The sequence below is a fragment of the Capricornis sumatraensis genome, chromosome 10, assembly GCF_032405125.1.
Source record: "Capricornis sumatraensis isolate serow.1 chromosome 10, serow.2, whole genome shotgun sequence".
Classification (NCBI taxonomy): Eukaryota; Metazoa; Chordata; class Mammalia; order Artiodactyla; family Bovidae; genus Capricornis; species Capricornis sumatraensis.
In genome coordinates this window covers 97,086,303-97,154,018 of record NC_091078.1, presented here as the reverse complement: position 1 = coordinate 97,154,018, position 67,716 = coordinate 97,086,303, and the positions used below count along the sequence as shown (strand labels likewise).

At 51.9% G+C, this 67,716-nt stretch overlaps 5 protein-coding genes and 1 pseudogene across 6 annotated transcripts in view; 5 read left to right on the top strand and 1 right to left on the bottom strand.

Moving 5' to 3' along the window:
- The first annotated feature begins 15,134 nt into the window (after positions 1-15,134).
- On the top strand, positions 15,135-16,516 carry LOC138087290 (cathelicidin-2). Its single transcript, XM_068982301.1, has 4 exons — positions 15,135-15,332; positions 15,446-15,550; positions 15,694-15,765; positions 16,352-16,516. Exons 1-4 carry the CDS (start codon positions 15,135-15,137, stop codon positions 16,514-16,516), a joined length of 540 nt encoding a protein of 179 aa, XP_068838402.1.
- An 8,153-nt stretch (positions 16,517-24,669) lies between these two features.
- LOC138087016 (cathelicidin-3) lies at positions 24,670-26,668 on the top strand. Its single transcript, XM_068981781.1, has 4 exons — positions 24,670-24,867; positions 25,496-25,603; positions 25,757-25,828; positions 26,421-26,668. The coding sequence occupies exons 1-4, from the start codon at positions 24,670-24,672 to the stop codon at positions 26,595-26,597; spliced, it is 555 nt and encodes a 184-aa protein (XP_068837882.1). The 3' UTR covers positions 26,598-26,668.
- Positions 26,669-33,434: 6,766 nt separating this feature from the next.
- On the top strand, positions 33,435-48,865 carry LOC138086900 (cathelicidin-1). Its single transcript, XM_068981570.1, has 5 exons — positions 33,435-33,524; positions 47,646-47,753; positions 47,867-47,974; positions 48,122-48,193; positions 48,776-48,865. Exons 1-5 carry the CDS (start codon positions 33,435-33,437, stop codon positions 48,863-48,865), a joined length of 468 nt encoding a protein of 155 aa, XP_068837671.1.
- Positions 41,188-42,466, top strand: LOC138087267 (cathelicidin-4-like; annotated as a pseudogene).
- Positions 48,866-51,857: 2,992 nt separating the features above from the next.
- On the top strand, positions 51,858-53,710 carry LOC138086899 (cathelicidin-7-like). Its single transcript, XM_068981569.1, has 4 exons — positions 51,858-52,058; positions 52,670-52,777; positions 52,920-52,991; positions 53,594-53,710. The coding sequence occupies exons 1-4, from the start codon at positions 51,858-51,860 to the stop codon at positions 53,708-53,710; spliced, it is 498 nt and encodes a 165-aa protein (XP_068837670.1).
- Positions 53,711-65,004: 11,294 nt separating this feature from the next.
- NME6 (NME/NM23 nucleoside diphosphate kinase 6) overlaps positions 65,005-67,716 on the bottom strand; it is a 6,455-nt gene continuing 3,743 nt past the window's right edge. For both annotated transcript variants that reach the window (XM_068982595.1, XM_068982596.1), the window contains exons 3-6: positions 67,383-67,485; positions 66,387-66,426; positions 65,827-65,987; positions 65,005-65,453 (exon numbers count right to left, since the gene is read on the bottom strand). In XM_068982595.1, the coding sequence (XP_068838696.1) occupies positions 65,287-65,453; positions 65,827-65,987; positions 66,387-66,426; positions 67,383-67,485 (471 nt within the window). In that variant the 3' untranslated portion in view covers positions 65,005-65,286. The remainder of the gene's footprint in view (positions 65,454-65,826; positions 65,988-66,386; positions 66,427-67,382; positions 67,486-67,716) is intronic.

Here is a 67,716-nt window from a genome sequence, read left to right as displayed (position 1 = left end):
GGTTCTCGCACACCTGAGGCTACTCCTCTGCGCCCTCCTTTCCCTCTCCCCCTGCTTCTCTCTCTCTAAGCAAGAGCCTGCAGAGAGAACTGCAGGAAAATGGAGCCACAGGGGTTTCTCAGTTTTGTCTGATGCCATGTGAATTGGGTTCACTCTCATTCGCTGCTGAGAGTTCCACCAGAGCAGAATATTTGCAAGGAAGTCACAGCTGGTGAGAGGCAAACCAAGGATTCAAACTCTCATCTGCCTGACTCCAGTGTCGAAGGAGCTGGGTAGCCGCTGGGGGCAGCTTCTGGTCCCGCTGATATTAACAGCTGTTATGGAGCATCAGTTATGGGCCAGGTGCTCCCAAGTTCTTGTCCATGGTGGACTCCTTTATCAGACCTCATCCCTGAGCAGCCAACTGTCCCCATGGAAGGATGGGGAAGGGGACTTCAGTGCTAAGGTTTAGGAAATGCAATGATGCAGAGGCAGGAAGCCAGGCACCAGTAACCATGCGTGTTGCTGATTATTTTCTACTGTAATCACCTCCTTTTCCATCTGTGACTTGGGAAAAGGATACCATTTGACTAAAAAGCCTCTCAGGCAATACCTGGACTGTGAAACCACATCACACAGAGGCCCACCTCTCCTTCCTTCTCCAAGGCTGATGTGTAACCAGCGCCATCCATCCAGCTGCTGCCTTCCGAGGGGCCCTGTCCAAGCCCCCAAGGGTCCCACAGGAACAACTGAGTCCAAGAGTTACCCCAGACCTCACAACTACATGGACATTCCTCCCAAGACCTGTATAAGAATTTCCTTCTGAGCCCGTGGCCCCTCTATTCTTTTGGTTCATTATCTTCCCAGCTATGTTCTCAAACCATTTCCACACCAGCCACCCCAGCGTGGTGTCCCAATCAGGGCACTGGACAGAAAGTCACTTGGGGTCAAATCAGAAGAGACTTCCTGAAGGCTGTGGGAGCCAAGAAGTAGAGGTGCTGAGTCTCCTTGGACATCAGGGAAGGCTTCCCAAGGAGGAAGGTCAGGGCAAGCAGAGGCATCAGGGGCAGAGATGGGAGATGAGCAGGAGGCTCCGAGAGGCCTGAGGGATTATGGGGGACGGGGCAGCCTGACACCCAAGGCCCGCAAGTCTGGGGTGAGGACAACTAAGAATAGCAACCGTCCAGGCCCTATGCCAGGTCAGGGGAATGTGGGCTCGGGAGGCAGGGGGTGACATGGTCAAACGGACGGTGTATTGGAGCCCCTAGAAAATAACGTGGAGGGTGGGCAGTGGTCAGGGAGAGCCTGATAATCAGGGAAGATGGAATCTGGAGGTTGTGGCTTCACTGAGAGGAGAGAAGACAGGGTAGGCCCAGGGCAGGGGTGGAGGGAGGTCAGGGGAGTGTCCTCAGGAGGGAGAAGGAGAAGGAGGCTCCCAGGCTTCCAGCTCCGGGCTCCTGCAGCAGCACCCAGCCAACAGCGCAGTGCAGACCACCGGCGTTCATGGGAGTCTTGAACCCAGAGACGGAGCAGTGATGCGTGTTCAGGAGAACTGGTGTCTTGAGAAGCGCTGTCCCCAGGAACGTGTGAGGACGGGGAGGAGAAACAGCCTTGATGCTCCTGAGCCAGCCCTGCCTCCTAAGAGGAGACTCCTTGGAGGAGAGTCAGCAGGAGCCCCCAGGGAGGAGGCGGGGCCCCAGGAGAGCAGGGATGGGGAGAATTGGTCAGGGGCAAGTTCAGGAGGACAGGGGGTCCCCGGAGTCTGTAGAGATGAATGTGAATGCAGATCCAGTGAGGACTGGGCAGCCTTGAGTGTAGAGAGGGCACTGAATTGGGGTCACAGTGCAGATGACCTTTCTCATGCTTGACTGGGGAGGGGTCAGTTGAATAGGCAATGCCTGTTGGGGGGGGTATCTGTGAAGCAGGACTGTACTTTTTACCATTTTTATTTTGTATTATAGTATAGCTGATTAAGCTAGAGGAGAACAAAGCAACCCACTCCAGTATTCTTGCCTGGAGAATCCCATGGATAGTGGAGCCTGGCAGGCCACAGTCCATAGGGTCTCAAAGAGTCTCAGAGTCAGACATGACTGAAGCGACTGAGCAGGCACGCATGCACGCATAGCTGATTAACAAACATGTTATGATCGCTTCAGGTGAACAGCAAAGGGACTCAGCCCCCTGTATATATGTATCCATTCTCTTCCAACCTGGAGGCGAACTTCCTGACTGAGAAACAGTGGAGATGAATCTAGGAGAGGGGACAGATGGAGCCAAGCTCCTGACAGGCTGAGGGCTGGCCCCAAAGCCAGGATGGTGTGGGGTTGATGGCTGCCTAGGGACAGGCTGGGTGGGTAAGGCTCAGACGGGGTTGGTCCTGTCATCCACTCATCAAATGTGGAATGAGTGCATACTGTGTGCCAGGCAGTGCCTAGAGCTGGGGGTTGAGTGCTGAATACGCTCCTTTGCCCTGAATCCTGAGGAGCTCAGGTGCGGAGGCAGAGGGGATGCAGACAGTGACTGGCACCTCCTCTCCTGGAGGACACAACCCTTTAGAGCAAGCCCGCTGGTGACACTCCCCATGGGATCCAGGAGAGGCCAAGAAGTTGCCAGGAGATGCAGAAACCATTTCTTCACCTTGCAAACGGGCCTCCCTGCCCACTGCCCAGAAATCCCATGAGGCAACAGGAAGGCTTGAGGTAAGACCAGCCCACACCCTGGGAGGAGGGCAGGGGTGGGGCGGGTCAGGAAGACTCCTGGTAGAGCCTTTGCATCAGGGCTCAGACTGAGCAGAAAAGGAGGGTCCCTCGGGCTGGGAGGAGGCAGACTGGGGGCCATGGAGACCCAGAGGGCCAGCCTCTCCCTGGTCACTGTGGCTCCTGCTGCTGGGACTAGTGCTGTCCTCGGCCAGCGCCCAGGCCCTCAGCTACAGGGAGGCCGTGCTTCGTGCTGTCGATCAGCTCAGTGAGCGGTCCTCAGAAGCTAATCTCTACCGCCTCCTGGAGCCATCTCCCCCCAGCCTTGGCCACACTGGCGCTCCCTTCGCTCTGGCTGGTCCTCCTGTCAGGAAGGCACTTTTCTCTCTAGGTGGGCTCCCACTTCTTCCAGGAGACCTTCCCAGACCTGGGGCCCCTCCCAGCACCAGGCTTCCTGCTTTAGCATCTCTAATGTGGGATCAGGTGCCCTGCACACCTGGCTCAGGCTCCCTGGACTTCTGGGAGCTGCAGGGATGGAGGGGTCACAGGCTCTGTGAGGTGACTTCCCTGCTAATGTCCCCCTGAACCTCGGTGTCTTCCTGCCAGGAGGGCCTCTGTCAGCCTGGAGGCTCCAGTGACGAGGGCTCTCCCTGCAGGCAGCCCTGACCTCCCTGGGCCCCTCTGAGGGGAGGCGCTGCCAGCAGCGCTGCTGTGAGGGCCGCTCCTGCTCTCTGTGTGCCCGTGAGGCCTTGGTGCTCCCAGCACCAAGCCCAGGACCGGACACACAGGGGGCTGGAGAGGCTGCCGTCCGGGTCGGGGGCAGGGAGACAGGTCAGAGAAGGAAACATGAGCCCGAGCCGAGTCTTCCCACTTTGATCGTTGACCAGGCGGAGGACCGGGGAGCTCGAAAGCCTGTGAGCTTCAGGGTGAAGGAGACTGTGTGCCCCAGGCCGAGCCTGCAGCCCGCGGAGCAGTGTGACTTCAAGGAGAATGGGGTGAGCCTGAGGGCGGGGAGTGAAGGAGGATGCTTTCCAGGGAGCTGATCCGGGGACTTCAGGGGACACTTTCTAGTCCCTGCGGTGAGGTGGGGTGTGGCTGGCAGGTTATAGCCCAGGAGTTCCAGTTTGACGTCGAGCCTCCTTCTCCAGGTGGTGAAAGAATATGGGCTGACAGTCACCGTGGCACACTGGGATGATGTATTCGCATAAGCCATTATGAGGTGAGTGGCTGCTTCTGTGGTGTGCAGCTGACAATGCTGTGGTGTTTGGAACATGCTTTGGATCAATAACTCCCTCCTCAATCCAGGGCAGACCTTGACCCTGCCTTCCCGAGCCCTAGGTCTCCAGTCCTGGCTCTGCATACCTTAAAGCAGTATGGTCTGATGGGGCCCCCAAGAAGAAACTAACAGAGAGGCAGGTTCTTGGCTCCACTCAGTTCAGTTTAGTTCAGTCACTCAGTCATGTCCGACTCTTTACGACCCCATGAATCGCAGCACGCCAGGCCTCCCTGTTCATCACCATCTCCCAGAGTTCACTCAGACTCACGTCCATCGAGTCCGTGATGGCCATCTAGCCATCTCATCCTCGGTCGTCCCCTTCTCCTCCTGCCCCCAATCCCTCCCAGCATCAGAGTCTTTTCCAACCTCCTGAATCAGACTCTGGGGTGGAGCCCAGGCATTTGGATTTTCACAAAGCCTCCAGGGGGTTGTGAATATGCCAGGCACCGACTGGACTCATGGGCTTTCAGCCTGTGTTCCATCCAGCTTTGCTGGGATGGGCTTGGACACTGGAAAGGCCCAGGCTTCCTGTGGGCCTCAGTTTCCTCATCTGTTTATGGGTGTAGGGATTCAATTGCACGTGCCAAGGGTCACAGCCAGAGGTGAACTGGGACCCCAAGATTCCTGGAGTCCACCACAAATGGAATGTCAGATGGGAAGGGATGGGCCATGTCTTGACTGTCACCCAGTTCTTACCAGAAACCTGTTTTTATTGGTGCACAGCTTAAGAGTTTCAGGAAATTTGGCTCATTGCAGTTCAATCCCACGAGAGCCCCTGGCAGCGGTTCCCTCCACCCACCTCCGTGCTCCATGGTTGGCTCCAGTAACAGTACCTCCATCTCCATTCCCCAGGCCACAGTTGAATGATATGCAGATGACTCCCTCACAGGGGTTTTTGGTGAATCAGAAGCTCAGGGAAGACCTCTTGGGATCAGTTTTGCCCTGTGTCAGCATCTGAAAAATAAAATCTTGTGAAAACAACTTCCTTCAGCCTTCAGTTTCAATTGTCTCCCCTCTTCTAACTTACCGGGACCTGTTAGGGGTGTGTGTACGTGTGTGTGTGTGTGTCTGTGTGTCTGTGTCTGTGTATGGGTGTGTGTCTATGTGCATGTGTGTATCTATGTCTGTGTGTGAGATCACTCCTGTGAACACAGAGAAGCATGAGGCCCCTGTTCCTTCCAGGAGGGCACGAGGGAGGCAGTAGCCCCAGGAGCTCCAGGACAGAGTCCCCACCCCCGGGTCCCTCCCGAGCCCTTCACTCGCCCCTGCCCTCCTCCTCCAACACCCAGTAGGACCTATGGAGACCTGCTGTGTGTGCAGTGCTGGTGGGACTGCTGCTTCTGCTCACGTGGAGCTGACAGTCCACGAGGGGCCAGGCTTCTCACCTTGTAAAACACTCACAGAGACGCAGTTCAGTCTCGGGGCTGAGCCTGCAGGTGCAACGCCCAGAACGTACCTCTGGCCTTTAATTCTGAAATTGCCTGCCCCGCCTGGTTTTCCCTGTGGCATTGTGACACAGCACTGTTTCTTCAGCTGGGTCCCAGATTGAAGTGGTGGGCTTGTGTTTAGGGATCACATGGTACAAAATTTGCACCATTAAATACAAGCATCTTTTCCATCAGGGTGAAGAGCTCTGCATGAGGGTGAGAGGCACAGAATCACATGTCAATTTGCCTGTGTGTTTCAGACACTGCCCATGTCCTGCCCACTCCCCATTCTCTAGCTGACCTTTGCTCTGCGGCAGACTGGAAGCACTGGGGAGTTTGAATCCAGGGAGCAGCTTCAACTGACCACTGAGGGGACTTGATGGAAAAACACCTCTTCTTCCTCCTTGGGTGGCCCGCTTGCAGACGTTTCACCCCTCTGCCTGAGGTCCCCAGCTGGGTTGAGCCCATGTCCGCTTCCTCACTGATGTGTTCATTGACATCTTTTCTGATTCAGGTCCTGCCCTGTCTCCCCTCTCTACACTCCAGCTGGTGCTTTCTGGAATCGCCTCCCAAACAAACGACTTCTACTAAATGCTTGTCTTAGGTCTGCTTCTGGCCAACTTGTTCCTGAGAGGGACAGAGGGCAGGATCTCACAGAGCATTTACTTTGTTACCTGTTGGGCTTGTCTTCTCTTGGTGAGCTGGAGGGGCTGGTTTCAGGCAGTTTAGAGGAACCTCACGCTTCTCACTCTACATCACCCCAAGCTGAGGGAAGAAACTCTACAGAGAAACCGAGGGGGCTTTGGTGGGTCTGTGCCCGAAGATACAGACTTGCCAGAGCCAACTGCTAAATGGTCTGGGTATTTTTGAGCTGGTCGTTATATTCTTGGTAGCTTGAAATCAGCCTTGGTAGGAATATTTACATCATGGAAATTGGCAAACACTCCATATCAGGCCTGTCACAGTTGGCATGTTCCCGCCCAAACGGAGAGGGGGACCACTCATCAGGATGACACGGCGTCTGTGCAGGTCACATGTTTTCAACTCCCTCCCATGATTGCCCATCCTGCTTCCATGGTAACCCACCTGTAGCCTCAGGCCTATCTTGCCCTTTCATGTTTTATATCAGTGTTGACCAGATGTCCCTTGGCATGGAGGAAGCACTCAGCTTGCATATGTGACCTCTGATAGCAGACAGGAAATGATGCCAACGATGTGTCCGTCTCAGCCCTTGAGAAGGAGACAGAACTGGTCCCAGGCAGGGAGGCGTGCAGGCCTTGTCAATGCCTTCTACCGTGATTGGGGAGAGAGTCTGCTGCTTGACCTTTTGACCTCTCACCCCTGAGAAGACAAGTGACAGACTGTTTCATGAATGGCACAGAGCATCTCTCCGTGACAAGCTTGAGTCGTCAGTTCTCCTGCAATGGACTGGGCCTAAGCCCAGCAGGAGAGAAAGAAGGCGTTCTGGGGAGAAAATTACTCAGGAAAAAGCTCAGAGACTGGAGTGGTAGGATTAGAAGTAACACTCAGTTCAGTGCTCAAGGCAGGCATGCAAAAATAGTGCATGAACTCTCAAATTCTCCATTTCCAGGATCACCTACATTTTGCCTAAAGTGTTTGTTTCTCTCTTTCTTTTTCCCTCCTTCTCTCTCCCACTCTCCCTGTGTCTCTGTCTCCCAGCATTTTCTATGTCCCCAGTGTTTGGCTTTATTCACCTGTGGTCCAATCACTAGGTGGGGAGCCCATCGCTGGTGCAGAGTGAGTCTGTTACTCACAGTCCCCGGGGGAGGAGGAGCAGGTCGTGCTGGCCCACAGGAGAGGACAGTCACAGCCCGTGTGATGTTCTCGGGGAAGGAATGGGCAAGGCGGGAGGGTGAGACCAGGTTGAGGATGGATTAGCTCGAATAATTTCAAGGGCTGGTGTGGTTGTGGGGCTCCCCAATTTGTTGGTACCTGGCCCTGGGGTTACTAGGACAGAGATTTAGAGTCTCAGTGATAGAAAGGGTGGGATGGGGGTGCTGGTCAGTTTGCATGTGAGAGGCGGACTGAGGGAGAGAGTGTGTGGTCTCCAGGCATCTACTAACCCTGGGTGGAGCAGTGAGATGTGAAAACATCAGATACAGAAACTAGAAACTCTGGGTAACACAGGACCACTTGTATTACATAATCATTGACACATTTGGAGTTTAATCTCATATCTCAAAATTCTTTTCTTCTTTCAGATAGTACCTTATTCTCTCTTACTTTTCTGCCTTCTTTAGATTTTGTTTTAGGATCCTAGCTTGCAAGATGTTAGTTCTCCAAACAGGGATTGAACCCGAGACTCTGGCATTGAGAGCACCAAGTCCTAACCACTGGTCGGCCACAGAGTTCCCCTTTGGATTTTCTTTTTTTTATGATTCTGTTATATGTCCACTTTCAGCTATTTTTACTTCTGTTTAAAATACTTTTATGTGATTGTGGTAGGGTTTACAGACAGAATTCATCTGTCATCAGTGCATCTGTATTCAATAATATATCAACATACAGTGGAAGGGACTTGCCACAATAGACTGACAACATTGTCTAGTGATTTAATGTGTAGATGATGCTTGTTGGTTGGGAAGCCAAAAGTTTCCATCTAATTGCTCTGCCTTCTGTGTTATCAATAGTGCAGGTGTGACTGAACAATAACAGCAATACTCAGAGGCTTTTTCGCTGAGTGAAGTTTCTTGAAACCATGAGTGCATTCCACAAAACGGAATCCGTCAAGCATCAGTGTGAAATTGCTCCCTTTTATAAAGTAAAGGCAGGAGGAGAAAGGGATTGAAGGCAGAAGGAAAAGGGGGCGACAGAGGATGAGATGGTTGGATGGCATCACCTACTTGATGGATATGAGTTTGAGCAGGCTCCGGAAATCGGTGATGGACAGGGAAGCCTGGTCTGCTGCAGTCCATGGGGTCGCAAAGAGTCAGATGCGACTGAGTGACTGAACTGAACTGATGAAGTAAAGACCTTGATGCTCCTGGTACTAGGACTACCTCTGTGCTGAACATGAAATGCCTTTTAAAAGCTGGTCCCTTTTTCTCTTCGTAGTAAACAAAGCCACACTCCATGGGGCTGTGGCCCCACGTGGTCCTGATGACATCCCTGATGACTCCTCTTTAGGCTGAGATGGTACTATAGGATGTCTTTTTTAGGTCACAAATGTTCCCTTTCAGGATTTCCCTGATGGTACAATGGTTAACACTCTGCCCTTCGAATGTAGTGGGCACTGGTTTGATCCTAGGTTGGGGAAGCTCCGTAGCCATTCCGTGTGGCCAAAAAAAAGGAAATAGTGACTGAATCCAACTAGAATGCAGTTAATAAAAATGTATGATGCAGGGCACCCAAAGTCAGTGCTCTGTGACAACCTGGAGGGATAGGGTGGGAATGGAGGTGGGAGGGGAGGTTCAGGATAGAGGGGACCCATGTATACCTATGGCCGCTTCATACTGATGTATGGCAAAACCCATCACAATATTGTAAAGCAATTATCCTCCAGTTAATATATTGTATAACCCTTACTGTGAGGGGTGCTGACATTGGGGAAAGCCCAGTTAGGACAGTGACATTGGTACAAATGCCCAGTGGGAGCCCTCCAGGCTCTCCTGCTCGGCTTGGCCACACGCGTGCCAGGTTGCTTCAGTCGTGTCCGCCTCTTTGCGACCCCATGGACTGTAGCCCGCCAGGCTCCTCTGTCCACGGGTTTCTCCAGGCCAGAATACCGGAGTGGGTTGCCATTTCCTTCTCCGGGGGATCTTCCCCCGCTCGGCCACAAGGTGGCAGTAAAGCAGCTTAGGAGACAAGAGTGGAAGTTTAGGAAGGCACTCACATCAGCGGGAGAGCTGGGGATGCAGAAGAGCTTCAAGAAAGCAACTCGCGGGTTGTGCAGACTGCCGCCCGCTCAGGCCGATCTGCCCTAGGAGCCTTTCCAGTGACACGTGTGGGGGGACTGAGAACCACACAGCCTGGGGCCCGGGGCAGAAGGAAGCCGATAGCAGGCGACGGTCCTCCTGCAGACACGGACACAGCACAAGCCTGACGCTGCAGCCCATTCAAGAGGCGTCACTGGCTTGTTACTGGGCATCAGTGGATGTTCAGAGCCTCAAAGAGCAACACGCCTATCACGGGGAGGGTGAAAAATGAAAATCTCAACAAAATGGTCCTTTCCCCGAACACAGGAAAATGGGGCATTTGGAGGGAAACATCTAGAGGAAAACGTGGCTGGTCACATTCTAGATGCAGCTCTCTCAGACGCGGCGTCTGTGTCAGCGCTCCCGGGGGGGTTTTGGTCCACCACCGTCCTGAAAATGCCTAGCCCTTCATGGATGGATCAGCTAAGTTAAATGTGGATGTGTGGGCTGTGCCGCTGGTCAGGAGGGGAGGCTGTCCCAGCCAAGGAAGCAGCTTGCGATGCGGGACCTCCTGGGCTTGTGCAGGCGGGTGGGGTGGAGGGTGCTGGGCTGGACAGGAAGACAGGGGCCTAGTCACGAGCTCCAGATGCCGCCAGGGGTGGACGGCTGGCGATGCTGCGGGGAGTGGAAAGAGCACTGATCTGGGAGTCCAGCCCTAGGCTTGCCACGGCCACCCCCTGGCCTTGCTAAGCTCCCCTCTCTCTTGCTCTCCTGGGGCCTGGTTGCCCTTCTGGACAATGGGAGTTGCAAAGGCACTGCTCTTCTGTATTGGTGTGTTCAGAGCCCTACTTTTTTTCTTTCTCACTCCCTCTCTCTCTGTCTTTTTTTTTTTTTTTTAACAGAAATCACTTTATGTTCTTTACACAGGAAGAGGTTTTTCTTTTCGCTTTTGGCTGCACTGGGTCTTAGTTGCTGTGTGCTGGCTCTGTCTAGGTGCGGCGAGTGGGGGCTACGGTCTAGTTGCGGTGCGTGGTGTCGTTTCTCTTGATGCGGATCACAGGCTCCAGGGCACCGGGGCTGCAGTAGTTGCGTCGCATGGGCTTAGTTGCGTCTCGGCATTCGGGATCTTCCCTGACCAGGCATTGAACTTGTGTCTCCTGCACTGGCAAGCAGATTCCTAACTAGCTGACTCCGGGGAACGTCCCCTTCTTTACTTCTTAGAGAAGACTTTAGAGAACCAGTAAATCTAAACGACACGTGCCTGTTGTATTTCCCAGGGAATTAAAACCTCTACTATCTGAGGAACTCCAGAAGCAGGTACTTGGTGTCCTTCTTGCCATCACTGTGTTTTGGGGGCTGGGGACAGGGCCAGCATCATGGGTGTGTCATCAGGGAGGTCACACAGGCCCCTGTGCTCAGAAGGGCTGGGTACCTGGTTTAATGCTCTATATATCCCTGAGGTCTTGAAATTCTATATACCTTTTGGAGCTGGGAGGCTGCAATTTCAATTTGCTAGTGGTATAGCTGGTTCTGGGCAGTGGTGACTCCACACCTCCCACAACACATGAAGGAGTCTATGGAAGTCGTTCTGAGAAAACTTATTTCCCTGTGAACTTGCCCAGAAAATCCCCGAGTCCTTGCCCCCAGGCTTGAGCAGTCAGAGGGCAGGGGAGAGTCCAGGAAGGGAAGGAAGAGAGTGGCAACACGAGTCAGAAGGGGACCCCCCACCAGCCCTTCCCTGCACAGAGTGCTTTTGAACTGATGCTCAGCGTTTGAACTGTCTTCAAAAGCACCGGGCTGCAGGAGAGAGGCAGGGCAGGTCAGGATGATGGTTGCTGGGGTCGTACAGGGAACCAGGGAGCTAGTCTGAGAGACAGGGAGGCCCCAGTGGGCCCCAGGAAACTCGCACAGGAACCAGAGCTCTGGGTGCCACCATGCACCCTGACTTGGCCAAGAGCTCCCTCCCAGGGCCACACTCCACCCGACCCTGGGCCTCAATTTCCTCTCTGGTCTTGTGAGACTGATGGTGTCGTGCCCTGCCTCCTGACAAGAATGCTGTGAGCTCAGAGTGGGTGGATGCGTGGGAGACTATTGTACCCTGAAGGACCATACACCCAGGTCACATCCCTGGACTTATGTCTCCAGACTCCGTAGACAACACAGCCATGGGAGGCTGTGAGGTGGGGGCAGGACACAAGAGGCCCCAGGCTCCAGTGTTGTCATCATGACCATCCTAAGGATTAGTGTTAGGGTTGTTGCTTTGGTGACAGGATGGACCTGGGATCCTCAGTCAGAGCTGCTGCCACTGGCAAATTACTTGGAAGAAAACTCTTTCAACAAGGTTGCCCAAGGGTGCACAGGTGACCATCAGGGCAGGATCTCCCAGGAGAATGGAGAGGGTCATCTGTTTCAGGGATAGCAGGGAGGATCTCACTGATGTCCTCATAGCTTGGGTTTCACACCATCACAGCATGGCTCCCACCAGCTCAGCTCCACCCGCCATGGGTTCTGCCACCCCTCAGCCCTCCCAGTCTCCAACCCCCCACCACCTACCTGCAATCCTAGCTTCCTAGGCTCTTCGTTTGTCTGTTGGTTTAAACAAGATGGGGCTTCCCTGGTGGCTTAGACAGTAAAGAATCTGCCTGAAATGTGGGAGACCTGAGTTTGACCTGTGGGTTGGGAAGATCCCCTGGAGAAGGGAATGGCAAACCACTCCAGTATTCTTGCCTGGAGAATTCCACGGACAGAGGAGCCTGGTGGGCTACAGTCCATGGGATCGCAAAGAGTTGCACGTGGCTTAGCTACTTTCACTTCACTTTGATCGAGAAGGTAATTTCAGATAGGAAAGAAACACATAGAGAGGCAGTTTTTTTTTGCTGGAGACATGATCAGTGGTTCTCAGCTGGTAATCAGAGGCCAGAAAGTTGTCTTTAAAATCTACTAAATTCTTTTTGGAAATAAGAAATGTAGGTCTTCCCTGGTGATGTAGACATCGCCACCCGAGTCTGTTGGGCTTACGTGAGTGGTAGGGCTGGGGAAAGTGTGTTCTGATCAGCAATCTGTCCTTCTGCTCAGGGGTTGGTGCCTGCTCTAGTCACTTTACAAAGTGGACCTGACTAGAGCATCTGAAGGGCAGTTTCTGCCTTCCCAGGACATCTCTGTGCAAATGGATTGAGCAAGGAAAATCCAGGATGTAGGACAGGATCACCCGAGTACCAGGGACCTGGAAGTGGAAGGGTGTGTGTGCCTGTGTGAAGTGCCCTCTCTTACTCCATCCTCCTGGCAGTTGGGCTCCAGATGGCTTGACCTGCCTCCTGTTTGCAGCACATGGGGGTCCTTCTTGGAATGATACCACATGTGGGTCTCATTGACTCTTCAGCTGGTCAGAGAGCTGGTGGGTGTCCCCACAGTCGGGGGCATGGCAGCCTGGGGTTCAGTTCTCTTTCCCGTGGAGGGTCTGGACAGGAAGGAAGGGTGAGAGGAGCAAAGGAGGGGGCCGTGCAGGATCCCGGCTCGTTCCTGAGTGAGCTGGGGGGAAGGCTGCATGTCGGTTTCTCAAGGACCAGATATGGAGTCAGGGACCACGCGCCTGGGGATGAGGATGTGGTGTCTTTCCTGAGAAGACCTCAGCTCTGACAGGCTGTGAGCACTAAACAGAAAAGCTGGTTGCTGGAGGAAGGGAAGGTTCACCACCAACACAGGAGGGGCAGCCTGAGGACCCAGACGCGGAGCCTCCAAGGGATCCAGGGAGGATGGGGGAGGGAACTTCAGTTTGACGTTTGAGCAAATGCCCAAACCCAGAGGCAGATAAGCACAGGGCGGGTTTCAGGCTTACCTAATGGCCAGCAACCATGTGGACTACCAGTTGTTTCTACTGCGGACATTCCTTTTCCTCGGTTGAGTTGGAAAAAGGATACAGTTTGACCAAGAGGTCGCTGGGGCAATACCTGGACTGTGAAACCAGGTTGCACAGAGGCCCACTTCTCCTTCCTTCTCCAAGGCTGACGTGTAACCAGCACCATAAGACCCAGCTGAGGGGCTTTGGCCCAGTCCCCAAGAGTCCCATAAGGCAACCGAATCCAAGAAATATTACAGGCCTCAAGTCACAGGACCAGGTGAAAGGGAAGATGGATGAAAATTTGCTTCATCACTTTCAGACATCTTCATCATTTTGGTTCATTATCTTTCCCAGCTGTGCTCTCCCAGCACTGGCCTCCTCAGCCTGCTTTCTCAGCCAGAGCACTGGACAGGGAGATACTGAGGTCCAATCAGAAGGGAAGTCCTGCAGGCTGTGTGGGTGAAGAGGAGGAGATGATGAGTCTAGCTGGAGGTCAGGGAAGGTTTCCCAAGGTGGAGGTGAGGGCACACAGAGGGATCAGAGGCAGAGATGGGAGGAGAGCAGGAGGCTCAGAGGGGCCTGGGTGGTTGAGATGTAAGCGGCAGCCTGACACCTGAGGCCCACAGGGCTGGGAGTGAGGAAAACGGAAAGTAGCAGCCTTGGCCCTGATGCCTGGTGCGGGGAGTGTGGACGGCTGAAGACAGGACTTGAAAAGGTCAAACTGGTGGTGTGTTGGGACTTCCAGAAAATGGTGTGGAGAGTGGACAGTGGTCAGAGGAGAGCCAGGAAATCAGGGGAGGTGGAGTGTGGAGGTTGTGGCTGCACTGAGAGGAGAGAAGACGGGGGTAGGCCCAGGGCAGGGGTGGAGGGAGGTCAGGGGAGTGTCCTCAGGAGGAAGAAGGAGCAGGAGGCTCCCAGGCTTCCAGCTCCGGGCTCCTGCGGCAGCACCCAGCCAACAGCCCAGTGCGGACCACCAGGGCCTTCATGGGAGTCTTGAACCCAGAGACAGAGCAGTGATGCGTGTTCAGGAGAACTGGCGTCTTGAGAAGGGCCGTCCCCAGGAACGTGTGAGGACAGGGAGGAGAAGCAGCCCGGATGCTCCTGAGCCAGCCCTGCCTCCTAAGAGGAGACTCCTTGGAGGAGAGTCAGCAGGAGCCCCCAGGGAGGAGGCGGGGCCCCAGGAGAGCAGGGATGGGGAGAATTGGTCAGGGGCAAGTTCAGGAGGACAGGGGGTCCCCGGAGTCTATGGAGATGAAGACACGGCTTAAATGTGAATATGGATCCAGTGAGGCCTGGGCAGCCTGCAGTGGCCTTGAGTGTAGAGAGGGCACTGAATTGGGGTCACAGTGCAGATGACCCTTCCCATGCTTGGTTCAAGAGGGATCAGTGGAACGCGCCATGTCTTGCAGGGACAGGGGGAGGGTTGCTGTGAAGGAGAACTTTTTCAGTGAGAAAGTAGTGGAGATGAATCTAGGAGAGGGCACCAAGGGAGCCAAGCCCTGACTGGCTGAGGTCTCAGCCCAGAGGACAGGATGGTGTAGGACTGATGTCTGCCTAGGGATGGGCTGGAAATGTAAGTCTACAGCAGGAGTTGATGGTCTTACCATCTTGAAGTGGTAACTGAGTGCCTATTAGGTGCCAGACAGGGCCAAGAGCTGGCGATTGAGACGTGAATACACTCCTTTACTCTGGATCCTGAGGGGCCCATGGTGTAGAGTCAGAGGGGATGCGGACAGTGCCTGGCACCTCCTCTCCTGGAGGACACAACCCCCTTGAGCAAGCCTGCCTGTGACACTTCCTATGGACAGGCCAAAACACTCAGGAGATGGGGAAACCATTTCTTCACCTTGCATAGGGTCGTCCCTGCCCACTGCCCAGCAGTCCTGTGAGGCCACAGCAGGGGCTGAGGCAAGTCCTTCTCACATGCTGGGAGGAGGGCAGGGATGGGGCGGGTGAGGAAGACTCCTGGTTGATCGATTGCATCAGGCCCAGGCTGAGCATAAAAGGAGGGTTCCTCAGGCTGGGAGGATGAGGACTGGGACCATGGAGACCCAGGGAGCCAGCCTCTCGCTGGGGCGCTGGTCACTGTGGCTCCTGCTGCTGGGACTAGTGGTGCCCTCGGCCAGCGCCCAGGCCCTCAGCTACAGGGAGGCCGTGCTTCGTGCCGTGGGTCAGCTCAACGAGCGGTCCTCAGAAGCTAATCTCTACCGCCTCCTGGAGCTAGACCCTGCACCCAATGATGTGAGTTACGAAGGGATCTGGGGAGGGGGCCAGCTAGTTGGGGGGAAGGGAGACAGATCAGAGGAAGAAGAAAGAGCCCAAACCCGGTTTCCCCTACTTTGACCCGTGACCAGGTCGACCCAGGCACCAGAAAGCCCGTGAGCTTCACGGTGAAAGAGACCGTGTGCCCCAGGACCACCCAGCAGCCCCCGGAGGAATGTGACTTCAAGGAGAATGGGGTGAGGCTGGGGTGTGGGGGAAGGGAATGTCAGATGCTTCCCCGGGGTTGGACAGCGGGCTTGGGGATGATTTCCAACTCCTGGGAGGAGGCCGGGAGGTTATGGCCCAGGGGGTTCCTTTGACCTTGAGCCTCCCCTTGCAGCTGGTGAAACAGTGTGTGGGGACAGTCACCTTGGATCCGTCCAATGACCAGTTTGACATAAACTGTAATGAGGTGAGTGGCCCCTTCTGGACTCAGGGGGTACTGGGCGGGGTAAGTATGTGAACGATCCTTTGGACCAATGGCCCCACTGCCCCATCGAGGGCAGAGAAAGACCCTCCCACCAGGCCCAGCTTCCCTGAGCCCCAGGTCTCCAGCCCTGGCTGTGCATCCCTTAAAGCAGTGGTTCTCTAATGGGGTCCCCACCCGGGGACGGGAAGGCAGATTCTCAGCACCACTCAAACCAACTGAATCTGACTCTGGGGTGAGGTCCAGCTGTTTGTATTTTCACAAGGCCTGCAGGGGATTCTGACTGTGCAGAAGCTTGAGAGGCACTGACTCAGTAATGATCTTTCATGCCCTGCTTTCTTGGGATGGGTTTGTGACCCTGGGAAGTCCCTTATCATCTGTGTGCCTCAGTTTCATCTCTGTCTGTGATATGGAGATTTAACCATATGCTCCAAGGGTCACAGCTAGAGGGTGATCTGGGTCTACAAGATTCCTGGAGTCTACTAGGAACGGGCTGGCAGACGTGAAGGGTTGCATCTTGTCTTGACCTTCCCCCGGGTCTCACTAGAAACCTGTTTTTATTGGTTCACAGCTTCAGAGTGTCAGATTTCGTCCACCAATCCGTCGTCCACCAATCCGGCCGCCATTCAATCCACCGTTCCGCCCACCGTTCCGCCCACCGTTCCGGCCACCGATCCGGCCACCATTCAGGCCACCTTTCCGTCCACCCATAGGACCATTTCCTGGTAGACGGTGAACAATAGGCAGATAACTCCCTGACAAGCCCAGGGAAGACCTCTTGGGATCTCATTTGGCCTGAGTCAGCATCCAAAAAATAAAATCTTGTGGAAACAACTTCCTCCAGCTTTCAATTTCAACTGTCTCCCCTCTTCCAAATTACCATGACCGTTAGGAGTGTCTTTGTATGTGTGTGTCTGTGATCACTCCTGTGAACACAGAGAAGCATGAGGTCCCTGTTCCTTCCAGGAGGGCACGGGGGCGGGGGGCAGGGGAGGCAGCAGCCCCTGGAGCTCCAGGACAGCGTCCCCACCCTCAGGTCCCTCCGGAGCCCTTCACCCGCCCCTGCCCTCCTCCTCCAACACCCAGTAGGACGTACGGAGACCTGCTGTGTGTGCAGTGCTGGTGGAAATGCTGCTCCTGGTCACGTGGAGCTGACAGTCCACGAGGGGCCAGGCTTCTCACCCTGTTAAACACTCACAGAGTCACAGTTCAGTCTCAGGGTTGAGCATGCGAGTACAATGCCCAAAATGTTCCTCTTGCCCTGGACAATCTTAATTCTGGAATAGCCTGCCCCTCCTGGCTTTTCCTGTGGTTTTGAGACACACTACCATTTCTTCAGCTGGGTCCCAGATTGAAGCAGTGGGCTTATGTTTAGGGATCACATGACACAAAAATTTGCACCATTAAATACAAGCATCCTGCTCTTTGGGGTGAAGAGTTCTGCATGAGGGTGAGAGACACACACAGAGTGACACACAGGTCACATCACTGTTTGCCTGGGTGTTTCAGACACTGTCCACGCCCCACCCACTCCTTATCCTCTAGCCAATCTTTGCTCTGGGGCAGACTGGAAGCACTGGTTTGGGGCTGGAGGGCTGTTTGATCCAGGAAGCAACTTCATTCAACCATTGCAGAGACTTGGTGGAAAAACACCTCCTCTTCCTCAAGCCTTGGGTGGCCCGTTGCCAGACATGTCACACCACTGCCTGATGTCCACAGCTGGGTTGAGCCCCTGTCTCCCATTTTTGTAACCTCTTCATTGAAACACATCCTGTTTGACTCAGGTCCTGCCCTGTCTCCCCTTTCTACACTCCTGCTGGTGCTTTCTGGAATCATCTCCCAAATGAAACACTGCGTTAGCCAAAAAGTAATATCTTACCCGAAATCTTGAACAACTTTTTGGCCAACACAATACTTCCACGAAACACTTGTCTCAGGTCTGCCTCGGAGCTGACCTGAACCAAGACACAGGTTCCCTTCTCTGAGAGGGCCAGAGGGTAGGAACTCACGGAGCATTTCCTCTGCTACCTGTCAGGCTTGGCTCCTCTTGGTGAGCAGGTGGGGCTGATTTCAGGCAGGTTAGAGGAACCTCACGCTTCTCACTCTACATCGCTCTACTTCATCCAGCACTCGGGGATGAATGCCACAGGGAGAAGCGGGGCTGTGTTGTGTCTGTGCCTGAGGAGTCAGGCTTGCCAGAGCTACAGGTTAAATGGTCAGGATTTCTTTTTTTGAGCTAGTTGTTAAACTCTGGGTAGCTTGAAGTTGGTGGCTGTTCCTGCTGACAGGTTGATGCCTCCCAAGCTCCAGGCCACCCCACTCCTGCCTGTGCCGCTGAGGCAGTGAAGACCGCAGGAAAGAGACGTGGTACTAGAACACACAGCTGGAGTCCGCTGTTGCTGACGAAACTGAGCAGCATCCTGCGACTGGAGCAGTCCTTCCCTGCTGTCTTTATGGCTGAGTTTGGTGACTGCTCCTCTTCCCGACCTCACTCCATTCTATGATGCCATCATTGCTCTGAGAGGTTTCCTTGAGCCAACATGCATTTCCTCTTAGGCATGTGAAGATAAATTTCACCCTGGTGGTTCAGCTTTGTAGGTCAGATGCTAGGAGCCATGATGGGTGTCTCTGCTTTCTGTTCACAGGGCCAGTCAAGATGCTGATAAGGCTGAATTCCTTCCAATAACCTCTAGGGGAAAACTGCTTTCAAGCTCGTTCAGGTTGATGGCAGAATTTGGTCCTTTGTGCTTGTAGGATCGAGACCGTGAATCTCTTGCGTGCTGTTGGCTGGGGTTGGTCTCAGTTCCTAGAGGCTGTAAACAGGCCTTTGCTCATCTTTCTCCATCTTCAAAGGCAGCAATGGCCAGTGGAGGCCTTCCCTTTCTCCTAATCTCTCTGACTTCTGAGAGCTTGAATTTCCTAATAATTTTTGATTTAAGGGACATGTATTTTCATCTTACAAGTTAAGTAGCTGGCCCTGGCCAGTGGTGTCTCCACACTTCCCACATCACTTAAAGGAGACCCTAAAAGTTATTCTCAGAGCAACTGATTTCACTCCATCCTTGTGGGGAAAACATCCAGATGTCTTTTTGAAGCCTTGAGAACAGAACAAGAAATATAGTTAAAAATAACCAGAGTACCTGGGCTGATTAGCCGAGGTCAGTGAGTCCTGCATGAGTAGTGGGAAAGTGAAAGATGAGGACTCAGGAATATCGGGTCACCACAAGTTAGAACGCTGCTTGCGAACGCACTGATGGGTTCTCTGATGTTCCTGCAGGGATCTTTGCTTCCAGCCATCTGGAGCCCTTTGTACAGAAAATAACAGAAGTTCCAAAGAAAATCATTCACTGGGGATGTGACTGGGAACATGGGAAACTTATGCTATCTAAAAAACCCAGACACTTTCTGCATACCAAGAGCTCAATAAAAGCGATATCGAATTTGTCAGCGGGGTTCTTGATCCTCGAGATCTTGAGTCTCCCGGTCCCATCTTTAAAACTTTAATTCTGTCTGTAGTTTCTTTTTTCCAAACTGTGTGTTGACCCACTTTTGATCCCCACCCGCTGTGCTGGCCACAGCACATACTTACCCAGCTTTCATGTGCTGTCTTCACCCGTAGTCGTGAGCACCAGAGGACAGGGGACAGCTCAGGAAGGGAAGAAAGAGAGTGGGAGTTGGCACAGCACAGAAAGGGACCCCCAGAGCAGCCTGTCAATGCTCATTGTGCTGCAAGTCAGAAAGCTGAACCTCCAGGCCGCTTGAAGCAGTGGGCTGCAGGAGCGATGCAGGGCTGACCAGGGTGGCGATGGGGGCCAGCAGAGGCGGCCTGGGGGTCATCTGAGACAGAAGTAGGAGGCCTCATATCGGACTGGGACAAGTATACTCAAGAGCCGGAGCCGAGTGCTGCCATCAGCACCGGCCTAGACCTCCCTCCCGAGGCCACACCGCCACCCCACCCAGGGCCTCCGTTTCCTCCCTGGTCTGATGGTGGTAAGCCCTGCCCTGCCTCCTGACAAGAGTGCTGTGAGGACTTCCCTGGTGGTCCAGTGGTTAATAATGTGCTTGCCAATGCAGGGGACACCGGTTCGATTTCTGGTCCGGGAAGATTCCACGTGCCGCAGGGCAGCGAAGTCCGTGTACTACAACCACTGAGCCGCCTGCCCTAAAGCCTGTGGTCTGCCACAGGAAAAGCCGCTGAGATCAGAAGCCTGCACACCGCAACTAGAGAGTGGCCCCCACTCGCCACAACTAGAGAAAGCCCGTGCTCAGCAATGAAGACCCGAAAAAAATTAAAAAGACTCTTAGGTAGCCAGCGCTGCTGCTGTTTAGTCACTATGTCATGTCCGACTCTTTCAGGACCCCACGGACTGTAGTCCCCAAGGTTCCTCTGTCCATGGGATTCTCCAGGTAGGGATACTGGAGTGGGTTGCCACTTCCTCCTCCAGGGGATCTTCCTGACCCAGGGATCAAACCCGAATCTTCTGCTTGTCAGGTGGATTCTTTACTACTGAGCCACCTGGGAAGCCCATATATCACACACAGCAGTATTATATTTTTTACAAAAGAGTGCTGTGAGCTTAGAGGAGGTGGTTCACAGGAGCCCTTTGTACCCTGAAGGACCACACACACAGGTCCCTTTCTTGGACTCAGGTCTCCAGGTTCCATAGACAACATGGCTGTGGGAGACTAGTTGGAGGGCAGGACACAAGGGGCCCCACTCTCCCTTCACAGAGTTTTCATCATGACCATCCCAGAGATTCATGTTCAGGTTATTGCACTGGAGGGACCCCAGGCACCTCACTTATAGGAAGGAAACTGGAGCCACTGGAGGAAAACTCACTTCGATGAGCTCACCCATGGGCAAACAGGTGGCCATGGCGGCAAGGAGCCGTGGAGGGAGCCCCCAGCTTCAGCAGCTTCAGGGGCAGTCGGGGGGAGCTGCTCTGTGTCCACTGCAGAGCTTGGGTTTCACACCAGCACAGCATGGCTTTCACAAAACACAGTTCTAGCCCACCCCGTCCCTGCCACTCATCGGTCCTCCCAGTCTCCATCCCCATCCAACCCACGATCCCTCCTGCGCAGCTCCTCCCTTGTGTGTTGTTTTTAATCAAGGTCAGTATCTGAAAAGAGGTTCCCCCTCGGGAGGCAGTTTGCTGTTGGAGACATGAACAGTGGTTCTTTGCTTGTGGTGAGCAGTCTGAAAAGTGCTTTTAAAATCTCCAAATTACTTTGTTCTGTTTCTTCTTTTTCTTTCCTTTTAAAAAATTTGACTGTTTATTTATTTTGACTGTGCCAGGTCTCTCACTGCTTTGCAGTGAAGGGCTACAGCTTTGTTCAGTTGCACCGAACAGGGGCTGAACTCAGGTTGTGGTATGCAGACTCCTCATTGCGGTGGCTTCTCTTGTCGCAGAGCATGGGCTCTAGGCATGCAGGCTTCACTAGTTGCAGCACGTGGGCTCAGTAGTTGTGGGTCGTGGGCTCTAGAGCACAGGATCAGGAGTTGGGGCCCACAGGCTTAGTTGTCCTACGGCGTGTGGGATCTCCCTGGACCAGGGATAGAACCTGTGTCTCTTGCTTTGATGGAAGGGCTCTTTACCATTGTATCACTAGGGAAGTCCTTTCTTTTTCTTTCTTTCTTTCTGGTTTAATTTTTCCTGGCTTCCAAACTGTTTTTTGGAAATCAGAATAGCAAGTGCTGCCTGGATCTATTGAGGTTGAACCTGGGATCAGGAGAGAGGTGGATTCATGAGAAATAGAATCAGAGGAGATTACATTCTGATTTCCAGTCCCTCATTCTCCCCAGGAGTTGGTCCCTTCTGTCTTTCCAAAGTGGATCAGTTCAGTTCAGTTGCTCAGTCGTGTCTGACTCTTTGCGAACCCATGGATCGCAGCACGCCAGACCTCCCTGTTCATCACCAACTCCTGGAGTTTACTCAAACTCATGTCCATCGAGTCGGTGATGCCATCCAGCCATCTCATCCTCTGTCGTTCCCTTCTCCTCCTGCCCCTAATCCCTCCCAGCATCAGAGTCTTTTCCAATGAGTCAACTCTTCACATGAGGTGGACAAAGTACTGGAGTTCCAAAGTGCATAGTAGATGGCAAAACCTCAGAGGAGCTGCTGGAAGAGTGTTCCACCTCCCCAGGGCACTCACGGACAGATGAAAGACATATACTAGGACAAGCCGGTCAGTGGGAAGGGAACACAGAGGCACACAGGGAAGAATGTGTGGGCTTTGTGAGAAGGGCCTTGTCTTCCTCCATCCTCCCAGAAGTTGATGTCTGCATGGGCTCAGCTCACTTCCTGCTTGAAGTTCGTGGTCTCCAGGAGGCTGACCCTGAGATCCTGAGGGTTTGCAGTCTTTGTCCTGGTAGAAGAATGAAAGAGCATTTGCTTTCCTGATGCACCCAAGGCATCCAGGATCCTGTCTGGGGAGAGAACAGCCCCTCAGGCTCTCTGCTGACAGGTCTGGCCTGGACCCCCAGCTGCCCTGTCTACACCCATGTCCCCAGTAAAAACCCACTCACAAAGATGGTACCTATGCCCCACAGTCGGTTCACTGCCTGGGGCTGGCCCTGAGCCTGGTTCTCTTCTGCAAAGCTCAGGCACCGTCCCGCTCAGCCCCCACCTGGGCCGAGGTCACCTTGTCACACAGTCCCAGATCCTGTGGAGAGGAGCTGGTAGGATGTTTGCTGTGCTTGGTGGTGGTGAGATTTGGAGCCTGAGCTTAGCTCAGCTAAGGCACTTGGAATCACTGGGCTCAAGGCTGACTCTGAGCAGTCACCCCGATGCCCTCCAAGTACTCTGGCTATGGTGTGGCTGGTGTAGCCTCTGTTGGTTTTATGTCCCCCCCTCCAGTACCTGGGGGTGGGATGGTGCTGCCCTCCTGCCAGCTGACCTGCTTCATCAAACCCTGTGCCTGGGAAACCTCAGGCTAGCTGAGGAGTTTCCAGGAGGACTTAGCCTCCCCATCTCCTCACTTCACCTGAAGTGGTCAGTGGGAAGGAGGAAGTAGACGCTAGCAGAGAGAGCATCCTGATGCTCAACCTTCCTTCCCTGTTTCCTGCAGAGGGCAGGAGGGATGGCCAAATTGCCCTCCACTTGTCCCTGAGAGGTGGATAGCATGCTGGGTCAGTGGAGGGATTGGGTCCCCCACTAGGTCGGCCATTTCCTAGTGAGGGGGGAGATGTCCTTGATTGAAAGATTTGCCTGTGGGTCTCATTTTCCTTGACAACTGATGTACACAGAGAGCTGGTGGGTGTTCCCAGAGATCTGGGGCCCTGTTTAGAACTGGGTTTCCATTCCGATTGCCCCAGATCCTCAGGGACCAGAAGGGTGGCTGGGAGGAGAAAGGAGGGGGTGATGCAGGATCAAGGCTCCTACCTGAGTTTGTTGGGGGTGAAAAGTGTATGTGGATTTCCCAAAGACCAGATGTGGAGTTGGGGGGAACCTGGCTGGGGACAAGGGCGTGGTGTCTTTCCTGAGAAGAGCTCTGTTCTGACAGGCTGTGAAGACTAAAGCAAGATCCTGGAGGCATGGAAGGCTCACACTTGGCATCACAAGAGCCACAGCCTGAACCTGGCAGAGGACACGACGCCGCATCCAGAGAGGATGGACGAGGGGACTTCAGTCTGAAGTCTGAGCAAAGGCAAAGGCTCAAAGGCAGGAAAGCATAAGGTGGGTGTCAGGGTTACCAGCCACCCAGTAAGCATGTGTATTGCTAGTTAGTTTCTATTGCAATCATCTCCCTCTCCTCTTTTGATTTGGGAGAAGGATACAGCTTGACCAAGGTGCCTCTGGGGCAATATCTGGGCTGTGTAACTATGTTTCACAAAGCCCAGCTTTCTTTCCTTCTCCAAGACTGAGTGGGCAACTAAACTGTATATCCAGGCTGCCTCCTTCCAAGGTGGCCTGGCCAAGCCCCCAAGGGTCTCCCAGGGCAACTGAGACCATGAGCCACTCCGGGCCTCACGGGCACATGGTGCTTCCCTGCAGGTGATGGATTCGAATGGGCTTCATGGTCTCAGGACTCCTCTGTCCCTTGGGCACATTCTTTTTCCCAGCTGTTCTTTCTTGTCCTCCCAGTGGGCCCCGCTCCCCCATCCCCACCAGTGTTCAACCAGAGCACTGAGCAGGGAGTCACTGAGGTCAAATCAGAAGGGATGTCCTGAAAGTCTCTGTGAGCCAAGAGAAGTTTCCTTGTGTGGTTGCAGGTCAGGGAAGGCTTCTCAAGTTGGAAGACGGATCAAACAGAGGTATCAGGTGCAGAGATGGGAGGAGGGCAGGAGGCTTGAGGTGGCTTGTGGTTGCGGTGGATGGGGCACCCTGACACCTGAGAACCTCAGGGCCGGGGTGTGGACAGTGATGAGGATCAATATCCAGACCGTGGTGCCCCTGCCTCAAGGCAGCTGGTCAGTGGCGACATGAGTGGCTGGCAGGAGCCCTAGATGACGGGGTGGAGGGTGGACAGTAGTTAGGGAAGAGCCTGGAACACAAAGAAGTTAAACTGTGGGCCTTGAGCTTCACTGAGATGAAAGGAGACTGGGGGAGGAGCTTGGAAGGAGTGGAGGGAGGTCAGAGGGGATGTAGACACGGTGTACTCCTTCCCTCTTGGAGGGCACAACCCACCTGAGCAAGCCTTACTTCCCATGTGCCCCAGAGAGGCCAAGGTATTAAGACAGATGGAGAAATCATTTCTTCACCTTGCACAGGGGCCTCCCTGCCCACTGCCCAGAAAACCCATGAGGCAACAGCAAGGACTGTGGCAAGACCAGCTCACACCCTGGGAGGAGGGTAGGGATGGGGAAGGTTCCTGGTTGAACCTTTGCATCAGTCCCAGGTTGAGCATATAAGAAGCATCCCTCAGGCGGGAGGAGGCTGACCGGGGACCATGGAGACCCAGAGGGCCAGCCTCTCACTGGGACGGTGTTCGCTGTGGCTCCTGCTGCTGGGACTATTGCTGCCCTCGGCCAGCGCCCAGGCCCTCAGCTACAGGGAGGCCGTGCTTCGTGCTGTGGGTCAGCTCAATGAGAAGTCCTCAGAAGTTAATCTCTACCGCCTCCTGGAGCTAGACCCGCCTCCCAAGGATGTGAGTTGGGGAGGGGGCTGGGGACGGGCCCTTCTCCTGCCGGCCTTGGCCACACTGTTGCCCCTTCGCTCAAGCTGGTCCTCCTGCCAGGAAGGCACTATTCCTTCTAGGTGGGCTCCCACCGCTTCCAGGAAACCTTCCCAGACCTGGGGTCCCTCCCAGCACCAGGCTTCCTGCCTTAGCCTCTCTGCTGTGGCATCAGGTGCCCTGCACACCTGGCTCAGGCTCCCTGGACTTCTGGGAGCTCCAGGGATGGAGGGGTCACAGGCTCTGTGAGGTGACTTCCCTGCTAATGTCCTCCCTGCTCCTCGGTGTCTCCCTGCCAGGAGGGCCTCTGTCAGCCTGGAGGCTCCAGTGACGAGGGCTCTCCCAGCAGGCGGCCCTGACCTCCCTGGGCCCCTCTGAGGGGAGGCGCTGCCAGCAGCGCTGCTGTGAGGGCCGCTCCTGCTCTCTGTGTGCCCGTGAAGCCGGGCACGGGCTCTGTGCCCTCCCCTGTGCCTCTAGCACCAAGCCCAGGGCCGGACACACAGGGGGCTGGAGAGGTTGCTGTCCGGGTGTGGAGCAGGGAGACAGATGAGAGAAGGAAACATGAGCCAAGCCCAGTCTCCCCACATTGATCGTTGACCAGGTGGAGGACCGGGGAGCTCGAAAGCCTGTGAGCTTCAGGGTGAAGGAGACTGTGTGCCCCAGGATGAGCCAGCAGCCGGCGGAGCAGTGTGACTTCAAGGAGAATGGGGTGAGCCTGGGGGCGGGGAGTGAGGGCTGGGATCAGTGCTTCTCAGGGAGCTGAACAGGAAACTTCGGGAAGGTTTCCAGCATCTAGGGGGTGAGGTGAGCCTGGGAGGTTACGGCCCGGGGGTTCCAGTTTGACCTTGAGCTCCCCTTGCAGCTGGTGAAACAGTGTGTGGGGACAGTCAGCCTGGACCCGTCCAATGACGAGTTTGACCTAAACTGTAATGAGGTGAGTGGCCTCTTCTGGTTTTGGAGGATCTAGGGGGTAGAGTGTGGAGCATGCTTTGCACCGATGACCCGCTGCCCCATCCAGGGTAGAGAAAGGCCCTCCTACCTGCACCCCTCTCTCCCCCAGGTCCCAGGTCACCAGCCCTGGCTCTACATCCCTTAGAGCAGTGGTTCTCTGATGCGGTCCCCACCCGGGAACTGACATGAGACAGATTGTCGTGTCTGAGAGCTCCTCAATCAGACTCTGGGGTGGGGCCCAGCCATTCGTATTTTCACAAGGCCTGCAGGGAATTCTGACTGGGCTGAAGTGGAGAGGAATCAACTCAGTAATGATCTCTAATCCCCTGCTCTAATCCAGCTTTGCTAGGATGGGCTTGTGACCCTTGGAAGCCTTATGTTGGCTGTGGACCTGTTTCTCCCTAGATGTCTGTATATAGGGATTCAATCATATGCTTCAAAGATAACAGCCAGAGGGTGAGCAGGGTCCAACACTCATGGTGTCCCAGTTAGAAGGCTGTTCAGGTGTCAAGTGAGGCATCTTGTCTTGACCCTTGTACAATCCCACAACAAATCTGTTTTGTCATGGTTTACAGCTTCAGAGTGTGAGGAGACTTCGTCCCCGGCGCCCACGTTTGCCAAGGCCAAGGCCAAGGCCAATACCATTACCTCGGCCACAGCCAAGGTCTATTCCAAGGCTAATACCATTACCTTGGCGACCTCCAAGGCCAATTCCAAGGCCACAGCCAAGGCCAATTCCAAGGTGGGTGTGATAATCATTGGGAAGGCCAACATCAAGGTTAGCACTGCGGCCAAGACCAGTGCCGAGCCCACATCCATTCCTGCTGACATCTCCCATTCCAAGGTTTCCTGGAAAACAGCGAAGGATTGGGTGACATCACACCCATTAAAGAATTTTGATGAATCCTGAGTCCACAGAAGGGTCCTAAGGGTTTGACTTGTTTGCCTAGACTTCTGGATGGTGAAAAATAAATTCTGGTGAAGACAACTTTCCCCCACCTTCAGTTTCAATTTTCTCACCTCTTAACACTTACTGAGACCGAGTCCTTAAGTCTGAGAGGCCTCCTTTGAGTGTGTGTGTGTGTGTGCCTGTGCATGGGTGTGTATCTATGCACATGTATGTCTCTGTGTGTGTGTGAGATCACTCCTGTGAACACAGAGAAGCGTGAGGCCCCTGTTCCTTCCAGGAGGGCACGGGGGAGGCAGCAGCCTCAGGAACTCCAGGACAGTGTCTACACCCTCAGATCCCCCCCGAGCCCTTCACCCACCCCTGCCCTCCTCCTCCAACACCCAGTAGGATGTACGGAGACCTGCTGTGTGTGCAGTGCTGGTGGGAATGCTGCTCCAGCTCTCATGGAGCTGACAGTCCATGAGGGGCCAGGCTTCTCACCTTGTTAAACACTCACAGAGTCACAGTTCAGTCTCAGGGCTAAGCTGGAAAGTTCAATGTCCAGAATGTCCCACGTGCCCTTGACAAATTTAACTCTGGAAAAGCCCACTCCTTTTGCCTTTTCCTGTGGCATCGAGACACATCTCTGTTTCCTTACCTGGTCCCAGATTTCAGTGGTGGGTTTGTGCTTAAGGATCACTTGGTATAAAAATTTGCACCATTAAATAGAAGCATCCTGCTCATTGGGGTGAAGAGCTCTGCATGAGGGTGAGAGACTCAGAACGACACACAGGTCACATGTGTTTGCCCCGGTGTTTCAGACACTGTTCCTGTCCTGCCCACTCCCCATTCTCTAGCTGACCTTTGTTCTGGGGCAGACTGGAAGCACTGGTGAGTTTGAATCCAGGGAGCAGCTTCAACTAACCATTGAGAGGACTTGATAGAAAAACACCCCCTCTTCCTTAGTCCTTGGAGTAGCCCACTCCCGGACATATCACACCTCTGTCTGAGGTTCCGTGCACTTCAGTGACCTCTTCAGTGAATGTACTCTTCTGACTCAGGTCCTGCCCTGTCTCCCATCTCTACATCCCTGCTGGACCTTTCTGGAATTGCCTCCCAAACAAACTACTTCCACTAATACTTGTCTTAGGTCTGTTTCCGGGTCAAGACACAGATTCCTTTCTCTCAGAGGTACAGAGGGCAGGATCTCACAGAGGGTGTGCTTTGTTACCTGTCAGGTTTGTCTCCTCTTGGTGAGTAGGAGGGGCTGATTTCAGGAAAGTTCATGTGTCTCACTCGACATCACTTCTCACTGTGGGAGGAAACCCTAAAGGGAAACGCAGGGCTCGGTTGTGTCTGTGCCGGTGATACAGGCTTGCCCGAGCCAACTGTAAAATGGTCAGGATTTTTTTTTAGCTGCTTGTTAAGCTCCTGGTAGCTTTGAAATGGTGGACGTTCCTGCCAGTGTGTTGATGCCTCCCAAGCTCCGTGCCACCCGGTCCTGTCCGTGCTGCTGAGGCAATGAGAACTGCAGGGAAGAGAGTTGGTACCAGAACACACAACTTGGAGTCCGCCGTTGTTGATGAAACTGAGTAGCAATGTCTTTATTTTCCAAAGCGCACACTAGATGTCAAAACCTGGGAAGAGCCACTGGAAGGGCTGTCTGTTTGTTTGTTTCCTTTTATTTATTAATTTTTATTGGAGCCTAATTACTTTACAATATTGTGGTGGTTTTTGCCACACATCCACATGAATCAGCCATGGGTATACAGGTGTTCCCCATGCTGAACCTCCCTCCTACCTCGCTCCCCATCCCATCCCTCAGGGTCATCCCAGTGCACCAGCCCCGAGCACCCTTTCTCATGCATCGAACCTGGACTGGTGGTCTCTTTCACATATGATAATACACATGTTTCAATGCTATTCTCTCAAATCAACCCACCCTCTCCCTCTCCCACAGAGTCCAAAAGTCTGTTCTTTACATCTGTGTCTCTGATTTCACTGTGTCTTTTTTTGTGTGTGTGTGTCCTTTTTATTTATTTTATTTATTTTTTATATATATATATTTTTTAATTTTAAAATCTTTAATTCTTACATGTGTTCCCAAACATGAACCCCCCTCCCACCTCCCTCCCCTTAACATCTCTGTGGGTCATCCCCATGCACCAGCCCCAAGCATGCTGTATCCTGCGTCAGACATAGACTGGCGATTCAATTCTTACATGATAGTATACATGATAGAATGCCATTCTCCCAAATCATCCCACCCTCTCCCTCTCCCTCTGAGTCCAAAAGTCCGTTATACACAGCTGTGTCTTTTTTCCTGTCTTGCATACAGGGTCGTCATTGCCATCTTTCTAAATTTCACTGTGTCTTATATAGGGTCATCATTACCATCTTTCTAAATTCCATACATATACCTTAATATGCTGTATTGGTGTTTTTCTTTCTGACTTCCTTCGTTCTGTATAATAGGCTCCAGTTTCATGCACCTCATTAGAACTGATTCAAATGCATTCTTTTTAATAGCTGAGTGATATTCCTTTGTGCATATGTACCACAGCTTTCTTATCCATCCGTCTGCCGATGGACATCTAGGTTGCTTCCATGTCCTGGCTATTGTAAACAGTGCTGCGATGAACACTGGAGTATACGTGTCTCTTTCAATTGTGGTTTCCTTGGTGTATATGCCCAGCAGTGGGACTGCTGGGTTATGTGGCAGTTCTGTTTCCAGTTTTTTAAGGACTCTCCACATCATTCTCCATAGTGGCTGTCCTAGTTTGCATTCCCACCAGCAGTGTAAGAGGGTTTCTTTTTCTCCACACGCTCTCCAGCATTTACTGTTTGTAGACTTTTTGATAGCAGCCATTCTGACTGGTGTGAGATGGTACCTCATTGTGATTTTGATTTGCATTTCTCTGATAATGAGTGATATTGAGCATTTTTTTCATGTGTTTCTTAGCCATCTGTATGTCTTCTTTGGAGAAATATCTGTTTAGTTCTTGGGCCCAGTTTTTGATTGGGTCACATATTTTTCTGGAATTGAGCTGCAGGAGTCGCTTGCATATTTTTGAGATTAATTCTTTGTCAGTTGCTTCATTTGCTATTATTTTATCCCATTCTGAAGGCTGTCTTTTCACCTTGCTTATAGTTTCCTTCGTTGTGCAAAAGCATTTAAGTTTAACTAGGTCCCATTTGTTTATTTTTGCTTTTATTTCCATAGAGGATCCTGTTATGATTTATGTCAGAGAGTGTTTTGCCTATGTTTTCCTCTAGGAGTTTTATAGTTTCTGGTCTTACATTTAGATCTTTAATCCATTTTGAGTTTATTTTTGTGTATGGTGTTAGAAAGTGTTCCAGTTTCGTTCTTTTACATGTGGTTGACCAGTTTTCCCAGCACCACTTGTTAAAGAGATTGTCTTTTCCCCGTTGTATATTCTTGCCTCTTTTGTCAAAAATAAGGTATCTATAGGTGCGTGGATTTATCTCTGGGCTTTCTATTTTGTTCCATTGATCTATGTTTCTGTCTTTGTGCCAGTACTATACTGTCTTGATGATTGTAGCTTTGTAGTATAGCCTGAAGTCAGGCTGGTTGATTCCTCCAGTTCCATTCTTCTTTCTCAAGATTGCTTTGGCTATTCAAGGTTTTTTGTATTTCCATACAAATTGTGAAATTATTTGTTCTAGTTCTCTGAAAAGTACCGCTGGTATCTTGATAGGGATTCCATTGAACCTATAGATTGCTTCAGGTAGTATACTAATTTTCACTATATTGATTCTTCTGACCCATGAACATGGTATATTTCTCCACCTATTAGTGTCATCTTTGATTTTTTTCACCAGTGTTTTATAGTTTTCTATATACAGATCTTTTGTTTCTGGAAAGGCTGTTTCTACCTTCCCAGGGCACCCATGGACAGATGGAAGACCTCCACTAGGGCATGCCAGTCATTTGGGAGGGAACACAGAGGCACCCAGGAAAGGGGTAGGAGTGTGTGGGCTTCGTGTGAAGGGCCCTGTCTTTCTCCATCCTCACAGAAGTTGATGTCTGCATGGGCTCAGCTCACTTCCTGCTAGAAGGTCATTTTGTCTGGATGGGCTCAGCTCACTTCCTGCTTGAAGGTCATGGTCTCCAGGAGGCTGACCCTGAGATCCTGAGGGTTTGCAGTCTTCGTCCTGGTAGAAGAATGAAAGAGCATTTGCTTTCCTGATGTACCCAAGGCATCCATGGTCCTGTTTGGGGAGAGAACAGCCCCTCAGTCTTTCTGCTGAAGGTCTGACCTGGGCCCCCAGCTGCCTTGTCTATACCCATGTCCCCAGTAAAAACCCACTCACAAAAGTGGTACCCATGCCCCATGGTCTTCACTGCCTGGGGCTGGCCCTGAGCCTGGTTCTCTTCTGCAAAGCTCAGGCACCTTCCCGCTCAGCCCCCACCCAGGCCGAGGTCACCTTGTCACACAGTCCCAGATCCTGTGGAGAGGAGCTGGTAGGATGTTTGCTGTGCTTGGTGGTGGTGAGATTTGGAGCCTGAGCTTAGCTCAGCTGAGGCCCTTGGAATCACTGGGCTCAAGGTTGACTCTGAGCAGTCACCCCGATGCCCTCCAAGTACTCTGGCTACAGTGTGGCTGGTGTAGCCTCTGTTGGTTTTATGTCCCCCCCTCCAGTACCTGGGGGTGGGATGGTGCTGCCCTCCTGCCAGCTGACCTGCTTCATCAAACCCTGCGCCTGGGAAACCTCAGGCTAGCTGAGGAGTTTCCAGGAGGACTTAGCCTCCCCATCTCCTCACTTCACCTGAAGTGGTCAGTGGGAAGAAGGAAGTAGACGCTAGCAGAGAGAGGGTCCTGATGCTCAACCTTCCTTCCCTGTTTCCTGCAGAGGGCAGAAGGGATGGCCAAATTTCCCTCCAGTTGTCCCTGAGAGGTGGATAGCATGCTGGGTCAGTGGAAGGATTGGGCTACCCACTGGGTCTGCCATTTCCTAGGGAGGGGAGGTGGCCTTCATTGAAAGATTTGCCTGTGGGTCTCATTTTCCTTGACAACTGATGTACACAGAGAGCTGGTGGGTGTTCCCAGAGATCTGGGGCCCTGTTTAGAACTGGGTTTCCATTCCGATTGCCCCAGATCCTCAGGGACCAGAAGGGTGGCTGGGAGGAGAAAGGAGGGGGTGATGCAGGATCAAGGCTCCTACCTGAGTTTGTTGGGGGTGAAAAGTGTATGTGGATTCCCCAAAGACCGGATGTGGAGTTGGGGGGAACCTGGCTGGGGACAAGGGCGTGGTGTCTTTCCTGAGAAGAGCTCTGTTCTGACAGGCTGTGAAGACTAAAGCAAGATCCTGGAGGCGTGGGAGGCTCACACTTGGCATCACAAGAGCCACAGCCTGAACCTGGCAGAGGACACGACGCCGCATCCAGAGAGGATGGACGAGGGGACTTCAGTCTGAAGTCTGAGCAAAGGCAAAGGCTCAGAGGCAGGAAAGCATAGGGTGGGTGTCAGGTTACCAGTCACCCAGTAAGCATGTGTATTGCTAGTTAGTTTCTATTGCAATCATCTCCCTCTCCTCCTTTGATTTGGGAGAAGGATACAGCTTGACCAAGGTGCCCCTGGGGCAATATCTGGGCTGTGTAACTATGTTTCACAAAGCCCAGCTTTCTTTCCTTCTCCAAGACTGAGTGGGCAACTAAACTGTGTATCCAGGCTGCCTCCTTCCAAGGTGGCCTGGCCAAGCCCCCAAGGGTCTCCCAGGGCAACTGAGACCATGAGCCACTCCGGGCCTCACGGGCACATTGTCCTTCCCTGCAGGTGATGGATTCGAATGGGCTTCATGGTCTCAGGACTCCTCTGTCCCTTGGGCACATTCTTTTTCCCAGCTGTTCTTTCTTGTCCTCTCAGTGGGCCCCGCTCCCCCATCCCCACCAGTGTTCAACCAGAGCACTGAGCAGGGAGTCACTGAGGTCAAATCAGAAGGGATATCCTGAAATCTCTGTGAGCCAAGAGAAGTTTCCTTGTGTGGTTGCAGGTCAGGGAAGGCTTCTCAAGTTGGAAGACGGATCAAACAGAGGTATCAGGTGCAGAGATGGGAGGAGGGCAGGAGGCTTGAGGTGGCTTGTGGTTGGGGTGGATGGGGCACCCTGACACCTGAGAACCTCAGGGCCGGGGTGTGGACAATGATGAGGATCAATATCCAGACCGTGGTGCCCCTGCCTCAAGGCAGCTGGTGAGTGGCCACATGAGTGGCTGGCAAGAGCCCTAGATGATGGTGTGGAGGGTGGACAGTAGTTAGGGAAGAGCCTGGAACACAAAGAAGTTAAACTGTGGGCCTTGAGCTTCACTGAGATGAAAGGAGACGGGGAAGGAGCTGGACAGGAGTGGAGGGAGGTCAGAGGGGATGTAGACACGGTGTACTCCTTCCCTCTTGGAGGGCACAACCCACCTGAGCAAGCCTTACTGTGACACTTCCCATGTGCCCCAGAGAGGCCAAGGTATTAAGACAGATGGAGAAACCATTTTTTTCACCGTGCACAGGGGCCTCCCTGCCCACTGCCCAGAAAACCCATGAGGCAACAGCAAGGAATGTGGCAAGACCTGCTCACACCCTGGAAGGAGGGCAGGGATGGGGAAGGTTCCTGGCTGAACCTTTGCATCAGGCCCAGGTTAAGCATATAAGCAGCATCCCTCAGGCGGGAGGAGGCCGACTGGGGACCATGGAGACCCAGAGGGCCAGCCTCTCACTGGGACGGTGTTCGCTGTGGCTCCTGCTGCTGGGACTATTGCTGCCCTCGGCCAGCGCCCAGGCCCTCAGCTACAGGGAGGCCGTGCTTCGTGCTGTGGGTCAGCTCAATGAGAAGTCCTCAGAAGTTAATCTCTACCACCTCCTGGAGCTAGACCCGCCTCCCAAGGATGTGAGTTGGGGCGGGGGCTGGGGACGGGCCCTTCTCCCGCCTGCCTTGGCCACACTGTTGCCCCCTCGCTCAGGCTGGTCCTCCTGTCAGGAAGGCACTTTTCCCTCTAGGTGGGCTCCCATCTCTTCCAGGAAACCTTCCCAGACCTGGGGCCCCTCCCAGCACCAGGCTTCCTGTCTTAGCCTCTCTGCTGTGGCATCAGGTGCCCTGCACACCTGGCTCAGGCTCCCTGGACTTCTGGGAGCTCCAGGGATGGAGGGGTCACAGGCTCTGTGAGGTGACTTCCCTGCTAATGTCCCCCCTGCACCTCAGTGTCTCCCTGCCAGAAGGGCTCTGTCAGCCTGGAGGCTCCAGTGAAAGGAGCTCTCCCTGCAGGCGGCCCTGACCTCCCTGGGCCCCTCTGAGGGGAGGTGCTGCCAGCAGCGCTGCTGTGAGGCCCTCTCCTGCTCTCTGTGTGCCCGTGAGGCTGGGCACGGGCTCTGTGCCCTCCCCTGTGCCTCTAGCACCAAGCCCAGGGCCAGACACACAGGGGGCTGGAGAGGCTGCCGTCCACGTGGGGGGCAGGGAGACAGATGAGAGAAGGAAACATGAGCCAAGCCCAGTCTCCCCACTTTGATCGTTGACCAGGTGGAGGACTGGGGAGCTTGAAAGCCTGTGAGCTTCAGGGTGAAAGAGACTGTGTGCCCCAGGATGAGCCAGCAGCCGGCGGAGCAGTGTAACTTCAAGGAGAATGGGGTGAGCCTGGGGACGGGGAGTGAGGGCTGGGATCAGTGCTTCTCAGTGAGCTGAACAGGGAACTTCGGGAAGGTTTCCAGCATCTATGGGGTGAGGTGAGCCTGGGAGGTTACGGCCCGGGGGTTCCAGTTTGACCTTGAGCTCCCCTTGCAGCTGGTGAAACAGTGTGTGGGGACACTCAGCCTGGACCTGTCTGATGACCAGTTTGCTCTAAACTGTAATGAGGTGAGTGACCCTTTCTGTGTTGTGCAGATGCTAACATGTGGGCTGTGGAGCATGCTTTGGACTGATGACCCGGTGCCCCATCCAGGGCAGAGAAAGGCCCTCCTACCCAGGCCCCTCCCTCCCCTGAGCCCCAGGTCTCCAGCCCTGGCTCTGTGTCCTTTACAGCAGTGTTTCTGTAATGTGGTCCCCACCAGGAACTGACATGAGACAGGTCTCTGGTCCCACTGAGCTCTCAGAATGAATCAGACTCTGGGGTGGGGTCCAGCCATTGTGCTTTCACAAGGCCTTTAAGGAATTCTGACTGGGCTGAGAGGCACTGGGTTGAGAGGCACTGACTCAAGTAAGTAATGATGTTTCATTCCCTGCTCTAATCCAGCTTTGCTAGGATGGGCTTGTGGCCCTGCGAAACCCCATGTTGTCTGTGGACCTCAGTTTCTCCACAAGTCTCTGTACATAGGGATTCAATCATATGCTTCAAAGATAACAGCCAGAGGGTGAACCGGGCCCAACACTCGTGGTGTCCCAGTTACAGGGCTGTTCAGGTGTGAAGTGAGGGATGTTGTCTTGACCCTTGCCCCGTCCCACAACAAATCTGTTTTGTCATGGTTTACAGTTTCAGAGTGTCAGGAGACTTCGTCCCCGGCATCAACATTTCCCAAGCGAAAGGCCATGGCCAAAGCCATTGCCATTGCCACTGCCAAGGCCAGGGCCAAGACCATGGCCAAAGCCATTGCCATTACCACTGCCAAGGCCAGGGCTAAGGCCATGGCTAAAACCACTGTGATAATCATTGTGAAGGCCAAGGTCGAGTTTAGCGCTGTGGCCAAGACCAATGCCAAGTCTACGTCCATTCCTGCTGACATCTCTCATTTCAAGGTTTCCTTGAAAATGGTGAAGGATTGGCTGCCATCACACCCATTAAAGAACTGTGGTGAATCCTGAGTCCACAGAAGAGTCCTAAGGGTCTGATTTGTTTTGGCTTAGACTTCTGGATGGTGAAAAATAAATTCTTGTGAAAACAACTTCCTCCAGGATTCAATTTCTACTTTCTCGCCTCTTCCCATTTATTGAGACTGAGTCCTTAACTCTCAGAGGGCTACTGTGTGTGTGTGCCTCTGTGTGTGTGTGTGTCTATGTATGTGTGTGTCTATGTTTCTGTATGTTTGCATGTTTGTCTATGTGTGTGTGTATGTATCTGTGAACACAGAGAAGTGTGAGGCCCCTGTTCCTTCCAGGAGGGCACGGGGGGAGGCAGCAGCCCCAGGAGCTCCAGGACAGCGTCCTCACCCTCAGGTCCCTCCCAAGCCCTTCACCCGCCTCTGCCCTCCTCCTCCAACACCCAGTAGGACGTACGGACACCTACTGTGTGTGTAGTGCTGGTGCGCATGCTGCTTCTGCTCGCACGGAGGTGACAGTCCACGAGGGGTCAGGCTTCCCACCTTGTTAAACACTCACAGAGACTGTTCTGGGCATTGCACCTACAGGCTCAGCCCTGAAACTGAACTGCGTCTCTGTGAGTGACACATAGATCATATCACTGTTTGCTTCAGTGTTCAGACACTGCCCATGTCCTGCCCACTCTCCATTTTCTAGCTGACCTTTGCTCTGGAGCAGATGGTAGCCCTGGGGAGTTTGAATCCAGGGAGCAGCTTCAACTAACCATTGGGGGAACTTGATGGAAAAGCATCTCCTCTTTCTCCCTCCTTGGGTGTCCCACTCCCAGATGTGCCACACCTCTGTCTGAGGTCCCCAGCTAGCTTTAGTCTCAGCCATGCACTTCAGTGACCTCTTCATTGAACATACTCTTCTGACTCAGGTCCTGCCTTGTCTCATGTCTCTACATCCCTGCAAAGCTTTCTGGAATTGCCTCCCAAACAAACTACTTCTGCTAATTGCTTGTCTTAGGTCTGCTTCTGGGTCCACCTGAACCAAGACACAGATTCTTTTCTCTGAGAGGGACAGAGGGCAGGATCTCACAGAGCATGTACTCTGCTACCTGTGAGGCTTGTCTCCTCTTGGTGAGCAGGTGGGGCTGAATCAGGAAGGTTAGAGGAAAACAATAGAATGGGAAAGGCTAGAGATCTCTTCAAAAAAATTAGAGATACCAAGGGAATATTTCATGCAAAGATGGGCTCCATAAAGGACAGAAATGGTATGGATCTAACAAGCAGAAGATATTAAGAAGAGGCGGCAAGAATACACAGAACTATACAAAAAAGATCTTCATGACCCAGATAATCAGGAAGGTGTGATCACTCACCTAGAGCCAGACATCTTGGAATGTGAAGTCAAGTGGGCCTTAGGGCCTACGAACAAAGGTAGTGAAGGTGATGGAATTCCAGTTGAGCTGTTTCAAATCCTAAAAGATGATGCTGTTAAAATGCTGCACTCAATATGCCAGCAAATTTGGAAAATTTAGGAGTGGCCTCAGGACTGGAAAAGGTCAGTTTTCATTCCAACCCCAAAGAAAGGCAATGCCAAAGAATGTTCAACCTACCACACAATTGCACTCATCTCACACACTAGTAAAGTAATGTTCAAAATTCTCCAAGTGAGGCTTCAACAGTATGTGAACCGAGAACTTCCAGATGTTCAAGCTGGATTAAGAAAAGTCAGAGGAACCAGAGATCAAATTGTCAACATCCGTTGGATCATAGAAAAAGCAGGAGAGTTCCAGAAAAACATTTACTTCTGCTTTATTGATTACACCAAAGCCTTTGATTGTGTGGACCATAACAAACTGGAAAATTCTTAAAGAGATGGGAATACCAGACCACCTTACCTGCCTTCTGAGAAATCTGTATGCAGGTCAAGAAGCAACAGTTAGAGCCGGACATGGAATGATGGACTAATTCCAAACTGGGAAAGGAATGCTTCAAGGATGTATATTGTCACCCTGCTTATTTAACTTATATGCAGAGTACATCATGAGAAATGCTGGATTCAGTGCTGGATGAAGCACAAGCTGGAATCAAGATTGCTGGGAAAAATATCAATAACCTCAGATATGCAGATGGCACCGCCCTTATGGCAGAAAGTGAAGCAGAACTAAAGAGCCTCTTGATGAAAGTGAAAGAGGAGAGTGAAAAAGCTGGTTTAAAACTCAACATTTAAAAAACTGAGATCATGGCATCCAGTCCTGTCACCTCCTGGCAAATAATTTGGGAAATAATGGAAATGGTGACAGACTTTATTTTCTTGGGCTCCAAAATCACTGCAGATGGTGACTGCAGCCATGAAATTAAAAGATGCTTGCTCGTTGGAAGAGATGCTGTGACAAACCTAGGCAGCATATTAAAAAGCAGAGACATTACTTTGCGGACAAAGGTCCATCTAGTCAAAGCTATGCTTTTTCCAGTAGCTATGTATGAATTTGAGATTGGAGCATAAAGAAATCTGAGCCCCAAAGAATTGATGCTTTTGAATTGTGGTGTTGAAGAAGACTCTTGAGAGTCCCTTGGACTGCAAGGAGATCCAACCAGTCTATCCTAAAGAAAATCACTCCTGCATATTCATTGGAAGGACTGATGCTGAAGCTGAAGCTCAAATACTTTGGCCACCTGACACGATGAATTGACTCATTTGAAAAGACCCTGATGCTGGGAAAGATGGAAGGCAGGAGAAGAAGTGGACGACAGAGGATGATATGGTTGGATGGCATCACCGACTCAATGGACATGAGTTTGAGCAAGCTTCAGGAGTTGTTGATGGACAGAAAAGCCTGGCTTGCTCCAGTCCATGGGGTTGCAAAGAGTTGTACATGACTGAGCAACTGAACTGACTGAACTGATGTGTCTCACTCTGCATCACTCCTCACCGTGGGAGGAAACCCTATAGGGAAACTGAGGGCTCTGTTGTGTTTGTATCAGTAATACAGGCTTGCCAGAGCCAATTGTTCAATGGTCAGGATTTTTTTTAGCTGTTTGTTAAGCTCTTGGTGGCTTCCCTGGAAGCTCAACTGGTAGAAAATCTTCCTGCAATACAGGAGATCCCAGTTCGATTCCTGGGTCGGGAAGATCCTCTGGAGAAGGGATATGCTACTCGCTGCAGTATTCTTCGGCTTCTCTTGTGGCTCAGCTGGTAAAGAATCCACCTGCAATGTGGTTGATCTGGGTTCAATCCCTGGGTTGGGAAGATCCCTTGAAGGGAAGGGCTACCCACTCCAGTATTCTTGCCTGGAGAATTCCATGGACTGTACAGTCCATAGCGTTGCAAAGAGTCAGACACGACTGAATGACTTTCACTTTCCTTTTAAGCTCGTGGTAGCTTCAAACCAGTAGATGTTCCTGCCAGAGTATTGACGCCTCCCATGCTTGTGCTGCCCCATCCTGTCTGTGCAGCTGAGGCAGTGAGAACTGCAGGTAGGAGACTTGGTACCTGAACACACAGCTGGAGTCCACTGTTGGTGATAAAACTGAGGAGCATCTGTCTTTACTTCCCAAAGCACACACTCGTCAAAACCTGGGAGGAACTGCTGGAAGGGCTGTTTCTACCTTCCCAGTGCACCCGTGGGCAGATGGAAGACCTCTGCTAGCACAAGCCAGTCCGTGGGGAGGGAACACAGAGGCACCCAGGAAGAGGGAGGAGTGTGTGGGCCTCGTGTGAAGGGCCCTGTCCTCCTCCATCCTCCCGGAAGTGGATGTCCGGATGGGCTCAGCTCACTTCCTGCTCAAATGTTGTGGTCTCCCAGGAGGCTCACCCTGAGATCCTGAGGGTGTGCAAAGATGGGAGAGGGGACTTCAGTCTGAAGTGTGAGCAAATATAAAGTTTCCGAGGAAAGAAGGCACAGGGAAGGTTTCAGGCTTACCTAGTAGCCAGTAATCATGTGTATTGCCAATTCTTTTCTACTGTGACCATCTCCTTTTCCTCATTTGAGTTGGGAAAAGGATACAGTTTGACCAATAGGCCACTGGGCAATACCTGGACTGTGAAACCAGGTTGCAGAGGCCCACCTCTCCTTCCTTCTCCAAGGCTGATGTGTAACCAGCACTATCCATCCACCTGCCACCTTCCGAGGGGGCCTGGCCAAGTCCTCAAGGGTCCCATAGGAAAACTGAGACCAAAACAACCCCAGAACTCACAACTACATGATAATTCCTCCTGAAACTTGTACAAGAATTTCCTTCTTGGCTTGTGGCCCGTCTATTGCTTTGGTCCATTATCCTTTCAGCCAGCTGTGTTCTCAAAACCCCACACACTGGCCACCCCAGCGTGGTGTCCCTACCAGGGCATGGGACAGGAATTCACTTGAGGTCAAATTGGAAGAGACTTCCTGAAGGCTGCGGGACCCAAGATGAGGAGGTGCTGAATCTCCTTGGACATCAGTGAAGGCTTCCTAAGGGGAAGTTCAGGGCAAGCAGAGGGATCAGGGGCAGAGATGGGAGACGAGCAGGTGGCTCTGAGGCCCCTGAGTGTTTGGGATGGACAGGGGAGCCTGACACCCGAGACCTGCAGGCAGGAGGGAGAGGACAACGCTGAGCATCAAGCTCCAAACCGTGTTGCCCTTGACTCAAGGCGGCAGGTGAAATGGTCAAATCAGTGGTTTGCAGGACCCCTAGACAATGGTGTGGAGGGCGGACAGTGGTCAGGGGAGAGCTAGGAACATGCTCTCTAGAAACTGCATAAAGAAAAGGCTTTAACCTAACCTAATTATTTTGTGAGGACTGTTCATCCTTTGGTTGCCTTCACTGTGAGAGAGAACAAAGAACTGTGGTCGTGACAGATGACACTTCCTCATAGTTGGGGAGGTACCAGGGTAACAGCCCAGGCATCTGGCCTTAGGAAATATATGACTGAGAAAGTAATCAGAAGAATCCAGAAGAGGGGACAGATGGAGCCAAGCTCCTGACTGGCTAAGAACTGAGCCCAGAGGAGAGGATGGTGTGGCCTTGATGCCTGCCTTGGTACTGGCTCGGGGGGCAGTTAGGCTCTAGACATGATGATACTGTCAATCATTCGTGAAAGTTGTTGAGTGCCTACTGGCCAAGAGCCTTGAGCAGGAGATTTATTATTGAATATACTCCTTTAAGGGCTTCCCATGTGAAGCTAGTGGTAAAGAACTCGCCTGCCAGTTTAGGAGATGTAAGACGTATGGGTTTGATCCCTGGATGTGGGAGATCCTCTGCAGAAGGGCACGGCAACCCACTCCAGTATTCTTGCCTGGAGAATCCCATGGACAGCGGAGCCTGGTGGGCTACAGTCCATGGGGTCACAGAGAGTTGGACATGCTGAAGTGACTTAGCATGCACACATGCAAAGTCCTTTAAACTGTTGTTCAGGTGTGCAAGTGTAAGACAGATCTCTTAAGGACTCAAGCATTTTGAGCAAGCCTGCCGGTGACACTCCCCAGGGTGTCCAGAAGAGACCAAGGAGTTGTCAGGGGAACCCTGTCTTCACCTTGCACAGGGGCCTCCCTGCCCACTGCCCAGAAATCCCGTGAAGCAACAGCAGGGGCTGAGGCAAGTCCACCTCACTCCCTGGGAGAAGGCCAGGGATGGGGCAGGTCAGGAAGACTCCTGGTTAAGCCTTTGCATCAGGGCCCAGGCTGAGCAGAAAAGGAGGGTCCCTCGGGCTGGGAGGAGGCAGACTGGGCACCATGGAGACCCAGAGGGCCAGCCTCTTGCTGGGGCAGTGGTCACTGTGGCTCCTGCTCCTGGGACTAGTGCTGCCCTCGGCCAGCGCCTGGCCCTCAGCTACAGGTAGGCCGTGCCTCGTGCTGTCAATCAGCTCAGTGAGCAGTCCTCAGAAGCTAATCTTTACCGCCTTCTGGAGCTAGACCCGCCTCCCAAGGATGTGAGTTGGGGAGGGGGCTGTCTAGGTGAGGGGCAGGGAGACAGATCAGAGAAGGAAAAGTGAGCCTGAACCCAGTTTCCCCCCTCTTTAATCCATCACCAGGATGAAGATCTGGGCACTCGAAAGCCTGTGAGCTTCATGGTGAAGGAGACTCTGTGCCCCAGAATGACTCAGCAGCCTGTGGAGCACTGTGACTTCCAGGAGAAAGGGGTGAGGCTGGGAGTAGGGTCAATGTTTCCCAGGGAGCTGAACAGGGGGCTTCTGGGAAGGTTTCCTGTCCCTGGGGTGAGGCTGGGAGGTTATGGCCCGGGGGATCCAGTTTGATCTGAGCCTCTCCTTCCAGCGGGTGAAACAGTGTGTGGGGACAGTCACCCTGGACCTGTCCAATGACCAGTTTGACCTAAACTGCAATGAGGTGAGTGGCCCCTTCTGGACTGGGGGGTTTCTAGGGAAGGTAGTGTGTGGAACATCCTTTATACCAATGACCTGCTGCCCCATCCAGGGCAGAGAGAGCCCCTCCTACCCTGGCCCCTCCTTCCCTAAGCCCCAGGTCTCCAGCCCTGGGGCTGCCTCGCTTAAAGCAGGGGTTCTCTACTGGGGTTTCCATCTGGGAACTGACATGAGATAGATCCTCAGGACCCACTCAGACTTCCTGAATCTGACACTGGGGTGGGGCCCAGCCATTTGGATTTTCACAAGACCTCCAGGGAATTGTGACTGAGCTCAGTTTGTGACACACTGACTGCAGTCATGGGTTTTCAGCCTCTGCTCTCATCCAGCCTTGCTGGAATGTGCTTATGACCCTGGGAAGCCCCATGCCATCTGTGGCCCTCAGTTTCCTCTCTGTCTGTAGTGTGGAGATTCAACCACATGCCCCAAGGGTCACAGCTGGAACGTGACCTGGGGTTCCAAGGCTCCTTGGGCAGCCTGGGAAGGTCGAGGTGTGTGTGTGTGGGGTGTGTGGGGGGTGTTAATCTTGAGTCAGTCCCAAAAGAAGCCTGTGTCTTCTTGTTTCACAGTTTCAGAGTGTCAGGATACGCTGGCCGTGGCCAGTCTGGCTTGGACCCAGAATCCGAGGTTGATGGAGAAGGACTGTCAGATCCTGAACCTGGGGAAGACTCCTAAGTGTCTGATTTGTTCTGATTCAGGCTTCTGGACAGTGAAAATAAATTCTTGTGAAAACAGCTTGCTCCAGGCTTTAATTTCACTTGTTTCCCCTTTGCCCACTTATCAGGACCATATGCCTAACTCTGGGAGGCCCCCCACGAATGTGTGTGCATCTATGTGTATGTGTCTATGTGTGTGTGTGTGATCACTCCTGTGAGCACAGAGAAGCGTGAGGCTCCTGTTCCTTCCAGGAGGGCACGGGGGAGGCAGCAGACCCAGGAGCTCCAGGACAGAGTCCCCACCCTCGGGTCCCTCCCGAGCCCTTCAGCCGTCCCTGCCCTCCTCCTCCAACACCCAGTAGGATGTACGGAGACCTGCTGTGTGTGTAGTGCTGGTGGGGCTGCTGTTCCTGCTCACGTGGAGCTGACAGTCCACGAGCGGCCAGGCTTCTCGCCTTGTTAAACACCCACAGAGACGAAGTTCAGTCTCAGGGATAAACCTGCAGGTGCAACACCCAGGACATACTTACTTCTTGCCCTCAACAATGTTAATTCTCAAATAGCCCATCCCTCCTGGCTTTTCCTGTGGCATTTAGACTCAATACTGTTTCTTCGGCTGGGTCTCAGATGTCAGTGGTGGGTTTGTGCTTAGCGATCACATAGTATAAAAATTTACACCATTAAAAAGAAGTATCCTGCTCATCGGGGTGAAGATTTCTCCATGAGGGCGTGAGAGACAGAGTGACACAGAGGTCACATGTCTATTTGCCTGTGTGTTTCAGACACTGCCCATGTCCTGCCCATTCCCCATTCTCTAGCTGACCTTTGCTCTGAGGCAGACAGAAAGCACTAGGGTGTTTGTATCAGGGAGCAGCTTCAACTAACCCCTGGGGGAACTTGCTGTAAAAACATCTCTTCCTCACTCCCTTGGGGGCCCACTTCCAGACGTATCACACCTCTGCCTGAGGTCCCCAGCTGGGTTGAGCTCCTGTCATCCACTTTAGTACCTGTTTATTGACATGTTTTCTTCTCACTCATGTCCTGCCCTGACTCCTCTGTCGACATTTTTGCTGGCTTTTTCTGGAATTACCTCGCAAACAAACTCCTTCCACTAAAGGCTTGCCTTCAGTCCCCTTCTGGGCCACTGTGAACCAAGACATATTCCCCTGTCTGAGAGGGACAGAGGGTAGGATCTCACAGAGCATTTACTTTGTTACCTGTCAGGCTTGTCTCCTCTTGGTGAGCAGGTGGGTTGATTGCAGACAGGTTAGAGGAACCTTGTGCATCTTCTCTACATCGCCATATGCTGTGGGGGGAAGCCCTACAAAGGGAACTCAGAGCTGGGTTGTGTCTGTGCCCGAGGATCCAGGCTTGGTAGAGCCAAGTGTGAAATGGTCAGTTTTGTTTTTTGAGCTGGCTATTACACTCTTGGTAGCTTGAAATCAGCCATGGTGGAAATTTTTACACCATGGAAACTGACAAATGCTCCACATTAGGCCCGTCACCGCTGGCCCATCCCAGCCCCACCGGAGAGACGGACCACCCATCAGGATGACATGGCATCTGTGCAGGTCACTTCTGTTTTCAGTCGTTCCCCGTGATTGCCCATCCTGCTCCCACGGTCATCCACCTATAGCCTCGGGCCAGTCTCGTCCTTTCATATTCTACATTGGCGTTGACCTGACATTCCTTGCTGTGGAGGAGGCTCTCAGCATGCGCAGGTAACCACTGATAGCAGAAAGGGGTAGATGCTTACATTGGTTCCATCTGAATCCTAGAGCAGGGAGCTGAAGTGGTCCCTGGCAGGGAGGTCTGCAGGCCTACTCAGCGCCTTCTAAGGGGATTGGCTTCTGAGTATCTGCTGTTCCATCCCTGGACCTCTTACTCCCTGAGGGAACAAATATCAGATCCTTCCATTAATGACTTTGAGCATCAGGCCAGAGTAGCGGTCACGAGAGGAGGGAAGAGCCTCTCTAGAGGCTGAGAGAGTGTGGGGTTGCCTGGGATAAGCTACTGAAGACAAGATGAGGCAAGTTGATTCCCTGACAGGCTGGACCATGCGGGCATGGGTTGTGAGAGCACGGTCCCGAGCTGCTCAGCGCCTGGGTGTAGGTATGAGATGTGTGTGGGGGGAGATGACAGTTCAGTTTTGACCCCTTTGGTTGGGGGGGGCCAGAGGGATGCTGGTCTCTGGGTGGGGCGCTGGGCAGTAGGCATTGTTAGTGTCTCGCTCAGATCCTGTCACTGGGCGGCTGCCCTGAGGACCCCCAGCTGTTGGGACTGTGGGAGGTAGATGGTAATGGCTCACAGGTCCCCCTTCACAGCTGCCTTCACAGCTTCCCCCTCCCCAGGAGACGGCTGGGGTACTCTGTCTGCTCTGCACTTGGCCTGTGTAAGTGACTGCCTGTGAGGGACATGAAAGCCCGGCTCCCTCTGCAGTGAGTCCTAAAGCTGGGGTGCAAAGCCAGTCCCAGGGCTTTTGGGGTGAGGGTTAAGCTCGCCTCAGGGTAGAGCACCTTCCTAAGGGAGGGTTTGGGTCACCCTGCTGAGTCTGCCATTTCCTAGTAAGAGGGGTCCTTGATTGAATGGTTTACCTGTGGGTCTCATTTTCCTCATCAGCTGACCTACGCAGAGAGCTGGTGGGTGTTCCCAGAGGTCTGGGGGCACTGGTTGGGACTGGATTCTGCTTCTCCTTGCCCCAGAGTCTCATGGACAGGAAGGATGGCTGGGAGGAGCAAAGGAGGGGGCAATGCAGGATCAGGGCTCCTACCTGAGTTTGCTGGGTGCACGCAGGTTTCTCAAGGATCAGATGCAGGGTCGCGGACATGCAGGCTGGGGACAAGGGCTGTGCTGTCCTTCCTGAGAAGACCTCAGCCCTAACAGGCTGTGAGGACTAAACCAGAAAAGCTGGTTGTTCAGGGCATGGAAGACATGCTCCTCACCATGGGAGGTGCCATCAAGGACCTCGCTGAGGACCCTACACAGAATTAGGGAGGATAGGGGAGGGGACTTCAGTCTGAAGTGTGAGCCAATGCGAAGGCCCAGAGGCAAGAAAGCAAAGCGAGGGTTTCAGGCTTACCTAATAGCCAGTAACCATGTGTATCGCTAGTTATTTTCTATTGTAATCATCTCCCTTTCCCTCTTTGACTTGGGAAAAGGATACAGCTTGACCAAGAGGCCACTGGGGCAAGACCTGGGCTGTGTAACCAGGTTGCACAGAGGCCTACCTCTCCTTCTCTCTCCAAGGCTAATGTGTAACCAGCACCATCCATCCAGCTGCCAGTTTCCAAGGGGCCCCAGCCAACTGCCCAGAGTCCCACAGGCCAACACATGCCAAGAGCTACCCCTGGCCTCCAGTCACATGGCCATCCCAAGGGAAGCCTTATAAGAATTAGCTTCATGGTCTCTGAGCTCTTCTAACACTTTGGCTGCTTGTATCTTCCATCTGTGCTCTCTCTACCACCCAGCACCAGCCCTCAAGCCTGGTGTCTCACCCAGGACTGGACGTGGAGTCAAATGAGAAGAAACTTTCTGAGGGCTGTGAGAGCCAAGAGGAGGAGATTCTGAGTGTTCTTAGACGTCAGGGAAGACTTTCCAAGGAGGAAGGCCAGGGCAAGCAGAGGGACAAGGGCACAGTTGGGAGATGAGTTGGAAGCTCCGACGGGCCTGAGTGATTGGGGTGGCCTGGGACCTGATACCTGAGGCCTGTAGGGTGGGGAGTGACGACAATAAAGAGACCCAACCATCCAGACCCTAATGCCCCTGGCTCAAGGAGGCGGGTGAAATGCCCAAATCAGTGATTTCCAGGAGCCCCCTAACTATAGTATGGAGGGTGGACAGTGGTCAGGGAAGAGCCAGGCACACAGAGGAGGACTTTGGGCATTCCGGCTCCCCCTTGGAGGAGAGAAGATGGGGTAGGCCCAGGGCAGCGGTGGTGGGAGGTCTAGGAGTGTCCTCAGGAGGAAGAAGGAGCAGGTGGGGCCCCCAGGCTTCCAGCTCAGGGCTCCTGCGGCAGCACCCAGACAACAGCCCAGTGTGGACAACCAGGGTATTCATGGGAGTCTTGAACCCAGACACAGACCAGTGATGTGTGTGAATGAGAACTTGTGTTTTGAAAAGGGAAGGGACAGCCCCTGGAACCTGTGACAACTGGGAGGAGAAGCAGCCCACATGCACCCGAGCCAGCCTTGCCTCCTAAGAGGAGACTCCCTGGAGGAGATTCAGCAGAACCCACAGAGGAGGAGGGGACCCAGGAGAGAAGCGACAGGGGAGAATCAGTGTTTGGAGGACAGATGTACTCTACAGCCCATGAAGATAAAGATAAGGCTTGAGTGTGGCCCCTGTACTTAGGGAGGGCTGTCCAGCCTGCGATGGCCTGAGTGTGAAACAGAGCAAAGAAGTGTGCAGATGACCGTTTCTCAGGCCAGATGAGAGGCAGCCAAAGCGATAGGCCAGGTTTGGTGGGTTCTGGGGAGAGGACATTTTGAGACTGAGAAAAGCAATGCAGAGGAATCCAGGAGAGGGGACAAATGGAACTCACTGTCTGAGGGCTGGACACAGAGATGATGATGTGGGCCTTGTATCTTCCTAGAGACGGGCTGGTGTGTACATCTTGAGATGTAGTACTGTCATCCACTCACCAAATGTTAAGTGACTCTCTACTGGCTTCCAGGCAGTGCCAAGAGGTGGAGGCTGACTGCTGAATACACACCTTTACCCCGGATCATGAGGGGCCCCTGGTGTGGACTCAGAAGGGATGTAGACAGTGCCTGGTCCCTCCCTCTCCTGGACGACTCAACCCCTTTGAGCAACCCTGACACTTCCCTAGGACCCCAGGAAAGGCCGAGATATTGTCAGGGAGATGGGGAAACCCTTTCTTCACCTTGCACAGGGGCCTCTCTGCCAACTGCCCAGAAATCCCCTGAAGCAACAGCAAAGCCTGAGGCAAGTCCACCTCGCACTCTGGGAGGAGGCCAGGGATGGGGCACATCACGTTGAGTCTTTGCATCAGGCCCAGGCTGAGCATAAAAGGAGGGTCCCTCGGGCTGGGAGGAGGCAGACTGGGCACCATGGAGACCCAGAGGGCCAGCCTCTCCCTGGGGTGCTGTTCGCTGTGGCTCCTGCTGCTGGGACTAGCGCTGCCCTCGGCCAGCAGGTCCTCAGCTACAGGGAGGCCGTGCTTCGTGCTGTGGATCAGCTCAATGAGCAGTCCTCAGAACCTAACATTTACCGTCTTCTCGAGCTGGACCAGCCTCCTCAGGATGTGAGCCAGGGAGGGGGCTGGGGAAGGGACCCTCTGTGTGGGGGAGCAGGGACACAGAGCAGAGAAGGAAGCCTGAGCCCGAGCCCAGTCTCCCCACTCTGATCCTCCAGCAGGATGAAGACCCGAACAGCCCGAAGCGGGTGAGCTTCAGGGTGAAGGAGACCGTGTGTCCCAGGACCACCCAGCAGCCCCCGGAGCAGTGTGACTTCAAGGAGAATGGGGTGAGCCTCGGGCTGGGGGCGCGGGAGGCTGCTTGCCAGACTGCTGAACAGCGGGCTTCGAGCAAGGTTCCCAGCCCCTGGTGTGAGCCTGGGAGCTTATGGCCTGGGGGTGGGTGGTTCCATTTGACCTTGAGCCTGCCCATCCAGCTGCTGAAACGGTGTGAGGGGACAGTCACCCTGGACCAGGTCAGGGGGAACTTCGACATCACCTGTAATAATGTAAGTGGCCCCTTCTGTACTGTGGGAACTACTGTGGGGGTGGGTTGTGGAACTTTCTTTGCTCCCACGACCCACTGCCTCATCCAGGGCAGAGAAAGGCCCTCCTATCCTGCCCCCTCCCTCCCCGAGCCCCAGGTCTCCAGTCCTGGCTGTGTGTCCCTAGAGCAGTGGTCCTCCTGGGGTCCCCACCCAGAGAACTTGTCAGCAAGGCAGATTCGCAGCCCCACTCAGACCACCTGAGTTGGACTCTGGGGTGGGGTCTGATCATTGGTCTTTTCCCAGGAATTCCAGGTATTCTGACCGTGCTGAAGTTTTGAGAGTCACGAACCCTCAGCCTCTGCTCCCTTCCAGCTTTGCTGGGATGGGCTTGTGACTCTGGGAAGCCCTTGTCTTCCCTCAGTCTCTTCATCTCTTTGTGAGTGTGGGGATTCCATCTCATGTTCCAACTATCACAGCCAGAGGGGAACTTGTGCCCCGAGGATACTGGTGTGACCCTGAAAAAGGAAGGGCCAGGTGGGGAGGGATCTTGGCTTGATGGTGATGCAGTACCAACAAGCAACCTGTGTTTTTCTTGTTTCGCAGCACCAGAGCATCAGGATTACAAAGCAACCGTGGGCACCACCACAGGCAGCCCGAATATGTCGCTTCGTATTTATAAGGGTTTGCAGATAATCAGCTCTTGTAGATTTCTGTCACAAGCCAGCAAAGAGTCCTAAGGGTTTTCTTACTCGGCCTCAAGCTACTGGATCTGAAAAATAAACTCTTGTGACATGATATCCTCCAGATCTCAATTTCATTGTCTCCCCTCCTCACAGTTAACAAGAAACAATCTTGACCAATTCCATGTCTCGTGTGTGTGTACCCGTGTGTGTATGTGTGTGTGTGTCTATGTGTGTGTGTGTGCGTGTCCTTGAGTGTATGTGTGTGTGAGATCACTCCTGTGAACACAGAGAAGGGTGAGGCCCCTGGTCCAACCACAAGGGAGGCAGGAGCTTCAGGAGCTCCAGGACAGCATCTCCATCCTTGGGGGCCTCCCAAGCCCTTCACCCAGCCCTGGCCTCCTCCTCCAACACCCAGTGGGACCTAAGGAGACCTGCTGTGTGTGCAGTGCTGGTGGGAACGCTGCTCCTGCTCTCATGGAGCTGACAGTCCACGAGGGGCCACGCTTCTCACCTTGTGAAGCACTCAGAGAGACGCAGTTGAGTCTCAGGGCTCAGCGTGCAGGTGCAAGGCCCACGAGTCTCATGGACATGACGCTGGCTGGGAGGAGCAGAGGAGGGGGCGATGCAGGATCAGGGCTCATACCTGAGTTGGCTGGGGAAAAGGTGCATGCAGATTTCTGAAGGACCCGGTGCGGAGGCGGGGGCAACCACTCTAAGATGAGGACCGTGATGTCTTTCCTGAGCAGACCTCAGTTCCAACAGACAGTGAGGACTAAACCAGGAAAGCTGGATGCTTTCACCTTTCGCATCACTGGAAGTGCAGCCTGAGGACCCGGAAGTGGGCTCTCCTAAGGATCAGGGAAGGACGGGGGAAGAGGGCTTCAGTCTGAAGAGTGTAAGAGTGAAGGGCCCAGAGGCAGGAGAGCACAGAGAGGATTTCAGGGTTACCAGAACCAGTCACTACGTGTATTGCTGATTATGCTCTATTGTAATCAAGTCGCTTTCAGCCTTTGATTTGGGAAAAGGATACAACTTGACCACAGCCCAGGTCCAAACCTGGAGAAGGAAAGCAGGGTGCACAGAAGCCCACCTCTTGTTCCTCTCCAAGGCTGAGTGTGTAACCACCACCATCCATCCGAGCTGCCATCTTCCGTGGTGTCCCAGACAATTGTCCCCAGTCCCAGAGGCCCACAGAGGCCATGAGCTATCCCTGGACTGCAGTCACATGGCCATCCCGAGGGAAACTGGATTAGAATTTGCTTCATGGCCTCTGGGCCCCTTTAATATTTTGGCTTATTATCTCTCCCGGTTTTACTCTCTCCACACCCCAGCCCTGGCCACTCTACTTGGTGACTTGTCCAGATGACTGGACATGGAGTCACTTGGGGGTCAAATTAGAAGGGATGTCCTGAAGACTGATGTCCTATGTCAGAAAAGAGGAGGAGATGCCTTCTGTGCCTGCAGATGCCTGAAGGCTTCCCAAGGAGGCAAAACAGGGCAAGCAGAGAGATATCAGGGGGAGAGATGTGGGGAGGAGCAGGAGGCTCTGAGTGGCCTGAGGGATTTGGGTGGGTGGGACAGCCTGACACCCGAGGCCCGCAAGTCTGGGGTGAGGAAAACTGAGAATAGCAACCGTCCAGGCCCTGATGCCGGGGGGGGGGGGGGCTTGTAGGTTCGGGAGGCAGGGGGTGAAAACGGTCAAATGGGCAGTGTGTTGGAGCCCTAGAAAATAGCATGGAGGGTGGACAATGGTCAGGGAGAAGCTGGTATTCGAGGAAGGTGGATTCTGGAGGTTGTGGTTCACTGAGAGGAGAGAAGACAGGGTAGGCCCAGTGCAGGGGTGCTGGGAGGTCAGGGGAGTGTCCTCAGGAGGAAGAAGAAGCAGGTGGGGCTCCCAGGCTTCCAGCTCAGGGCGCCTGCAGCAGCTCCCAGCCACCAGACCTGTGCAGACAAGCAGGCTTTTCATGGCAGTCTTCAAACCAGAGGCAAAGTCCAGTATGTGTGTGATGGACACTGGCATCTTGAGAAGGGCCGTCCCCAGAAACGTGTGAGGACTGGGAGGAGAAGCAGCCTGGATGATTCTGAGCCAGCCCTGCCTCCTAAGAGGAGAGTCCTTGGAGGAGAGTTAGCAGGAACCCCCAGGAAGGAGGGTACCCAGGAGGGCACAGCAAGAGAGAATTGGTCAGGGGCAAGTTCAGGAGGACAGGGGCTCCCCAGAACCTGTGGCGATAAGACAAGTCTTGAGTGTGGCCTCTGGATCTAGGGAGGGCTGCTCAGCCTGTGATGGGCTTGAATGTAAGCCAGCAAAGAACTGTTGGAGGTGGTGTAGGTAACACTTCCTCAGGCTCTTTTGGGGAGTGGCCAGGACAATAGGCCATGGTTTGTGGGGTCTGAGGACAAGACATTATTAGATAAAAGGAATGAAGAGGAATCCAGGAGGGGAGAAATGAGACTCACTCTCTGAGGCCCGGGCACAGAGAAATAGATAGTGTGGGTTTTGTGTCTGCCTAGGGACTAGCTGTGTGTGTAAGTGTTAAGTTGTGAGTAGTACTGTCAAGCATCATTAAATGACTCCCTATTGGGTGTTAGGCAGTACTGAGAGCTGAAGGTTGAGTGCGCAATACACTTTTTTATCCTGAATCCTGAGAGACCATAGAGGGGAAGCCAAGGAGATGTAGACAGTGCCTGGCCCTTCCGCCTCCTGGAGTACTCAATCCTCTTGGGCAAGCCTGCCTGTGACACTTCCCATGGACCCCAGGAGAGGCCAAGATATTGTCAGGGAGATGGAGAAACCCTTTCTTCACCTTGCACACGGGCCTCCTTGCCCACTGCCTAGCAATCCCATGAAGCAACCGCAGGGGTTAGGCAAGTCCACCTCACACCCTGGGAGGAGGGCAGGGATGGGGCAGGTCAGGAAGACTCCCGGTTGAGCCTTTGCATCAGGGCGCAGGCTGAGCATAAAAGGAGGGTCCCTTGGGCTGGGAGGAGGCAGTTTAGGGACCATGGAGACCCAGAGGGCTGGCCTCTTGCTGGGACGGTGGTCACTGTGTCTCCTGCTGCTGGGAATAGTGCTGCCCTCGGCCAGGGCCCAGGCATTCAGCTACAGGGAGGCCGTGCTTCGTGCTGTGGATCAGTTCAATGAGAGGTCCTCAGAAGCTAATCTCTACCGCCTCCTGAAGCTAGACCCGCCTCCTGAGCAGGATGTGAGTTGGGGAGGGGCCTGGGAAGGGGATCTGTCTCCTGACATCCTTGGCCACACTGTCGCCCCTTCGCTCAGGCTGGTCCTCCTGTCAGGAAGGCACTTTTCCCTCTAGGTGGGTTAACCTTCCCAGACCTGGGTCATGTCCCAGAACCAGGCTTCCTGCCTTAGCATCTCTGCTGTGGAACAGGCACCCTGCACACCTAGCTCAGGCTCCCCGGACTTCTGGGAGCTCCAGGGATGGAGGGGTCACAGGCTCTGTGAGGTGACTTCCCTGCTAATGTCCTCCCTGCTCCTCGGTGTCTCCCTGCCAGGAGGGCCTCTGTCAGCCTGGAGGCTCCAGTGACAAGGACTCTCCCAGCAGGCAGCCCTGACCTCCCTGGGCCCCTCTGAGGGGAGGTGCTGCCAGCAGTGCTGCTGTGAGGGCCACTCCTGCTCTCTGTGTGCCTGTGAGGCCGGGCACGGGCTCTGTGCCCTCCCCTGTGCTCCCAGCACCAAGCCCAGGGCAGGACACAGGGGGCTGGAGAGGCTGCCGTCTGGGTGGGGGGCAGGGAGACAGATCAGAGAAGGAAACATGAGCCCAAACCCAGTCTCCCCACTTTGATCGTTGACCAGGCAGAGGACCGGGGAGCTCGAAAGCCTGTGAGCTTCAGGGTGAAGGAGACTGTGTGCCCCAGGACGAGCCAGCAGCCCGTGGAGCAGTGTGACTTCAGGGAGAATGGGGTGAGACTGAGGGCTGGGATCAATGCTTCTCAGGGAGCTGAACAGGGGGCTTCTGGGAAAGAATTGCAGTCCCTGGGGTGAGGTGGGGTGTGGCTGGGAGATATTGTCTGGAGTTTCTAGTTTGACTTCAAGCCTTTTCCAGCTGGTGAAACAGTGTGTGGGGACAGTCACCCGGTACTGGATCAGGGGTGACTTCGACGTCACCTGTAATGACGTAAGTGGCCCCTTTTGTACTGCGAGGACTGATAGAGGGGTGGGTTGTGGAACTTCCTTTGGCCCAATGACCCGCTGCCCCATCCAGGGCAGAGAAAGGTTCTCCCACCCTGGCCCCTCCCTCCCCAGAGCCCCAGGTGTCCAGTCTTGGCTCTGTGTCCCTTAGAGCAGTGGTTCCCTCCTGGGGTCCCCAACTGGGAACTGACATAGAGGCAGATTCTCAGCCCCACTCAGATCCCCTGAATCAGACTCCTGGATGGGGGGCAGCCTTTTGTATTTTCACAAAGCCTCCAGGGGCTTCTGCCGATGCTGAAGTTTGAGACGCATTGACTCGAGTCATGAGCTCTCAACTCCTGGTTCCCTTCCAGCTTTGTTGGGATGGGCTTGTCACCCTAGGAAGCCCCCTGTCACCTAAGGGACCTTGGCTTACTTATCTATCTGTGGTGTGGCGATTTAACCATAGGCTCCAAACATCATATGGGAGGTAAACTGGGGCTCCAAGCTTCCTGACATGGCCCTGGAATTGGAGTGTTCAAGTGACAAGGGGTCTGGTTTTAATGTTGAGCCAATCCGACAAAGCAACTATTTCCTCCTGGTTCATAGATTCAGAGTGCGGGGCTATTCCGCCGGCTGCGGGACTCACTCCAAAGAGGTGGGCAGAAAATCCTCGAAAAAGCCCAGAGAATTGGTGAGAGTATCAAAGATATCTTCAGGGGATGAAGTCCTAAGGATCAGGTTATCCTGGCTCAGACTTCTAGACTCTGAAAAATAAATTCTTCTAAAAACAACTTCATCTAACATTCAAATTCACTTCTATTCCCTCTCAGTCTTACCAGGACCAGGTCCTTAACTCTGAGAGTCCTCTTGAGTGTATGCGTGTGTGTGAGAGAGAGAGACAGACAGACAGAGATCACTCCTATTAACTCCCGGATGGGTGAGGGAGTCCCCCTTTCTGGAGGGTATGCGGGTACAGGGATGTAATGACGACCATAGCTAACACGGATGTATGGTATATTTGAAAGTTAAGAGAGTAGAGCCTAAGTGTTCTCATCACAAGGAGAAGACCTCATTTGTTTTTTGTATCTCTTTGAGATGATGGATGTTAAGGAAACTTACTGTGGTACTCATTTCACAATATAGGTAAGTCAATTCGTTATGCTGTACACCTGAAATTTGTAATGCTGTTTGTCGATTATATCTCAAATGAAACTGGAAAAAATATTTAAAGAGTGTGAAAGGATTATTATAGCAAAAAGTTTGTGAACCGCTACTTAGAGAAACTCTCCATGGGTGTGCAGGGAGACATATATGATAACATCCAATTGGAGTATTGGTCTATTTCTTCAATAGATACCAAACAGCAGTGAACACAAATCAATGGATTACCGTGTATCATTCAACACAAAACAAAACAAAAACTGTGCAAAATGAGCTAGTAAATGTGTTAAAAGGCTACTTATATAATGTCTAACAGCGTGGAAACAACACTATGTTTTGCTTGTGGGTACTGGTGGTAAAAACAAAAAAACGTGCTAGAAGAGAAGTGAGCAGGTCAACGCGCTAGGACAGTCTTCATCCGTTCCACTAGAGTCGCATTCTGGCCCCAAACTACGCTTCCCGGCAGGCTGCGCGCCGCGCTGTGACGTACTTCCTGCAGACGCACTTCCTTGCCTTTGCTGTGTGCGTTACTAGGGCAGGGCAGCGCTAGGTTTGAGCAGCTGGATGCAACTGCTGGTACCTTTGATGCTGCCGCGTAGCCCAGCCGGTAGCAGATGCGGACCTCGCGGGAGCAGTTCCTGGGCTTGCCCGTGAACTGTGAGGTGGGCCAGCTGGCCAAGTGCTAGGGCAGGAAGAGAGCGACCGTCCCCCCGCACCCCCTCCTCGGGTGTTCGGACCTCAGGCGCAGGCCTGGCGTGGGCCTGGGTGTCGCGGGGCTGATTCCCTAAGGAGTTGTGGAGAGGCGCGCTGAGGATGCGACCACCCCTCCCAACTTTTGGGTGGGGCGGCGTTCCCTCCCTCGTTGTCCAGAACCCTGTTCTTGTGGTTTATAGCTACCTCCCCAGAGTCCCCGGCCTCGCCTTCCGCCGCGGGGGTCCTGTCTGCGCCGTCCACTCCGGCGGCAAATCCGCTGGCGGCGAAAATTGAGCGCTTGAACTGTGGCGAGTACTACTGGAGAACTACGTTCTTCAGTTCAGTTCAGTCGCTCAGTCGTGTCCGACTCTTTGCGACCCCATGAGTCACAGCACGCCAGGCCTCCCTGTCCATCACCAACTCCCGGAGTTCACTCAGACTCACGTCCATCGAGTCCGTGATGCCATCCAGCCATCTCATCCTCTTGTCGTCCCCTTCTCCCCCTGCCCCCAATCCCTCCCAGCATCGGAGTCTTTTCCAGTGAGTCAATTCTTCGCATGAGGTGGCCAAAGTACTGGAGTTTCAGCTTTAGCATCATTCCTTCCAAAGAAATCCCAGGGTTGATCTCCTTCAGAATGGACTGGTTAGATCTCCTTGCAGTCCAAGGGACTCTCAAAAGTCTTCTCCAACACCACAGTTCAAAAGCATCAATTCTTCGGCGCTCAGCCTTCTTCACAGTCCAACTCTCACATCCATACATGACCACAGGAAAAACCATAGCCTTGACTAGACGGACCTTTGTTGGCAAAGTAATGTCTCTGCTTTTCGATATGCTATCTAGGTTGGTCATAACTTTCCTTCCAAGGAGTAAGCGTCTTTTAATTGCATGGCTGCAATCACCATCTGCAGTGATTTTGGAGCCCCCCAAAATAAAGTCTGACACTGTTTCCACTGTTTTCCCATCTATTTCCCATGAAGTGATGGGACCAGATGCCATGATCTTCGTTTTCTGAATGTTGAGCTTTAAGCCAACTTTGTCACTCTCCTCTTTCACTTTCATCAAGAGGCTTTTTAGTTTCTCTTCGCTTTCTGCCATAAGGGTGGTGTCATCTGCACATCTGAGGTTATTGATATTTTTCCCAGCAATCTTGATTCCAGCTTGTGCTTCTTCCAGCCCAGCATTTCTCATGTACTCTGCATATAAGTTAAATAAGCAGGGTGACAATATACAGCCTTGACATACTCCTTTTCCTATTTGGAACCAGTCTGTTGTTCCATGTCCAGTTCTAACTGTTGCTTCCTGACCTGCATACAATTTCTCAAGAGGCAGGTCAGGTGGTCTGGTATTCCCATCTCTTTCAGAATTTTCCACAGTTTATTGTGATCCACACAGTCAAAGGCTTTGGCATAGTCAATAAAGCAGAAATAGGTATTTTTCTTACGTCCTGTTAATTAATATCTAACTGAATGATGAAGAAGTCTAGAACTTGTTTTTCATCAGACACAGGTTGTTGTTCAGTTGCTAGGTCGCATCTGACTTGCGACCCCGTGGACTATACCCCATCAGGCTCCTCTCTCTATGAGATCTCCCAGAAAGAGTACTGGAGTGGGTTACCATTTCCTTCTCCAGGGAATCTTCCCTACTCAGGGGTCAAACCTGTGACTCCTGCATTGGAGGCAGGTTCTTTACAGCTGAGCCACAGGGAAAGCTCCCGACACAAAGTTATTATTTTGCTGAGACTACATTTCGCTTTAACTGTCTTTTTAACGTCTTTTGGAATGTGCTGTAGGTGTGCAAAACACATCTAATATCAAAGAGATAACGGGGGGTGGGGGATGAATCTGAACTATTGATAACCACTTAACATTGCATATATGTTGAAATGATAATATCTTAGCTATGTTGGGTTGAAGAAGTGAAGTTAGTCATTCAGTGTTGTCCGACTCTTTGGGACCCCATGGACTCTTTAGTCCCCCAGGCTTCTCTGTCCACACAATTTCTCCAGGCAAGAATACTGGAGTGGGTTGCCATTACATTCTTCACGGGATCTTCCCAACCCAAGGATAGAACCCAGGTCTCCTGCATTGCAGCCAGATTCTTCACCCTCTGAGCTACCAGGGAAGCCCATAAAATTAATTTCACCTTGTAAAACACTATTTGAGATGGCTGCTATGGAATTTTTTTCCCCAGTGGTGCCATGTGGCACACGGGAGTCAGGAATCTTAGTTCCTAGACCAGGGATGGAACCTGTGTCCCCTGCAGTGGAAGCACAGAGTCTTACCTCTGGGACCGCCAGGGAAGTCCGGGAAATTTAAAATTACGTATGTGGTTGGCACCGTAGCTCCTATATTGCTCTTGGATAGAGCTGCCCTGGGAGAAGGGATATTTCTGCATCTGACAGCGCCTTCCTGGGCTCTTGGGGATGCTTCCTAGAAGAGCTGATGTGTCTGGAGGGCGTTCTTACCCTGTCTTGTCTGAGGGGGTCTGGTCTACCACAGTTAATGTTTCTGTTGGAGGTTCCTGCAGAATGGCTTTTTCAGCCCCTCTTCCCTAGCCACCAGGCACCTTCCTGGGTTGGGTTGTGCTGTAGAGAGCAAACGAAGGACCCGATGGTGACCTGAGAATGTGAGATGGCAGGAGGATGCATCTGTCACGACCAAACGCCTGGTGGTACCAAAGTAAAGAAGAGTCTAATGGTTTTAGAAGCCACGTTTGCAATTTTAATATATGCTGAACTGCCATGTAGTTTGTAGTTTGTGCCCACCAATTATTAAAGAGGCATTGTTTTCTCATTGACTTGAAATGCGATATATGCCACATACTACGATTAGGTTGTCCTTCGTTCCACCCACCCAGCCAGCCAGCTATTCATCCTTCTTCCTCTGCAATAAAAAGTGTAGATATGACCAACCTATGATTGACCTGGATCGTGAGGGAGGGGGGACATTATACTAAGTAGAATATGTACAAATATATAAGTAGAGGAGAATAAGGGGGATCCAGAGTGCCAGGGTGTAGAGGCAGAGTTGGGCGATCAGGGTTGGCTTCTGTGAGGAACTATGTGTGAGCAGAAGCTTGAAAGAGGTAAGGAAGGTATATATGTGGGTGTGGTGGGAGACTCTTCCGGGCAGGGAAACAACCAGTGCAGAGATAGGAAAGTAAGGAGGCCAGCGTGATCAGAGCACAGAGAGCAAGGAGGAGAAGAAAATATTAAAAGAGGCCCCTCTGAGTCCTACAAGTAAAAAAATCTTAAAGTGTAATTAAATCTCTCAGTTCTGTGTCCTGTTTTAACTGATTCTTTTTACTATTATTATTTTACTTTAGTTGCACTGGGTTTTTGTTGCAGCACGCAGGCTTAGTTGCTCCACGGTAGGTGAGATCTTAGTTCCCTGACCAGGGATTGAATCTGCATTGCAAGGCGGATTCTTAACCCCTGGACCACCAGGGAAGTCACGAGTTTTGTGGTTTATAAGTTCTACGGTCTACAGGGTCACAAAAGAGTCGGACTTAGCGACTAAACAACAGCAAAGTTATTTGATATCATAAATCATATTTTTGTTCATGTATTGAAAACTTGAAACTGCCTCCATTGGTAGATACAAAATTATTCTGGATATTCCTGAGCTCTTAAGACTGCTATTTTCGGAGTTGAACATCAGTTTCTGTCAGAAGATTTCTTAAGGTTTTTCTCTATTTGGCATAGCTAGGAATTAAATTGTTCTGCTTTGTTCTATTCTTTTCTGCTTGTATCTGTTTTGAACTGCTTTCATCAGTTTAAATTGGCTCCACTTCACTCCATTTAGCTTCTCACCTAGTTTCTCCATCTGTCTCAGTGGAGACTCACCCACTGAAATTTGCATTCAGCTAGCCAGTGTAGTTGGAGAAGGCAATGGCACCCCACTCCAGTACTCTTGCCTGGAAAATCCTATGGATGGAGGAGCCTGGTAGGCTGCAGTCCATGGGGTCGCTAAGTCAGACACGACTGAGCAACTTCACTTTCACTTTTCACTTTCATGCATTGGAGAAGGAAATGGCAACCCACTCCAGTGTTCTTGCCTGGAGAATCCCAGGGACGGGGCAGCCTGGCGGCCTGCCGTCTATGGGGTCGCACAGAGTCGGACACGACTGAAGCGACTTAGCAGCAGCAGCAGCAGCCAGTGTGGTTTGGTCTTGTTTTTATCTTGTTTCACCTGGTGGTCTTCTCTGTCACTACGCTCATGCATTTCATTGATTCTGAGAAGTATATTACCTCAAGTTATCAATAAATTAGTCTTTTACATGGAAACTTTGGATCATATTGGATCCATTTCAGGCTTTATACTGTTTTGCTACACTTGATTTATCCTTTTCTCTGTATATCTTTTTTCTTTTATTGCTGAATTATTTAAAACAAATCCCAAATAATGTAATGTGACATATCACTCCTAAATATATCACAATGTAGCTATAACAAATAAGGATTTTAAAAATATATATATAACCACATTATCAGTAGTGTCTTAGTATTTTCTAATACTTGGTCTGTGTTCAAATTTACCTGATCATCTCAAAGTCTTTTGTGAATTTGAATCAGGATCTCAACCAGATCCACACATTTCTTTTTTAAAAAATGTTTCTTAAGCCTGTATCAATTCTCTTCTGTTTTTTCTCTCCAGGCCATGGATCTATTTAAAATGCTCTGAATCTAGAATATAAATCTACTTCAGATAATATTGTAAAGTAGTTTTCACATAGTAGATTGCAAATCAAGGGAAAAATAGTTCTGAACTTTATCACGAAGTATTCATCACATGAAAGGCATGGCAATTCCGTGGTGGTCCAGGGCTTAGGGCTCGGCACTTTTACTGCCGTGGCCTTTACTCACTCTCTGATTGGGAACTAAGATCTCGCACACTGCTTGGCATAGCTGGGAAAAAAAAAGAAAACATTACATCATCAATGGCATTGCTGGCTGTAGTATTTAGTTACCACCCATACAGCACACCTGCGTCTGTCATCAATAGAATGTACACATCATCAATAAGGCACGTCCATGTCTGTCTCCATTTGTAACTGTGATGTGCCTATAGCTGTTAAGCATCTGATTATTTCACTGTCTCCTAATGTAGTCCTTCCAATAAATTCATATTGAAAAGCATAGTATTTTTATTGTGAATTACTTTCCTTTATTTCTCTTTTATATTTTGGGTTAGGGCACTATTTTTTTTTAGGGCACTATTTTTAAAAAATTCTGTGTATGGGGATATTTTATTCAATATGAATCTCATTTCAAGACAGTAAATGAGATGTTACAAAACATAGACTTTGAGAAGGAGCCTTTGACTCTAACAGTGTTGAGAACAGAACATGTGTCTGTCTTCTGTCTAACCTTTCAAGTTCTTTCTTAATTAACTCTGCTCCTATCACCCGTTCACTCAAAAGTATTCATTAACTATTAAATGTTAAGTCCAGTTCTGTGTTCTTGGGATGTACCAGTAGTATATCTGGGAGAAGGCTGTTCCAGACATAGGAACCAGTCAGTGCACAGCAGCAGGACAGAGATCAGTGCAGCTCAGACTGGACTGAACAAACGGTAGAGTACAGGTGCAGTCAGAAAGCTGACAGGATGTGAAAGAATGTAGAACCTAGTGGGCCCCTCTCAGGGCTTGGCTTTTACTCTGAACATTATGGATATATATATATATATATATATATTCATTTATTTTTGGTTGCACTAGGTCTTCACTCGGAGAAGGCAATGGCACCCCACTCCAGTACTCTTGCCTGGAAAATCCCATGGACGGAGGAGCCTGGTGGGCTGCAGTCCATGGGGTCGCTAAGAGTCAGACACGACTGAGCGACTTCACTTACACTTTTCACTTTCATGCGTTGGAGAAGGAAATGGCAACCCACTCCAGTGTTCTTGCCTGGAGAATCCCAGGGACAGGGGAGCCTGGTGGGCTGCCGTCTATGGGGTTGCACAGAGTCGGACACGACTGAAGCAACTTAGCAGCAGCAGCAGCAGGTCTTCACTGCTCCGTGGGCTTTCTCTAGTTGCAGTGAGCGGGGGCTACTCTCTAGCTGCGGTGCACGGACTTCTCATCGAGGTGGCTTCTCTTATTGTGGAGCACAGGCACGCGGGTTAGGGTTAGGGCTTCAGTAGTTGTAGCTCCCAGGCTCTAGAGCACGGGCTCAGGGGTTGTGGCACATGGGCGTAGTTGCCTCACAGCACGTGGAATCTTCCCACCAAGGATCAGACCTGTGCCCCCTGCATTGTCAAGTGGATTCCTTACCACTGGACCACCAGGGAAGTCCTGGATACATATACATGCTTTAATAAAGTGAATAGTTCTATTTCTTAGAAATGTGCAATAGGGAAGGAAGAGATCGGAATTAGCTCTCGTGCCCTGTTCCCAACCTATTCCTCTATTCGTGACGCCAGACAGAACTCTCATGGCTCCAGAGAGTACTTCCTTCAGATCAGTGCAGGTCCTGACTTGATTGGGCTCAGTAGACCCTCTAGAGCAACATGTCTTAGCATCCTTCATTCTGTCCTGAGAGAGCTGGACAGATAATGAATGGGGAAATTCAAATGGTTTCACATGTGCTCTGGTTAGCCACTATTCTCCACTGTCTTCTGTATTAGAGACATCCAGATTGAGTGACTCCTCTGTCAATCTACTCTTTCTTTTCATAGAAAAAGTCAGAAAGAACGTTCCCATGTTCATCATGAAGATTGTTCTCTCTTGTTGGAAACAAATCGTTGTAGCTTATGTGTCAGTGTAACTGGTTATGGCCTAGAAGATAATTTTAGTTTAAGTGCAGATTCTTACAAACCTGATGATGCCTTTAATGTTTACTTGGAAGATTCCTTACTGGGATAATATATAGAATAATAGGTTCTACTGTGGGTTTTTTTTTTTTTTGCTTGATTCAAATAAAAGATGATATAAGTAAAAATTGACTAAAGGGTGGTCCAGTGATTAAGAATCCACCTTGGGATGCAAGGGACACTGGTTCAATCCTGGGTCCAGGAAGATCCCACATGTCACAGAGCAGCCAAGCCTGTGTGTCACAACTACTGAGCCTGTGTGTCACAACTACTGAGCCTGTGTACTAGAGCCCGCAAGCTGCAACTGCTGAAGCCTGCATGTCTAGAGGCCATGCTCTGCAACGAGAAGCCGCCACAATGAGAAGCCCGCCACGCTGCAATGAAGAGTAGCCCCTGCTTGTGACCACTAGAGAAAGCCTGTGTGCAGCAACAAAAGCAGCAACAAAGACCCACCACAGCCTAAAAATAAAATAAATAAATCTAAAAAAAAAAAACCACAAATTGACTGTGGTACATAATCTGAACCTAATCATAAGAAAATGTCAGGAACGTTCTATACATACTCTAAACATGGGAAAGATTCTCTAAAAAAGAACTCTGTTCTTCAGAAATGCCATTCTCATGGAAGACACTAATGGAAACTAAGGAAACATAACTAATTATAATATGATTGTAGACAATCCTGTACTGTAGGGAAAATGCTATAAAGGATATTATTGGATCAGCTGACAACTGGAACACATATGATAGTCATTAAGTTAAAGTGAAAGTTGCTCAGTCGTGTCCAACTCTTTGCAACCCCATGGACTATATAGTCCATGGAATTCTCTAGGCCAGAATGGGTGGCCTGGAGTGGGTAGCCTTTCCTTTCCCTTCTCCAGGGGATCTTCCCAACCCAGGGGTCAAACCCAGGTCTCCCATATTGCAGGTGGATTCTTTACCAGCTGAACCACAAGGGAATACTGGAGTGGTTAGCCTATCCCTTCTCCAGGGGATCTTCCTGACCCAGGAACTGAACCAGGGTCTCCTGCATTGAAGGAGGATCTGATAGTTGTTAAAGTATTATATAAATGTTAAATTTACCGGAGTTGATAACTGGATTGTGGTTATGAAAAAGAATATCCCTAATTTTGTCAGACACACAATGAAGTATTTATAGGTAAAGAGCATGATTGTATGCATTGACTCAAAGAAAAAAATGTATGTATATATTTGTGTACACACACACATATATAATACAAATTTTAGCAATAAGTAGTTTGGGAAAAGGGTACAGAGCTGTTCTGTGTACTGTCCTTATTCTTGCAACTTTTCTGTATGTTTGAAATTATTTCCAAATAAAAAGTCAAAAGGGGTTGAAGGAAATATAGGTCTGGTGAAACTTGTCTTGGAGAGACAGACATTAATGGTTGTGAATGATGATGGACTATAAGACATTATGACAAGGAGGAAAAGCCTAGCTAACCCTTCCTGTGACTACTTTGACTAAAAACTCTTTCTTCAGATTCAAAGCCACAAACCCATCCCTGGCCTCTCTATCCTCTGGCAGTCAGCAGACTCTCAGCCAGCATGATGTCTGCAGTCATCCCATTTCCAGATTCATGTGCAGGAAATCAACACCAATCAGGAGATCCTTGCCCAGTTGAGCAGCAGCAGTAGCAGCAACAACATTCTGATAAACACCAATATGGGGAGGGGTGGTAGTGGGTAAAGCAGACATCAAAGAGTGAGGGTCTCTATCCCTTCGTTTTAAATGACAGCAGGACTTCAGTGGTTTTCTCTAGTCCACCCCAGGGGCCACCAGTAAACTCTCAGGGAGGCAACTAAGTGTTGAAGGTGCAGCTCAGTCTAACCCAGAGGGTAAGCTCTGGGGAAATTGACAAGGTTCCAGAGAGGGTAGAAATCTCAGGATCTGGAGAAATCTGGTTTGTAGAGTCCACAGTCTACTGGTTTCAGCCAGAAGTCAAACCTCTTCAGATGCAGGCAGTCGTGGGGAGGGAACATCTTCTGTGTGCAGAGTGTGGGTGAAGCTTTCGTCCAAAGTCACATTCATCAGACATCGGACGACACACGGGGAAAAGCCTTAAATACATAGGGAGAGTAGGCCAGGCTTTTTGGATGTCACCCCTTAAAACCACCAGAGTACACACTCAGGGGATAAGGTTTATGCGTGCTTTTAGCCTCAAGTCACACTGCATCAGAGGACACACACAAGGGAGAAGCCCCTTGTGTGGGTGAGGTATTAGTGAAAAGCCAGACCTCATTAAGCACCAGAGGATTCACAGAGGGCATAAACCTTACATGTGCAGGAACTGTGTTCAAGACTTTAGGGTGAAATCACACCTCAGGACACATTCAGGTGAGAAGCCTTTTGTTCACAGGGAGTGTGGGTGGGGTCCTAGTCAGAAGACGATCCTCCACACACACCAGAGGACACACTCAGGAGAGCAGCCTGATGAATGCCAAGTATGTGGGCAAGGCTTCTGCCTTCCTTCTCTGGCTATTTCTCTCTTTTCTTGGCTTGTGCAAATATTTGTTTTCATAAGTTCTCTATATAAATTCAAGCCATCTCACTTCCAGTTTGTAGACTGTCAGGGTAATGCTCCCTCGTGGTTCACACCTCCCTGCATCTCTGCCTTGTGTGGTTGCTTCCCACATGGACTCTGGGCTTGGCCATGTGACTTGCCTTTGTCAGTGGAGTATCAGCAAACATGACTCTAGTGGAAGCTTGATAAGCTCATGAATGGAGGCCTGCTTTCTTGAAACCCTGAAATAACCATGCAAAGCAGCAGCTCAGGAGGAAACACCACGCTGGACCCAACTGCTGAACGCAGCCATGTGCGTCCAGGTCAGCGCAACAGAATCACCCAACCGATCCACAGACATATAAACAAGTTCAGTCATGTTTTAAGCCATGAAATCTTGAGGTGGTTTGTCATAGTAGTAGGTAACTGTCATCCTCAGCTACAAGCAGAGACATGGCTACCGTTAGTGGCTCTGTGCAAATCAGAAAAAAAAAAAAAAGTCATAACAATATGCCGTTACTGGGCAGACATACTTTTGCTCAAACCGAAGGTGTCCTTTCTTCCAGGATGCAGGCCTATGCCAGGGGCCTTTGTGCTCTACATAAGCTGTGTGAACCTCCTGGGAGATTTTGACACAATTCTCTCTTCACTTAGCATAGACCAGAAACTTGACTTAGCACAGGTTTAATTACTCCAGTTAAGGAGAGAGAGAGAGAGCAACTTGAGTAATGCTCCCAGCCTCTATTCAGTAGCATACTGACTTTTATTAAGGAAAACAGACCAAACGTGGCTAATACAGAGTCACTGCATTTTTCAGGCAAGTCAGCTGGGCAAGCTTCTCCTTGAAAATGATAAACAGTTCTCAGAAAAAAGAGGAGCCATCATTCCTCTGAACCACCCACGAGTATTAAAGAAAAGAGGTAGATAGTGAGATTCTAGAAGAGGTGGCAGTGAGGAGCTTAGGCCCTTCGCAGGTGGTGGTGGTGCCCAGCAGAGATGGCGCAAGGAGCTCCAGGCCTCCCTGGTCCTAGAAGAATGCTCTGGGACCAGAGGTCTGTGAGAGAAGGTTGGGCAATGCCACCAGTCTTCACAAACTGACAGGCCTGTGTCAGGCTGGCCCCAGGCCTCCTGCTGGAGCAGCAAAGTGGACGCCACCCTCGGGACTGTAGTGCACAGGGCCACAGCGCAACTGGGGCTCCTCTTTCTCGTACCAGTGCTGTTCACTGAAATCCGGGAAGAAGGCTGCAATCTCTCTACTGGCTGAAACCACAGAGTCTGTAAGGGGAGGAAAAAAAGAGAAGGGATTCTCATAGGGAGTGCAGGGTAGAGGCAAGAAGCAGCCATGCTGCTGCTGCTGCTAAGTTGCTTCAGTTGTGTCCGACTCTGTGCAACCCCATAGACGGCGGCCCACCAGGCTCCCCCGTCCCTGGGATTCTCCAGGCAAGAACACAGTAATCGGGTTCAGAAACCAGAGCCTGTACTTCTCCCGCCCCTAAGTCCTGGGCCACATCTGGTGAGGTCACCACAAAGGCCCAACTGGGAGGAAAGCTCACTGGGGGACCTGCCTTTCAACCCCACCATCCAGCCTGCCCACCATCCTTGAACCAAATTCCCTTATTAATACTGTGGACACAGGAGGCAGCCTCACCTGAGCCGTGGGTCGTGTTACGGGTGTCGGTGAGGCCGAAACTCCCACGAATTGAATCTGGGGCCACGTGGCGTGCTCGAAACACTCTGGTGGGGCCCATCACGGTCCTCCAGAGCTGGATGGCGTCCTTGTGGGCGAGGATGTAGGCTCGGATCGGCCCACTGTGAACCAAGGGAGCACGTGTCAGCAATCTGGCTCTGGCTTCAGGAGGGCACACTGTGAGCAGGGCCCAAAGGCACACTGGACATCCTGAGAGTCTCCTTGCCTTTCTAGCTGAGTACTGCTTCAAAGAGGTGATAGAAGGCTGCTGATGAAGAAGGCCACTGAGACAGCAGAGTTGTTAGGAAGCATTCAACAACACTCTTCTACAGCCCCTGGATCACTAAGCACCTCAGAACAGGTGGCCACAGGGTCAGTGTCGGCCCGAGCCCACGTTTCTTCAGACACTCGACCCTGCTTACAACTTTAAAGAGTGGCAAATAAAATGAACAAATCTACTTAGGGGGGCAGGGGATATAAGTCTCAGTGGATGAAGATGTTGGAACCAAAGTGAGAAATACCTGGCCATGAACTCCACCAGCCGCTGATAGAAAAAACGCCCTGCAAGGAGAGAAGACCTCCATTAAGACACGGTGCCAAGACAACTTTTTATACTCCTGCCTCCCTAGAGGAGGGAGTAAATCCCTGTTTTAGAGAAAGGAACAGGGAGTCTGACTTACCTGGGTCTGAACCCAGGCTCTCCAACTTAGCACCTGAGTAGTTTTAGGTAAATCAATAACTCCTCTAACTTAGTTTCCTAATCTCTGTGCTGGGGACACAATACCTACCTCATGGGGTTGCTGGGAAATTAAATGAAATCATGAGCCTTTGGACAGTACTTGACAGAGTTTTTTGTTAACTAGTGATATTATCAGGATATAAAACTAAATTTCTTGTTGGTACCATGAGGTAGGACCCTCCTAGAAAATATTTTAAAAACACTGATAAACATGAAAAGTTTGTGTTATCAATCCACTCTCTAGAAGACTGGCTGAATTTTACCGTGGGTAAGTACAGTAGTCATGTATGGATGTGAGAGTTGGACTATAAAGAAAGCTGAGCACTGAAGAATGGATGCTGTTGAACTGTGGTGTTGGGAGAAGACTCCTGAGAGTCCCTTGGACTGCAAGGAGATCAGACTAGTCCATCCTAAAGGAAATCAGTCCTGAATATTCATTGGAAGGACTGATGCTGAAACTCCAACACTTTGGCCATGTGATGCGAAGAACTGACTCACTGGAAAAGACCCTGATGCCAGGACTAAAGGCAGGAAGAGAAGGGGACGACAGAGGATGAGACGGTTGGATGGCATCACCCACTCGATGGACATGAGTTTGAGCAAGCTCTGGGAGTTGGTGATGGACAGGGAAGCCTGGCGTGCTGCAGTCCACGGGGTCACAAAGAGTCAGACACACTGAGCGACTGAACTGACGTCAGTGAGAACCTGACTTGGGTGTCCATGTAAAATCTTTCTAGGGATAGAGAAGCCTCCCACTCAGAGGACTGTTGGCTCCTACCTTCATGCTCTCGGTAAAATTTTTGGCAGTCTTCCTTTCTCCACAGAAGTTCTCTCATTCGCACAATAAGGAACTTGTTGCTCAGAATCTGCTGATGAACAGCCTGGACAAACAGCACCCCAAAGATAAAAGTCAGTGAAAGGGAGCATCTGAGTGAACAGGAGACCCAGGCTAACCAAGAGAACCCTGGGGACCCTTTAGAGCCTAAAACTTGAAGAAAAGAGACACCCTGTTGCTATCTTGAAGATGGGAGTGAGTCACGTAACGAGGAATGTGAGTAGTCGCTAAAAATGGTAGTCCCCACCTGAAGGCCAGCAAGGACATGGGGACCTCA

Bases quoted from the DNA above. Each gene is read 5' to 3' on its own strand.
- LOC138087290 (XM_068982301.1), top strand. From the start codon at position 15,135: ATGGAGACCCAGGGAGCCAGCCTCTCGCTGGGGCGCTGGTCACTGTGG. The intron at 15,333-15,445 runs GTGAGTTACGAA...ACCCGTGACCAG, and splicing joins TAGACCCTGCACCCAATGAT to GTCGACCCAGGCACCAGAAA. The intron at 15,766-16,351 runs GTGAGTGGCCCC...ATTGGTTCACAG, and splicing joins TTGACATAAACTGTAATGAG to CTTCAGAGTGTCAGATTTCG.
- LOC138087016 (XM_068981781.1), top strand. From the start codon at position 24,670: ATGGAGACCCAGAGGGCCAGCCTCTCACTGGGACGGTGTTCGCTGTGG. The intron at 24,868-25,495 runs GTGAGTTGGGGA...ATCGTTGACCAG, and splicing joins TAGACCCGCCTCCCAAGGAT to GTGGAGGACCGGGGAGCTCG. The intron at 25,604-25,756 runs GTGAGCCTGGGG...CTCCCCTTGCAG, and splicing joins GTGACTTCAAGGAGAATGGG to CTGGTGAAACAGTGTGTGGG.
- LOC138086900 (XM_068981570.1), top strand. From the start codon at position 33,435: ATGGAGACCCAGAGGGCCAGCCTCTCACTGGGACGGTGTTCGCTGTGG. The intron at 47,754-47,866 runs GTGAGCCAGGGA...ATCCTCCAGCAG, and splicing joins TGGACCAGCCTCCTCAGGAT to GATGAAGACCCGAACAGCCC. The intron at 47,975-48,121 runs GTGAGCCTCGGG...CTGCCCATCCAG, and splicing joins GTGACTTCAAGGAGAATGGG to CTGCTGAAACGGTGTGAGGG.
- LOC138086899 (XM_068981569.1), top strand. From the start codon at position 51,858: ATGGAGACCCAGAGGGCTGGCCTCTTGCTGGGACGGTGGTCACTGTGT. The intron at 52,059-52,669 runs GTGAGTTGGGGA...ATCGTTGACCAG, and splicing joins ACCCGCCTCCTGAGCAGGAT to GCAGAGGACCGGGGAGCTCG. The intron at 52,992-53,593 runs GTAAGTGGCCCC...CCTGGTTCATAG, and splicing joins TCGACGTCACCTGTAATGAC to ATTCAGAGTGCGGGGCTATT.